At 39.8% G+C, this 66025-nt stretch overlaps 2 protein-coding genes across 2 annotated transcripts; both read right to left on the bottom strand.

Moving 5' to 3' along the window:
- Positions 1–18328: 18328 nt before the first annotated feature.
- Positions 18329–25582, bottom strand: PDCL2 (phosducin like 2; the record flags this gene model as incomplete). Its single annotated transcript, XM_079534132.1, has 6 exons — positions 18329–18492; positions 18800–19008; positions 20603–20746; positions 21810–21900; positions 23057–23177; positions 25382–25582. 6 exons carry the CDS (start codon positions 25580–25582, stop codon positions 18329–18331), a joined length of 930 nt encoding a protein of 309 aa, XP_079390258.1.
- Positions 25583–27657: 2075 nt separating this feature from the next.
- NMU (neuromedin U) lies at positions 27658–40639 on the bottom strand (the record flags this gene model as incomplete). Its single annotated transcript, XM_079534131.1, has 9 exons — positions 27658–27693; positions 28181–28234; positions 31866–31940; positions 33512–33562; positions 33669–33698; positions 34614–34673; positions 34768–34815; positions 38409–38467; positions 40507–40639. The coding sequence occupies 9 exons, from the start codon at positions 40637–40639 to the stop codon at positions 27658–27660; spliced, it is 546 nt and encodes a 181-aa protein (XP_079390257.1).
- Between the last annotated feature and the right edge of the window lie 25386 nt (positions 40640–66025).

The following is a 66025-nucleotide window of genomic DNA, read 5'->3' as shown; positions in this document are numbered from 1 at the left end:
ACACTGGTATCAAGGAATAGGATACCAACAGTTATCAGCATTCATAAGAAACACTGGAACTAATATAAATCAGATGTTGAGGCCACATGCTAAAAGGCTAATGAATACAGCCATACTTTACTTAAGCATACATGGAGGCTTGAAACAGTTTAGTTATGCCTAATGCATGAACTAATTTACTAACAGAGTGAGAATGAAATACAGAAGAGAGTAATATTCCAAAGACAAGGTTACTTAAAATAATGAAGGCTCATTATAACTTGCTGGCTTACAATTTTAAAGTTCTTACTCTCAACATTTGTCTTCATTTTAAAGGCTTGTTCTTGCCTCAATAAGGCCTCCTCAATAAGGCTGCTAGATGAAGCACCAGAGTACTAAATTTTGATTCTGACTTAATTCTTGGGTTTTTTTGCTAGCTGAAGTCTCTGAAACATGTATATAAAGATTTTTTAGAAAGGGTTATACAATTTGAACAGAGAGATGCTTTATGCCTGGGAGAACAAAATATGACATCTAACATTTTCATGCTAGTTATAATACGCAATAATGTTGTGGATATAACCAATTTAAATTACTCTGCAAATAACTTGGTTTGAAAAAAAAAAAAAAAAAAAAACAACAAAAACCCACACCACATTTAATACAAAAAAAAAAAACCCACCCCAAAAATAACAACCTGAAGTTTTCCAAAATGGTGTTGATATCTGTGGTGCTACAACTTTAGATTTGTTTAATGAGCACATTAAAGAACTGATGCTCTCAATGGCAATCTGGTAATTCTGGGGAAAAAAAATGAATCAAGAGCTGAAACGTGGAAAAATCTGATAAACAGAAAATATAACTGAGTTTATTCCTAATCACTGGCTTAGGCAGGCAGGATATCACCCTAGCAGCAAGTGTTCACAAGTTCCTGGAACTCAGGAGAATTAAAGCCATACAGGCACAGATGGGGAGAACTCTCACAACTGTTAGTTCAAGATGAAGTGATTTAACACTGGCAACCAAATATTACTTAAATTTTCAAAGCATTAACAACTGCCATCTTTAACCTCAAACTGAGGAATACAGGAAAAAAAAAAAAAATCAATACTGATTCTTGATATCAATGCATAAAAAAACCCAACAAACTGCAAACATTTGTGAAGACCACCTCTTTTTTTTTTTTTCCCCCCCCCTCGCTCAGACTCAATGGCTGCAACAGAATTCTGGGCTTCTGTGCCTTTTTGTTTTATTTTTAAATCAACACTGATTAAAAATTCAAGGAAAAATCTGGAGTAGGAAGTACACAAATTTCAGTATTGCATACAAAATTATAAAAAAAATCATGACTCCTATTTTTCACAATTTAAGAACATAAATAAGGAAGGAAAACAGATTAAAGAACAATCAATTACCAAAGACAGCTGTGATATAGGTCATTTGATTTACTGTCATTGGCAAGTTTTTTTTCCCTATTTCCTTGACAGTTTGTATAAAAAGAAGCTGCTGCAAAGAAAACCTCAGCTTCCCAATATTAATCAAAGCTAACAATTTTGTCCATGTCACCACGAGCAAGTAAAATGGAGCAGTAGAGAAGGATCAGTAGACAAAAGCAGCGCGTGGAGACACTGCTCAAGCAGGTTGATTTTGGGTTAGATTTCATTTAGCCTCCAGAAGCAAACATTACCATTACACAGGCCACTCAAAGTTTTCCAAGAATTTAATAACTGATTCAGGCCTGTATGTTCCCAGCAGAGACAGAAGAGCACCTCACACCTGCAGCAGAACTTAAAAGTTGGTTTTCTCAGAAGGGAATGTAATTCAATCACAGTGAACCAGTAGGTACTAAGAGGAATTAGTTGAGAGATCTGTCCAAAACCATATTAATGACACAAATTAAAATGGTAATACATATACTTCAATTGTATTCTTCCTTTCCAAAAAACAGGCATCATCTCACAAAACAGAACAGGCACTGATTCAACAAGAACTGAAGCTTTTGCTCTTAACTGCTCACCACGTTAAAAGCAAAACTAAACAGAAAACAGTATGTGCCAACCTACTGGCACGTATCTTTCAGATTTTGTGTCTCAGTAATTTATTTCCTCTTATTACCTGTGCTACTAAATGCAGCAAGTGAAAACTGAAGTTGTTGGCATCTATGAACTTTCAGATAAACCTTGCAGTATTTTTCTCACTTTGCAATTCACACGGCTGAAACTAAAACACGTCTGTAAGCACTACTACCAAAATTCAAACTAAACTTACTAAACAAACTAAACAAACTAAATTTAAAAGAGCTGAAGATGAACATGTGCTTGCTTCTGTCATTCAAACTCATCTCAACATCGAGCAGTAATGACTGTGGGAATTTAGAAAGAAAACGGATTAATGATATAGCAATATTTGTTTATGCCAATATTGAAATGCCTGACCTCAATCATCCCAGAGAGCAGCCACAGGAACACTGTGGCAGATATGCCAATGGAAACGAATCAAGAAACTTACATTATAAAAGAACTACATTACAAATATATTTGTACATGAGCAAAGGGAAAATCCAGGAATACACTGCATAACATTTACCTTTCTTTTTCTGAGCTATGTCATTTGCTTATCTAATAATTTAATCTTCCAGATTTTAAGTTAAATGCCAGATTGTATCTTAGCACTGTAAGTTATAAATAGGATTTGGCCTCACATGATTAACTCATCCTGTTCTTAGAATTATTAAAACATCCACAGAGACTCACCTAATTTCACCAACATTCAATATATATCATCCAAATAACTTTCCAGAGGTTTTTGCAAATGAAGGAATGGGCTTCACACTGCATTTGCTGAAATTGAGATGAAAAGAAAACAATGCTCAAACAATGCCTAAAAAAATTATCTTTTAAGGAAAAAAAACCTAAATACATACAAACCTTAAGTTGAAATTTTAAGAGCTGAGGTATTATGTGTATTTTAGAAGATTTATTCTGTGTGGGCCTGGGCTTCAAAGCAAAAAATAACAGAGTAATAAGGTAACAATCATTTTCATCAACTATAATAAAAATTCAGTTGAATGATTGTAAGCATCATTAAGCATCTGTGAAATATGAATGCCACATCCTAAATCTATAAAAATTGAAGCAGTAAGAAGTCATCCCATTTATTCCTATATGGAACACAAATTCCTTCTTCCTGTAACTCATCAACACCAGAAACTTTTGGTCTGGTTCAACACAAAGTCCAAAATCTTGAAAAAAAAATTCAGCACCAACCTGTAATAAGCAAAAGGTGGGAGGGGAAGCTTTAAGACAGTCCTCCATGCTACACGGGCTGTCTCCAGCAAAACAAAGTGGAACTACAGCCTCCTGCCTGTCTTGCCCATCTGCATTACTCTGTTTCACAATTGGAATAATTTGACAAAGAGCAGTGCTTTATCCTACATGGCTCCTCTCCCTCCTTACTGCCTGCCCAGGGCATAGCTTTGCTTTGGTCAGCAACTTCACCTCTTTATTTAATTTCAGTCAACTCCTCTGATCCAAAGATAAAACCTGGGATAAACTCCGAACTGGCTCAGAAGCAATCTCTTTCTCTTTAAATCTTTCAGGTACCAAGAAACCATTTGCAGATCATTACCTCTCTAGAACCTACTAAATACACTGAGATTTTTCTTCACTGTGATAGATAGAGCGGCCCCAAAAACTACGACAAAGAGAAGCTATCTGCCCTACAATGTTACATTTCCCATCTCCTATGGATGGGCTCCAAATGCACCACCATTCCTTCTTATGCTATGGAAGTAAGCAAGTAAGAACAAATCTAAATGATAGTGGTTTGATTTTTCTCCTGTGTAAAGGGGTTTTTCCACAAGTGGTGACACAGGCACATTTCCAGAAAAGCAGAGGCTGAACTGCATGCATTTACATATGCACACACGTCAAGGAGAATAACAACTTCCAAATCTCTGTTCTCTTCCTATTTCTACAAATCAGCATTAAAAATATTTTCATCTCTACTTAGCCATTTGCTTGTGTGGAAAACATTAAGACAACATTTATGAATATTCCGTTTTTTATTTTATAAAGTAAATATATAAAAATATATTTGTAACTAATATTTATAGAGTAAATACAAAATGTTCTGTTGCTTAAGGACAGTTTTGAACTGAAGATTTTCAGCACTTTAAAAAAAAAAAAAAAAGGCTATGAGAAAGTAACATTTTTATTTGTCCTTTTGTTTTTGTAAAAGCAAAGGAAAACAGCCCATGGAGAGAAAAATGGCAAATAAAGCTGAAGTGTGCCCTGGAAAACACAAATTCTTGATAATTTTCACAGTCTGAAAAGGTCATTTTGAAAAAAGCAACATCTATGATTTACACCATGAATAAGAAATCAGGATGCTCAAAAAATCTTCTGTTGTAACTTTATAACCTTGTACAGCACACATTATTGCAAACAGTCCATTTTGTTATGAAACTTTCTGTACACAAAAGCAGCAACAGATAATCATAATAAAGAAAATTTGAACCAAAAAAGCTCAATAATTATGGAAATATCCTACTGAAGGTGTGTTGCACAAGTAGAATGAACACAATATTGGGGGCGTGCTAAGGAAAAGCACTGAGAGCACAGAAGAAAGTCTCCTTACTCAGTGCTGGTACCTGACATTACAAAGGAGCAGAGCAGCTGAGGTCTGTTTACCTATCACAAACCAGCTAGAGTATGCTCACTTGCTCCATCTGGTTATAAATAAAAGGACCTACCTCATCTGATTTGGACAGATGAAACAGCTGCAGGCAAATCAATGAGCTGGTAGAAACAGTTTTTTCAGAAATCTATCATGCTGCCTATGTAGGATGGCACAAAGCAAGTAGCCCGATACTGCAACATAACTCTTCTAGCTTTCTCCTGAAATTCTACTTGTCTCCTAAGCACCTGAGTGCTTGCTCTAACATACACAGGTCTTATATCTTTCCATTTCTAAGATTAACACTGCAACTCAAATCACGAAAACAGTATTGCCCTCTCCTTCCATCTCATTCTCAGAGGCAAGCTGATCTTTGGTAAGGCTTGAACTGAAGCAACTTTTGGCCAAGTTTGAACAATAAAAAGAACTTCTGCTCATTAAATCCTGTTAAATTACAAAAAAAAAAAAAAAAAAGAGGTCTTCAAACAGAAAGCCTAAAGCATCATTAACTATAAGGACACCAACCATTTCCAATGCATGATAAAATATCAGGAATACAGAAAGGTTTTCTGTCAGTGAGACAAAACGACCTAGTTTGAGAAAGATTGGCACAAAGTCTGCTATATCTAAGTATATCCACATTGCTTGGAGGGCTTTTTTTTGTTTATTTTACTGACAGAGTCACCTTAAAAGTTTAACAGTAATATAAGCCGCTCACAAAAGGCTCCTCAAGCTATCTTCCCAGTCTCGTGTACTCCTCTTTGCGTGACCATGGATATACAATCAGTAAACAGACTGCATGACAAGACACGAATGAATCCTGCAAAGATGGAAATCTGCTCCTCCTGGCCCGTCTTCAGCTGGATAGCAGAGTATCAAATCAAAGCAGTGGGGAGATGCAACCGTTTCAGAAAGATGATGACAAGTGAACAGAGGGACTGCTAATTGGAACCTATTAAGATGCATTTGTTTGCTTTGTATGTAGTTGAACATTAATGGAGTATCATTACCACTTTAACAAGAGCATCTGTGAAAGAAGACCCCAACAAGCTGTGAGCACAGCAATACATACGCTCATTCGCTGCAACACATCCCTGGGAGAGACACTAATTCAGGCTCCTAAAACAGCAGGGCCACATTAGCATATGTCATTGCTAAGGACAGTGCTATCATGGGTTGCTTCTTTTCCTTCTGGTTTCTCAGGCACAACTGTTTTATTCTATGCTCCTGTCTACAGGATGGAAGCTTATTAAAAGCTTATTTGAAGTCTATTCCAGCACCCACACAACATTAATTTCAATCTCAAATTGAAGGGGAATGTCTACCTTGCCGAGGTTGAAAAAAGAGACACTTCTGTTTAAAGCAGTACTGTTTTAGCAGCAATAAAATCTACATACTTACTTAAATTACCTAGAAATCCATTATGCCTTGAAGAGTGGGTGGATAGCTTTAGTAGTCCAAGTATGATGTCATCTGAGCAAAAGTCTTTTTTGGCACAGTGTTCTGAAAAAACAAAACAAAACAAAAAAAAACAAACAACAGCTCTATGAAAATGAATCTAGTTGAAACAACTTGTGGATGAGCCCTTGATTGCTGCCCTATTTCCTCTGCTACTATTACGGTCACTTTAGTTCTAGCCCTGAAGTGTTCACAACTTCACACTCCAGCTCTTCACTCCACACAACTGGAACACACATGAGGATGGAGAACTTCAGATGTACATTCCTCCCTTTACTTAGCTCAGAAGTCTGAACTTCCTCCACTCCGAAATCCCAACCTGCAGCCTAACACAAAGGCCTAAGGGTAGCACCACAGTTACAGTTCTAACAGTGCCTACTAAATGTTACAATTGCTTTGCAGCAAGTTACGCCCTTCTTCCATAGCATCAGTAACACACCAGCCACATTTCTAGGAAAGAAGTACACGGATACAATCTTAACTTTGTATTATGGTTCAGACAGCAGGTGTTATCCACATCAGAACTCCTAAGGAACACAGCATATGACAGCACAAGAAAGAACAAAAGCCATCTTCCCCTCACTAAGGAGGAACATAAACTTCAGTGAGTTCTGCTGAGTAGAAACTAGCCATACCCCAAATATTTACGGAAGCAAACACTATTCCCTTCACAAAAACAACTCTGTTTCCTACAAGTATCTGTGCAGTACTCCTACAAATAGGGAAGAGTTTTGTATATATGGAACTGCTGACAATTCTGCATGGAAAACCACTGCTAGTTATCACTGCTGATACCTTGCAGTGAACACTTACATGAGGCAAACTATATCTGTTAAGGCATCCATACATCTACTTCCAACATACGCAAGGAAAACAAATTTCTTTTGACCTAAAAAAAGAACTTCAAAATCCCTATTCCTCCCCATCTTGTCCCCACATACATACAACACAGCTGGAAGATGTCACAATAGAGACAAAGAATGCCAGGGACTGAACAAGGCTATTTCAAAAATATATTTCATTAGAAAAGTCTAATGTGAGAAGAAGAAAGGCAGATTATCATCCATTTATCTACTTTTCAGGAGAACAATCTAATATTAGAAATCAATCTACTGAATCAAATCCCAGTATAACATATAGACAAGAAAGGACCAACTATGTTTTTTTTTATAGGGCTGGAAAAGTGTCTAGGTGACATTTTAAAAACATTCCATACAAATGTATGAGATTACTTCGCATTCCTGTATCAGCAAAGCAAACAAGATTCAAACAACTCAATGTAAACCAACCACACATTTAACTTTACATTTAAAGGTAGTACCAGTTTAACTAAGATCATCTAAAAAAGTAATTTCAGATAATGTAGCAAAAGCCATTTCGGATCCTTTTTGACTTATATTAAGCAGCAGTGCCCGAATCACCTCTGATGCCAGCTGCTTCTACAACCCCACCTCAGTGGTGCTGAAACTCATGCAGAAGTCCACCAGCTCACACAAATCCTGCATGGAATGGGAGACAGCGTCAGGAGAACACACATGCCTGAGTTTTCAGGCCCACTGCTGTTGTTCCACCACTCCCTTTAAAAGCAACTGAAATCGACAGCTAAATGTCAGGGTGGGGCAGGGGGTAAGGGAAAGTCTTAGCACTAGGATGTGTGTCCCAGCTTTCCTGCCAAACCGATCAAACCAGCACATTCCCCAACCCTTTTCCTGTCTCCTTCCTTTTTTTTTCTTTTCATAAAAGCCATAATTTAGAAGTTTCTTCTATGTTTTTCCTGTCTCCGTTTCCTACCACATCCCCATTCCTCTTCATCTTGATTCTGCCTACTCTTCTGATGTTACATTTTCCAAATCCCGCTCAGTAACATATTTTCCCTCTGTTCCTTCAGATCTTTATACTATTTGGATTTGCTTTATGCTGTCTTCTGCCTCTATATTCTCACCCTTTTCTGTGCTGGTACCTTAAGCTGTTCTTAGAAATTACAACTTGTTTAAGTTGCGTGCTATGACTTCCAGCCATTTGAATCCTTGTCCCCTTTTCTGAAACCATTCTCCTCATTTTCTTTATCACTGACATTTAGATCACAAGCTCTTCAAGGCTGGAACTGTGTCTTTATCTGAGAAACAGCATGCAAACCTTTAGCGCAGCACAAAATGTTTAACGCTGCTAGGCTGGCAAAAAAAATATACAATCTGGAAAAAAAAACTTCAAAACAACAAAAATATTTTCACCTGAAAATCTGCATTTGCTACAGCTAGATAAGGAAACGTATTTTAAGCAAGGTTACTGAGATGATAACAAGCTACCATTGAAAGCAGCACACAAGTTCCACACTCTACTTTCATCCTCAGCCACACACTCGCTAACAGCAGCTTGATTACATATAATGAATGTTGCTGCTGCTGCGAATGGCAAGAAAAGCTTTATTAAATCATATTACCTCATTAAAATTGACAGTGAGGAAAGTGTGTGAATAGGGGGAAAACATGCATTCCTACTCTGACAGCTCTTGGAAGCCCTGATTCATGCTGCTACTTGCTTTTCTACGCACAGAGAAAAAGCTGGTTTCCTTCAGAATACTTGTTACTATGAAAACTACTTTAAAACAAGCACAAGTCAAAGCCACATAACTATTTTACATCTATTACGCTACTTTGTAACTGACATATTGTAATAATTGAAGTTTCTGCATCTTACAAGATTTATAAACACTACATCTGTCACAGAGGCTTGAAAAGAGTATCTGGCATTTCTGAGCAGAAAATTGTCCAGGAATTAAAAGTAAGCAAACTAATTCTGATCAGAACAGTAATTCCTCAGTTAATGATCAAAATACTCATTAACAGACAGTAAAGCACAGTTCCCATAGTTTTACCTTCCATCAGCACTCTCCTGCCCTGCAGTAACAAGCCAGCCTACACCCAATGACCTCCTGCACATGCTAAAAAGCAAATCAGCGCCAAACTTGCAGCGTGGTCTCTCTCTCAAGAAAGGGCACTGACAGGTTTCTCTCCACCCAGTTTGTTTCTCTTCCCCAAAACTGTAGGAATGCGACAGTCTGAGATCTCTGTCCTTCCTGCAATCATGGTTGCAACTGGTCTGTGACTTCAAAAGCTATTGGCAGATATCTAAGGAAAGAACAGGATAAACAGCATCAATCACTTTCCGTAGGAAACTGGGCTTAAAAGAAAAACAAAAAGCCACCTCCCTTGTTGCTTGTTTCCTGAGCCAAGCAGATTTTGGTGAAATGTTTCCTGATTTCTCACATCTTCAGATCTACGTTTCAAATATAAAAAACACCCCTCGTGGACTAGGGGCTGGAAAAGTCCCTCCACACACCACCATTTTTCCCCCTAACACAGCCTGCAGCTTTTGGATGATCAAGGAAAACCAAGCCAGCTGAAGCCTCTGGTATTTCTCTGACAAATTCCATTGGAAGAACTCCCCATCTCCCACCTGCTCACATCAGCATGAGCTTACCCTCTCAGAATTCACAACCACCTTGCTGCGAGCAGCCACCAAGCTGCTGGAACATTATTCTTCCAGGACAGCTTTGTCAAAGTGCACGTGAGTAACATCCACTACTCAAAAGACCAATACCAGTCTCTAACACTGCATTAAACATGCAGTGAAACAGCCACTAGAATCGTCAAACACTCTTTAATGCCAGCAACTAATATTTACTACACCAATAAAAGCTTTTATCATCCTGGATGGACTTCACAAAGTGTAAAAATGGTAACTTATGTTTTATTTACCGCAGCAGCAGCATCGGAATTCTTAGAATTGGAAACATGAAGTTAGCTATATTAATGCAATTTATTTTAAAGTGTTTTTTCTTCCTTATTATGCATCTTACTATCTCATACTCAAAATATTCTCCAAACTAATCATTTAATATGTAAAATTGCATGCTTCTTCTCAGATTTTTGTTAATGCATATTAAGAAATGCACACATTATCATTCCTCTTTCTTCCAAGGGCCACTTGTTACAAGGCTTTTCCTAATATGTTCATAAATACTCTTTCTGATGGTACTCACAAGGCAGTGCTGGAACTTTAGGAATAACTGTCAAGTCAGCAGTTAATGGGATGCTTATGGGATCAGCGACCTGAGATATTTCTCACATACTTAGAGAGCTGCATGTTAAAAACTTTTAGATTTTATCTACAATGTTAGCATTACATTGTAAACAATACTGTACCCCACCATTCATAGAATCATAGAATCACAAGGTTGGAAAAGAACCTATAAGACCATCTAGTCCAACTGTCTCCTCATTACCATTGCTTCCACCAGCACTAAACCATATCATGCAGCACATCATCCAGACACCTCTTGAACACTGCCAGTGTTAAGCATTAAGCATCTCAAAGTTAGATGCTGTGCTGGATGATAAGCCCACTCTCAGGCATTCTTCTTCTAGGTGTCCAATAGCTCCACAACTACCACAAGATGTTAGTAATTCAGTTCTAACATCCAATCTGAATGCTCCCCCTGGCACAACTTAAAGCTGTTACCTCTCATCCTGTCACTGTTACCTGACAGAAGAGGCTACAACCTCCTTTCAAGTAGTTGTAGAAAAAATAAGTACCAAAGCCAAGGAAAGCTGCATTGCTCAGCAATACTTCCAAAAAAGTTAGAAGATACACAGACATTAAAAGTAACTAGTAAATACAAAACTAAGCCTTCAACATCACCTGTTTCTGAAGGACTGGAACACTGGTAAGGTTAGTGTTCGCAATCCTGATGTATATAGCTAAGCTTTTCCCATCAAGACACACCAGAGAGAGAGAAAATAAGCGTTCTCATTTTTGTCCAGCAGCACAGTTACAACACAGTAAGCCAGAACAGAGAAATCACAGCTACTCTCCAGAGGGGTCCAGACCACAGCCTCTCTGCAGGTTCCATGCTCTGCTGGAAGCTGGATCAACTCCTGACCTCTCTTTCCAGCATCAGACCTCAGAGCGAGTAAGAAAAACTGAGAAGTAAAAGGCTTGCAGGGCAGCATGCAGACTCTCTGGGTCCCAACATGACAGAGAAGAGTTCTGGCTTCCATTCCCTAACGACATTTAAAGTTTTATACGGAAGAAAAAACTGAAGAGCTCTTGGAAGAGGCCAGAATACAATTGCCTATCTCCTTCATCTCCAGCTCCAAGAAAACAAGCACTGTAGTGTTTTTCTTTTGCCCAGTTTAATCACCTTCTAAGCAGTGAAAAGTGGATTTTTTGTGCTTGGGTTTTTCGTTGTTGCTGGGAGCATCTGAGTTTTGGGTTTTTTTTGGAGACATAAAAAAAAAAAAAAAAAAACAAAAAAAAAAAAACCAAACAACCGCTCTACCTTGTCCCTCCTTTGTGCTTCTGAACCAAAGGGAGAGTCACCAGGTTGGCCCGAGTCCAATCCCATAGGTGTGACTCAGGTGCGGTTTGAACATGCCTTCGGACAAGTGAATGCCTAATTTACAGATTGCCTAATTTATGAATACTAAACAGGCAGAGGTGCCAAGATGCTCCGTTTTGACAAGAGCATGGAGGATCTGAGTGAGAACAAAGCTTCAAGGTGCCTGGAGAACTTTTACAGAGACCTGTAAAAACACAGCCAACATATGGCTAAAAGTTTCACGCTGGACTAGATATTCAGAACCCATCTAAATCACAGTTTTCACTCCTCTCTATTCCTTTTGGGTCTGGCCAGATACCAAAATAACATGCATCAAAACCTCCTCAGAAGCACCTGCAAATATCTTTTTACATCTACAGTACCTCACAGTGTTTACATTCCAGTATTTATTTTTAAATTCACTTAAGACGGATCTTTCTCCAAGAACCATTTCATTCTGCTTTAACATAAGGATATAACTCCAACACCATTTGTCCTGTGGTAGCAGGCTGTCACAACGAGTCAAATGGTTTTAGCTCTAGAACTGAAGCTTTCTCACTCACTTAGAGATTATTAAACACTACTACAAGGACAAAGCATTTGTCACCACTCTTAAGCTTCACTTGGATACATCTTTATTGGGAAGATGGGGAATGCCCACAGTATCTCCTAAGCTTCATAAGATTCTGCTGAAATAGCTGTTCTGAATCTTACACAGCGTATCTACTTCTAATGGATCTATATTGAATAAAATATTAATATTACTACAGCTGATTTTATGATAGAGTCAGCATTGTTCCTCAGAACATCACTGCAGAGCAAGAAAACTAATTCAGTGATTTTAACGACAAAATGTAACAGCTGGAAAGAGTCCAAAGTAGGCAAACAGTAAGGCGACAAAAGACTCCATGAAAGAACTCGTTCTACTGAGTATTAAATACTTGGGAACTGAAAAGCGCAGAAACTTTAAATATACGATTACATATTCTGAAAGCAGCTATATTTAAGAATTTATATTACACATTAACACTACGGTAAGAGAACATTAAGGCCATAAAATTAAACACTCAGGCATGAGGTATGCCAAAATTAAAGTGGCCTTTGCATTACAAAGGCATTTTGTGGCAGCTGGAGGGGCTGAGAATTCAATCCTTCAGGGCAGCAGGCAGCTGCATTAACCATGAGTGTTCTTCCTCTCTTCCTTGTGCTTCAATCTTTAACTCCTGCAACAAACGAACTGGGGAACACCTAACGGTTTCAAACTACCACTGAAGCCCATTATCTGAACTAATAAAGCACCCAGCTGTAATTTTGAGCTGCTTTCCCCAGGTGAACCACACAGAAGGGAATGAGAGATCCTGATGGGAATGGCTGTGTTCCCCTGTGCCAGCATTACACAGAGGCACTGGAATCTTTCACTTCAGGCTCTGCCACATGACCAAAGATGCACTTCTTACACCTCCTTCTATTCTAAAGTACTACTGAATTCAGAATAACAATGCTGCTAGCAATTTCTCAGCATAACAGAAAATAGGAGGCAGCCAAATATTTGTACCTGTATTCATCAACTGCTAAGTGAGGCTGAAGCTCTGTGCAGCTCTGGACACAGTGCCCCCTCTGTGAAGGAAGGGCGCAGAGCGAAAAAGGGGCTGTTTCCATACGATGAAATTACCCACTGATTTAGATTCGCAACTATTTTCAACACAAGTCTATTGCGTGTAGTAAAAATCAAGAACCCTACCCCAATACAACCACTTTGTATAAAGAACCCAGAGGGTGATATTTCTATTGCTAATTTATTAATATTCCAACCAGAGTCTGACTAGGGCCAAAAAGCAGCAATAGCACAAAGCTTCTGAAAGCAGCGATTTCCTCAACCAGGCCAGTCTCTGAAGATTTATGACTTCAGTGAAATTCTATGCTAACAAGATAATTAACCAACACTACAAATTAAAGTAATTACCGCTCCATTTTTATATTGTTGAGCATAAAAAACAGTAAAATTAGTTACAGGAGGGACTTGAGCTCTTTCAAGCATTTAAAAAAAAATACTCATTGCTTTACTCATATCCTTTATTTTACCTACGTAAGTTAAACTCTTTGAGGTAAGAACATGATGCAGAAGAATTAAAAAACAAGGCATGCCTGAATAACATCTTAAAGTATCAAGCATCAAACCTGAGAGGCTTTCAGGTTTGTTTTTTGACCATGTGGACTGTTTCTTAAAGAAATAACTCTTCACAAAACTCTCACCCCTTCACAGCACTAGCACTTGCATTCAACCAGAAACCCCAACCCAAACATTCAGTATTTTATCTATCTGAAAGCAACGTCTTTAGCGCTTTCAACAAAGGACCCCGAATGGATACATACATAAAAATCAGTAGCAAGACTGGCAAAGCACACAGTCTGTCGAGTAGAATTTCCCTACTAAAACAATCAAATGCTGCCCAATTTCAAACCTGCAGATATCCATAGATAAAACCAGTTTTACTCCTGTGTGATATGATGGAAGTGCGACCCAGCTGCTCAAACAGCCCTGCCAAGACTGCCCCAGTCATGGTGTACTTCTCAAGCACTTTTCTCACTAGCGCATTTGCCCTAACAATCCTCTTGCCTTCTGACACACCTGTCACCCAGAGCAATGAGCGAGGTTAAATATAACCAACCACATCAGAAAAAAAAAAAAAAAAATAATAGTGGTTAATTTTAACCGGGATCGCTCCCAGCCTTCTGCGGGATGCAGCTCCATGCAGTGTGGTGCTGGTGGGGCTGAAGGCAGTGGGACAGGAGGACCAGCAGTTCCAGTCTGCAGTGCTGCTTGTCAAATCGTGCCATGAGAGCACACCTGCTGTCAGCATTTAGCAGATCGTACAGGTCACTAGGGTTCTTCCCACCTCTGTGCATCCCAACACAACTGCACCTCGCTTTCCTTCTGCCTCTCAGCAGGTCAACGTCCAGCGCCTACAGGAAAGCCCAGCCCTTACGAAGATGTCAGTGTAAATACCCCCGGGAAGTTTACAAGCCCTGCTCCTCACGCAAATACATTCCGAGTTTATGTCCCGGGCCCAAGGTACAAGCCATTTGAAACCGAAACCAACCGGAACCCCACGGCCGCCTTAAGCGGACACGCGTGGAAAGCAGGGCGGCCCGGCCCGGCGCCGGGTTGCGCACCTACCCGCGGCGCTCTCACTGCGCCCGGAGCCAGGGCAGCGCGGAACGGCACTCAGCCTCAGCGCGCGCGGTAGCACTCGGGAGCGGACTTGCGGCCATCGCCACCGAGTTTATAACGGGGAACGTCCGAAAGCACCGAAGGCTCGACAGCCGCTTTCCCGCGAAGAACGCGGCCGCCCCACCTGCCGCGGGGTCGCCGCCCGCCGCCCCGCAGCGCCCCGGGCCCGGACGAGGCCTGCAACAGCCCGCCGCGCTGCCGGGAGCGGCCGGGCCGGGCGGCGGGCCAGGCGGGCAGCGCTCCAAACGTGCCCGGGAGTTGTGACAGGAGCAAAGTGGGTCACCGGGCCTAGCGGGTGCCCCGCGAGCGCCCCCCGGCCCTGCCGCCGCCCGCGCCCCGCTCAAGGGCGGCCGCCGCCCTCCCCGCGCCCCGCCGCCGCCCCGGCGTCGGGGGACCCGGCGGCGCCGTCAAACTTCGGCGGCCGCCCCGCGCAGTCCCCCGGCTCGCCCCCTCCTCGGGATCCGAGCACGTCGGAGCCGCCCGCATCGCGTGGCGCCTCGCTTCGCACCCCGTTCCCGGCGCGGCTGCCGCCGCCCGCCCGCCCGACCTCTCCCGACGAGCGCCGCTCTCCGCGCGCAGCCCCGCGCCCGCCGCCGGCACGCAGTCTTCCCCGGCGGCAGCAGCGCCGGCAGCCGGGCCCGCCGATCCCCGCCACCGCGCCTGCGCCGCCGAGCCCACCGCCGGCAGCCGCGGCGCCTCGCGCCACCGCGCGTGCGTCACAGCGCACTGCAAGCCGCGGCACGGCGGCCCTTCGCTCCGGAGCGCCACGTCTGCGCGTGCGCGGAGAGGCGGCGGGCGAACGGGCGAACGCCCGAGCTGGCGGGTCGCCCTTCCGCGCGTGCGCAAGATCGAGGAGCCGGGTGCGGTGTGGGGGAGCCGCGCAGGCGCGCTGGCTGCCGCGCCTTCATGACCTGGATTCACCTCGCCTCGCCTCACCCCGCTTCGCCCGAGGAGGAAATGGCGGCGGGCGCTGTCTCAGCGGGGAGCGGGGATCCCGGCCCCGCAGCGCCACCTCTGCGGCTCGGAGCGCCAGGCCGGCCGCAGCCCGTGGCGCGGGTGATGGAGCTGGGGCGCGGCGTCCTGCCTGCGGAAAGGGCGCGCTGAGGACTGCTGCCGCGCGTCGGGGGAATGCCGCGCCGTCCCGCTCCGCGGTTTCTGCCGTCGGTGTGGGTAAGCGGGCGGAGCTCACGGGTCGGCCTTCAGCGTCTCCACGTTCGCGGTTAGCGCCGGTTTGCGAGGCAGTCTCAGCTGTCAGACGTCGGAAGCGGCCCTGGCAGCATTGGAAATCCCGACGCCTATAGAAATCCTCCGTGTTGTGCGTTCAGAAAATGTTATATCGGCACAGGAACGTGCGGCTGCGATTGGAGGCAGCAAGACTGTCTGATAATAAAAGTCAGCTTTTTTGTGTGTGCCTGTGTGTGCTTTTTAAAGCTTATGTGAACCGCAGGATGCAATCGTGTGGTGGACTTTGCAGAACGTGCTGTGGAATACTGTTCTACTAATAGCCACAAACGCGGCCACCGTTAATCAGGTGCCTGCAGTGAGGGAAGGGAATTGATTTGGCTCCCAAATCTCAGAGGTATTCATTTCTGGATTACTTTTCAGGTAAATTCATTTCCCTGTTTGAGCTGCCTTGTGACTGTACACAGGCAGCGTGGGGACAGGAAGCCTTTTAGAGGTAACACTGCCAAAAAGCTATCCATGAGCTTGTTGGGTTTTTCTGTTTGTGAAATTGTAAACAGCATGAGTAATAACACTTGGAATATTTACAGATTCAAAATACTCCATTTCTAGCTTTTGTTTGTAGAAAATCGATATGAATAAAGTGATCATATTGTTACTTAGGTAAAGGGTAATGCTTCTGTGAGGAAATGCAGTAAAGGCAATAGGACACAGCAGGAATGGAAACTCCAGGAGAAGACACAGAACCATTTTCAACAAAAAGGTGTTATTGCCAGAACTAGGACACGGCCAAGAAACCCACAGACTAAAGTTAGCATCTAGCTCCACGTATGGAATTTGACACAAGTAGTGCCAGTAGTAATCCTTCAAGAAAACATGCTAGAGATACGTGCAGTATCTCTTCCCTCAAAATATGCCTTGCAGAGAGCAACATTAGCCTGCTGCAGTATCAAATCTCCCTTTGAAGCTTGCATGTCTTATGGTTGCAGATTTGCCAGGCCATGTAGATCACACACCGCTGCACTTTCTGCCTGTCATAGCCTAACTGAGGCAATGTTTTTTAATGTGTTACCTTAGAAAACATTTTAAGGACTTCGGAAGGAACAGACAGCAGTTCTGTGAGGTTATTTCCACCTAGAAATACTGTGTTCCTAATCCTTGTTGTCAATGTGAGTTTGCTGCAATGATTCAGTTAGGGGCAGCAGAGTGTAGATATCAGACGATGAGGGTGGGTACTGTGTTTGTGCCCCTCTAACACTGCAACCCCTTAATGCGTAATGGAGGCTAGCTGTGAGGAAGAAGTGGTGGCAGCACCCTTTTCTTGGCAGTCACCTAAGGTGAACACCAGCGTTGCCTAGGGAATCATATCAGACATCGCTGATGACCTGTTTGCATTTAAAAACTAGAAAGGAACTAACATAAATGGCAGAGAAGCTATTAACTCTAAAATGCATCTATCCATTCTATTTGAATCTGCAAACTATAACTTTCCAATAGTGATACCTGACAGCACATACCTACTTATATCTACTTTATTCCTCCTGGCTAAAAAGAAAACACTGATGTTTATTTTCTTGTTTTTCTGAGGTACCTTCATGCCAAGTGTTAAGTGAACCATTTGTTCTGTTTCTGCATACTGATGCAATAAACCATGTCAAATCTGTATAATCTTTAGCACACAGGGTTTGTTTTTGTTTTTTAATTGAGTAGTTGGAAAAATTAACTACAAAATCCAATTTGGTTCACTGCTTGCAATAAATAAAAATGCCAAACCAGGAGTGTGGTCACTTTATTCACTGACATGGTTTTGTTTTGCTTATATACACATGGAACATAAACTATTTTGTGAAGTATGTCCTTATTTTTACTGGGAAGGAACAACTGATCCAACTATGTGCATTAGAAGAGTGCAAAGAGAATCCCTGCCGCTAGAGAAAATTCTTGCATACCTGTCAACCAAGCAAAAGTATCAGTCATTACATTCAGGGCTAAATCCTGTTTTTATATCATTGTACGCATCGTTTTCTTCAGATCAGCTTTTCAATGGGGGGGAACTAAGAAAGTATTTAGAGCAGAATCCCACTGCAGTCATTTCACTGTGAATTAAAGGAGTCAAGCACGCACCTCTTGATAGAGAAAGAGAGGAATAAGTATGGATTGCATCCTAATTGCTAACAGCCTCCTTCCTCTTCCATTTGAGCAATTTGTTTGAAGAGAAGAATGCAGGCTCTCAGTGTCCACAGGAGCAATCTCCGGGCAGGACTTTAATTTACTACGTTAGTTCAAAACAAAATCAAATCAAATACAAAAAACAAGTGAAACAAACGCCCTTTTTATTGTTTCAGACTTTCAAAAGCAATAGAAAGCTACATTTGTGCTAGTTTGAATCTGAACAGGTTACCCACATGGAAAACTCATCCTCAAGTAATTTGTGGTTTCAGTACATCACTGCTTTTTGTATTGATGTTTTCATGAACAGAAATGTTTTGCATTGATAATGTCATCATATTTATAATGTCCTTTTTGGGGTTTTCTTCCAAGTCACTTTCAATTGCTCCAACTTCTGCTAGCTTCCATTCAAGCTCTGTAACAACAAATGACAATTTATGCTGTTGATTGCAGTACATTTTCACTTAAGGGCTTTTATAAACCAAGCTCTATCTCAGCAGCAAGAAAAAGCTGTTAAATGTTAACTGTGTTAGTGTAAAACATCTATGCTTGCCAAAAATTCTTAGCACTGCAGGATTACATAAATTATTCTTTACTTTTTGTCGACTTTCCTACAAAAATATTTTTATTTTTTTCTTTTAAGCAGCAATCTTTAGATCTAACGATTACAAACAACATAATTCTTCTCCAGTAAGTGAATTATTCAGAAGTATTTCTCTTACCTTCCACTTTAAGATACATCCCGCCACATTCAGCTACCCCGATGAACCTGGCTTTTATTTCCCCAGTTTTGTATACAAGTATTGTGGGTAAGCACCTGTCATGGTAACTGTGGATGCAGCTGTTCACAGAGGCTTTGACAAACTTGGCTTCCGAAAACTTTCTGGCCAACTGGCTGAGATGTTCATTGACTAGTAGGCACATTGGGATGCTAGGAAAAGAGGGCATGATCATATCTGCAGTATAAATGATGTATAAATAATTAACCCTACTATAATTAGACCTTTGACGAATAAAAGTGCACTTTGGCTTACTCTGTTTCTTCTTCATGTTGTAGTTAGGTTTGCACCACAGATTTTTAGCTGCTTCTAAGGTCACTTTGATTTGCCCAAATAAAGACCTTCAATGCATGTAATAGGCACAGTTCCCAGAACATGTCAGTAAAGCTACCAGGTGCTTCAAGCAAGCACTGTACCTCAATTTTGTTACATGCAAAGATTTGAAAGCCTATCTTGTCCATTTATTGCAGGTTTAGATGAAATTTTAAGTCTATGATACGTGTTTCACTTGAATTGGCATTCAATTTAACATTTAACTCTTTTAGTGAAAGCTAAACGACAGGGAAATCCTTGTATAGCCATATGACCACCACGGGATTGCTCATTACTTTCACAGTATTTGCTGTGCAATCGCCACGTAAGCCTCCATGACGAGAACAAAAAAGCGCGGTGGTTTTGTTTCCCTCCTGCCCGGTTACCGCTTACATGTCGGGAACTTGGCTGAAAGGGATCGAAGCGCCAGCGGGTACAGCTTACGGGCGCCCCCTGGTGGCCAAAAGCACGTGCGGTTACAGTCAGGGGATGGGATCTGTTTATTCGCTACGCCTCAGACATCTCATATTCAGTCCTAAGGAACTGAACATGTTTCTCACAGTCTCGTCTGTATAACGAACAAGTAAAGAAGTGATTCTCCAGTAAACAAAAACAACGAAGAGGAAGAAAAGATGCTTTTTTTTTTTTTAATTCTTCAGGTTTGTAAATTTAATTTACTGCAATTTGAACAATTTCATTTGATTTGTTGCCCTATTTGTTGCTCCTGGAAATAATGCTCAATTCTTGGCAACTGAAAGGAATCAAATAAACTTCCTCCCAACGTACTTAAAAAGAAGGAAAAGAGAAAGCTGAAAGCTGGTCTGAATCTAAACAAATGTTGAACATTCCATTCTTATTCACAGTGCTTCTGCAAAACACCTGATGGAGTTGTTAACACATGGTGAGCTAATCTTGGCAGCCCTTTGAAATTTCTGCTTCATTCTGTCACAACTTCTGCTACTATTACTGAACATATTGGGCAACTGCTGAACTAAGAAATTCCCTCAGCATTCCTGGATTTTCAGAATTGAGACTTTCCAGTGCTGCTGTATTTGATTTGCTATAGGAGAAACAGAAAAGTCCTGTGAGAGGCCTCCTGCTGAGCAGTGGGGCTTCAAAGAAAGTTCTCTTAGAACAGAAAGTAAAGAACACTTTCAGTGAAATCTGGAAATCTCTGAGACTTAGTACCTGTTGATATGCATATACAGCAAAAGGAATCTTTCACACAAATGATCAAAGTAAACTAATCTTAAAAGTGAATTAAAAAAAAAAAAATCAAGGAGGCCCCATGCTCAATGGAATCACTTCCACTGCCTCCAACCAACTGCTATTTTGATAGTCTGCTGTGTTTCATTTTTCTTGGTATTCCTGTGTAACCCCCAGCTGAATTCCCTGTTTTGATGTACTCAGTACCTTAAACTAGAAAGTAATTACCTTGGCCGATAAAGATGAATTATGACCCAAACATCCTCAGGAGCATTTGTAACTTCCTTAACATACTGCTCTCCACTGATTTCTCTCAGCTCCCCATACTTTTGCCTCCTCTGAAGACATTTCCATTCTTGCAAGCGCTGCTGCCTAATTAGAAAGCAGTAAGGAAAATAAGTATATTTGAAACATTTAAAATGCATTTTTAATAATATCTAGTACATTCTGCTCAATTCCTTTTAAAAACCCATTTTGAGCAATACTCTGGCTCAAGGTCTTCTAGTATCATTTCAGAGCTAGAAAGGTTTCTAGGCTAATCTTATTGAATAAAGTTAATGAATAAAGTTAATGAATATGAACATAAAACTAAGGAAGTTTTTATATCAGCATCAACTTTGGGAAACTTAAAGAAACACACTGCAAAGCACCTTAATCATCTGAGAAAAAGCACAAAAACTGTACAGGTACAAATCATTTCCATCATTCTGAACATCAGTAATTTGAGCATGAACTACCAGTACGTAACGTGTGAACGCGATACCACACTTGTACAATATTTCATGAAAATTGGAATGCAAAACCAGTAGATGGCAGCTTTCATCTATAAAAATAATTGCTGAGTAGAAAATGAAAATGCCTCCCTGAGATGCGTTGAACTACAAGAAGCTATTAATTTTACTGACTGAAAGCCACCACTGGATGGCAAGACTAAATGTATGCACAACATTATTATACTTTGGCAACAAACACAACGTAATTTACATTCATAACTTTCCCTAAATTATGTGAATGATAAGCTTTCTATGTGAATCTACTACCAAATGCATAGATTTTAGTTATTTTAACAGCACAAAAGCAATAAGCATAGGTAGAATCTTAGACGAAATGTTTTGATCACATTCCCACTTTTATTCTGTCTGAACTGTTTATGCCTGATTTTTCTTAGTTACAGTGTTAAGCTCTGCAGAATATCACAGAGTACCCTGTAAAATACACAGGTGAATGTCCAAGACAACTGAAATAATTATTAAGTCTCTAAACAAGCCACCCAAGTTTTCTGAACTCAAAGCCAGAAAACACTAACTCCTCATGGTATGATGAACAGATTGGTATACTATTCAATAGCTGCGTGAGAACTTGGTTTGTATTACAGTTATGCCTAGGAACAGTATATGTATGTCATGAAAGGACGTCTTAGTATATCTTACTACACCTGTACATCTCAATAGCCTTCCTATCAGCCTCATCAAAGTCATCTTCAGCCTCTTTTAATTCTTCAAGACTCATTCTTTCATATGGTTTCACTAGAAACAAACAAATAAACAAACAAAAACACCAACAACCCACTAGTTTTGTTCTCTAAAGTGCTTGCACATCTTAAATGCATGAAAGTTAGTAAACAGACATGGAATTGACAAAAGTAAGAGATATGCTGATTTCAGAAGCTGTTCAATGCCAGGCTAGGCGGGGTTTGGATTAACCTGATCTAGTCCATGCCCGTGGCAGGCAGGGTGGAATTAGATAATCCTTATGGTCCCTGCCAACCCAAATCATTCAATAACAATAACTAAAATGATGCAGTACGCAGTGGTATGTCACGCTAACATATTTTTTATTATTTTAGTGTATTTAACTGTACTTTTATACAAACAATACCCTGATAAATGCTGCCTGTGAGAATTTGGCAGAAGTTGCGTACTGAAGACACAACTTTCTCTGCTCTGAAATAGTGAGCAGAACTCAATAGAATCTGAAAACTGAATGAGCTGTAACTTGCCTTTCAGCTCAAGGGTAAAACTTGTCAGAAAGTGAGAATTACTACAGCACATTTAAGCAAGAGCCTTTGTTGCTCTATGCAAAAATCTTTGCCTGCAGGAAAGTAGTGGAAACCAGTCCACTAGTCTGTAGTGCCACTTCCTACACCTTAATGCTTTCTATCCTTCAAATGGAATTATAGAAAGTCAAGGCTGGAAAAAAATTGGCTGGGTTGGATGAGATCCTGGGCAACCTGATCTAATGGGCTGCAACCCTGCTCACAGCAGGGGATTTTGAACTGGATGGTCTTGGATTGGTCCAACCCAAACCATTCCATGATTCTATGGAAGCTGCAGTAATAATTCTGTAGTACTTTCAGGTATCTGTGAAGAAAGCAAAGACATTTTTTTCATGGCCTCTGTGAAAAATCAGTTTTTAGAATTCTGATTAAATGAACATTTGCTCAGAATTGGATATTTCTAACTGATTCTGCTTTGAGGGAAAACAAGCTGGATTATATTCTTTCCATTCTTGTTTCCTTTTGATCTGTGGTCTATGAAGGTCTCTTAATTTTGATTGGAAGAGATAGCAGAGGATGGCCCTTGCAGCAGCAATGATTCCCACCATGGAGATGAACCTCACACTACACAGATCTGCGTTCCAAATGTTGTTATTCTAATAGCATGTATTTTTAATTCGACTCACCTTCTGCTTCTTTTTGCAAGCATAAAACCATTTCTTCAGTTTCATCTTTTGGCTCTTCTTTTGGAGGAAGAATTCCAAACTTTCTTAATACATCATTCCATTCAGTATCTTCATTTGGGTCCTGTTTTGGTATTATGGAAAAAAAACTAAATTGAAAAATCAGTCTTTTGATAGATTTTGACCAAGCACAGCCGTTTTTCACTTTGGCACATATTAAGGATGTAACAACTGGAAGTCATTACTTAGAGTAACTGCAATACTTTCACGGACCATTCTCTACTATGCTTTTCCATTTGTCATTTTTCAGTTCTAAGCAAAAGTCAGGAAGAAAATGGGAAAGAAAAATCCCTCAAAATGTAGGCATAGACAAAGAAATCAGTATCCAAAACATCTGCTGAAGTTTTCTAGGAGACACGTGGAAACCTGCTTCAGAAACCCAGAACCACCAATGGCTTACTTAAATAAACAAATACTGCTAGATTTTTGTATTGGTATTTTTATGTTACTAGTGAGAATAAACTACAGACATTTTGTATAAACATACAAAAACATGACTAGAATGCTAGAATGAAGGAGGAAAAAAGGACTTTTAAATTTTAGATGAATGATTATTGTTAATATGTCAACATAACCTTATTTATAGTGTATGACTGTTGTAGGTATTAAGCCTACATTTATAGTAATTTAATTAAGCCATTAAGATAAAGGAACCACATCTGTTTATAAGGCTGTATTTATTCTCAAATTATCACATTAAAAGAATCTTTATTTTAACTGGGTTGCAACACATAAGGACATCTTTCACAAGGACTAGAAATGCTAGGCAGATTTTAAAACAGGTTGTTAATTTCTGTGGTATTTTTTGCCTTGAAATACAGTCTGAAAACCTCCATGAAGAGATGCCTGACTGGATTTTTATGTAACAGAAATATTTAATGGCATTAATAATAATAATGCAGCATCAAATGAACAAACATTACATTACAAAAAGGTCACCTGAGGAAACATCCAAGATTTGCATTATATCATTACTATGCCTGCAAGTGATATATTTGCCTTTCCAGCCAGCAGCTGCCTTGTTTTTATTCAACAAATCACAGAGCTTAGCATGAACACAATTCTAATGGTATCTTCTAATGGTACTGCACAGCAAATGCTAAGATATACATGCTCCCAGGAATTTTGTAATGATAAAACAAGTTCTTCTGCATCTCAGATGTAAAGAAATAGGAAAGCCACTAAGACAGTGTATAATCAATGGATATTAAGATGTTATAATCACAAAAAGAACAAAAGAGTTAGGCAAAGTAGACTAAGATAATAAGAGAGAATAAATAGAAAGCTTACCCATATGCTAGGCTCACCTAGAAAAAAAACACCAGAAGAGGGAATCTCCAGACAAGACCCTTCTCAACTGATAGCCAGCTCTTAAATAGGTCTAGGAGAGGTGGAGCCAGGCTCCACTCCTTCCGGCAGCACAGGTGAATTGCCTTCACCTGTGCTCCTCTGGCTGACTCATGGCTCGCCTCAGGTGATCAATCAGAGGTTCAGGCTGTGACTCAGCAGTTCCCATAGACAGTACAGAGCATCATGCTATATCTCCCTGGGAAGCACAGTGGGTCTGCAAGAAAGCCTTTACCTCCCCCAGTTTCTTCTGGCAGGGGTGAGGAACTGATGCTCTGCAGGGCTGGAGTGGGAAGGAGATGTCAGCAGCTCATGGTAGCTCCTGCATCAATCCTGCATGGGCTCAGCAGGGCCATTGCTCATTACTGCTGCAGCACTCTGGCCTCGCAAACATCTAGTGCTTATTGCTGAGAGAAAGGGATTTTGTACTGGAACATTTTAACTGATTCCTTCTGCAACGCTCAGACGTCCATGCTCTGAACTAGGAATGCCAACTCCATTAAATAATAAGCAGTCATGTTATTTGGAGAAGTATTTTCTGCAGCGTTCTACTGCTGAGAAGCTGATTTTATTGCTAAGTCTTAGAAGTACACTAGCAAACTTAATTCTTTGCTTACGTTTTCATACGTGAATAAAGTTAAAACAAGCAATGTTTGCTCATTCTTTGAGCAAAGTAAGCTGAAAAGTAGTGGATGTAACCCATTAAGAAAAAAAAAAAAAAAAAAAAAAAAAAGGAAAAAGAAAAGAGAAGCTCTGTGTACAAAGTAATGAATCAGATGATCATGGGTCTAGAAAAACCCAAAGGAAGGTTTTGCTACAGTGTAATTCCCCAACGCTATAAAATATCCTTACAGTCAGTCTCATTGCAAGCTTTCAATCCTTCATCAAATACGAATTTTGACTGCTGCACAGTGAGGGTACAAAAGATCCCACGTTGGGCAATGAGAGCCCCCCCTCCATGGGAACACAGTGCTCCGCCCGCCCCCGCTCTGTTCCGCCCTGCCTGCAAGGCGGCTCTCCGTCTCCCCCGGCTCGCCTCAGGCCCCCGCTCTCACTCTCACCTGCATGGCTCCTCACGGCGGCGGCTGGGGCAGGACCCGGTTCTAACGGCCCCGCCTCCATGTATCTCTATGGGAGGCAGCTGGTGCAGAGCGAGATTCGCGGTGCACCGGTAACGGCGCGGGGTTAGGCGGGGGTAGGCGAAGCGCGTGTGGAAAGGCAGAGCTCTGCCCTTCGGCTGCTCACCCAAGCGGGCGAGCCGGAGGGGTGCTGAGGTCTGCTCACTCTGTGTGTGACCAGCCAGTGTCAACAGCAGCCCTCGTCTGCACTGTTGCTATTTTATACAATCGTTTGAATCGGAAGGGACCCAGAAAGGCCATTTAGCCCCTTCTGTAACGAACAGGGACACCTACAGCTCGGTCAGGCTGCTCAAAGCCCCATCCGGCCTGACTTTGGATGTCTCCAAGGACAGAGCATCCACAGCATCTCTGGGCAACCTGTTCCAGTGCCTCACCACCCTGATTGTAAAAAAACTGCTTCCTTATCTCCAATCTACATCTCCCCTCTTTTAGTTTGAAACCTTTTCCCTTTGCCCTGTCACAACAGCTGCTAATAAGAAGTCTGTCCCCTTCTTTCTTACAGCTCCCCATTAGTTACTTTAAATATCCTCAAATATTTCTGCCAATCCCTGGTGAGAAAAGCTTGGAAGACAGAGAGGCTAACTTACTCTTTTGTATAAATTTCTTTAAAACTACACCAAAACCAGCTATGTTCTCAATAGACCTTAATTCTAGAAGAATGTAAGTAATGAAGTCTTCTGAATCAGAGCCGTACTGTATCACTGCTCTTAAAAGGTAAAAAAAATAATAACACCACAAAAGCTTTCATAATGCTTTAGCTGAGTTAAAATCAAGAATTTTCTCCAAAACACACAATTCGTTGCTAATGGAGCTTCTTTTTTTTTCTTTCTTTCTTTTTTTCTGACAGTGAAACACTATTGAGACACCCTGAATGAAGTAAAGTATGACAAGAACTGGACTTAGTGCCAAAAAGGCATTTGAAAGCTTAGCTTCAGTGTATGTCTTTTCTGTAGGATTGAGCTTCCTCATACCAAGGTAATGAAAGAATGTGCATTTTCAGTAAATATGAGAGCAAAATAATAATTTGCAAATGTAACACTACATAAATTTGCATCGTTATAAAAAAAATGCCGTCTCAAATACAAAATAAAGTAAGCAGCCATTATAAAGACTACATGAGAAATTTGAAGAATATTCAGAAGAAAAAAAATGATACTCTACGTTGCAAACATTCACATTAAAACAACTCTCTCAGTGCCTTTATTTGTACAGGCAAATAAATGGACATTGCAGTGTTGTTGGGGACAATATCTCTTGCATGCATACACTGAGGCTTTTTTGTGGTTCCATTAGACACAGTTATAAACATCATAACAGTAGGAAACAAATAATTTTAATATGCTTTTAATATAATCAAGGAAGTAAAGAAACATTTGAATTCTTCAGTGAATCTTATGTAAGAGCATTTACATTCTAGTGATTTTTAATTGTACATTAATAAGGAATTATCTCTGTGAGGAGAACCCTATGTCCATACGCAGCATTCCTGCAGTGTAAGTTCTACTTCAGGAATCTAAAATCCTGAAAAATAAGAAAAAGTTTTAGTTACAGGTATGGTATAGAGCAAAATACTTAAAATACATCAGAAGTGTAAGATACATTAGAAAACAGAGCATCATAACATTAGCATGGGATTATTTTTTTTTTTTCTGTCCAAAGAATTGAATGATTTTAAAGTAAAATGTGAAGTCTACACTTAATTTCAATGTAAAGGTAGATCTTAGTTCAGAATAAGAGCAGCAGGATTATGCCCACGCTGTGGCAGGTTGTTGAGTTGGTACTTCTTGACACATACACTTTTTATTTGTCATTGATAACTTTTTAAACTGCCTACAGATCTGGGATCTTTTCCATTTCTTGCTTCCAGAAACACTTTGCTCTCTCTTCTGGGAACTGAGTATCCATAGCTTCTACTCACTTTAAACAAAGATACGTGGATTTAGCATATCTCAAAGAAGACTGTCTGCAGAACTCTAATCGTAAATACTGTGGCATATTTGTATAAAAATAAAGTAATTTCAATACAGGTGATGATGAAATCGTTAAATAAATACCTCCTTAGTGAAAATCCACTGATCTCTTCCCATTACGTGGCTGAAAGACAAACATCCAATAAACACTGTAGAAAACTGATTGGTTTCAGTAACAAAGTCCCACACATCCTGATACCACTAACCTTGTTTCAAGCCCTATGTAGCCAGAGACATCTGTAAGTCTCCATCACAGTGGTTATATACTCCTAAAAAAAATAATCTAAAGACTTGAGAAATTCTTATTTTGACATAAGATATCTTAACTTACTAGAAGTATCGCCAAGAAGTTTCAATCTGGTTCTGTTATCCTGATCACTTTACAAGCATATAGTCTGTGCTATACGTAACTGAACTCACTGGAAGTTGCATTTCTCATCTACTGCAAAGATGAACACTTCTAATGGAATCGCTTATGGCAGAAGACTCTTAACAGACAAGTTTTCTCTGACACAGTAGTTTTCATTTTATTCCACTAATTTCTCTACCTTTTGTTTGGTAAACAGCCTAGAGAGTAAAAATAAAGGAAAAAATAGTAGAACAAACCATACCCTGAAGAAAAAGTATCCTCTGCTTTGAATCCCTCCAGCTCCTTGAAGATCCTCCTTGAAAAAAAAAATAGTATTTTAGATGATACCAACTCTTGTGAATGAATCCCCTCAAAGATATTGTTTATGTACTTATAATAGACATTTCTTCAGTACTACTATACAGTCTTGCCCCTTAAAACATACTGTGTACATATGTCTGTATGCAGCTCATGCTCTCACGTAGAAATTGTAGAAAACACATGAATGAAGGCCAAAATCCACTCTGAGTTTTGACTCATTTTAGATTGTTTTAGAATTAGTCTTTGTTATTGACAGGTTTCATCACAAAAACACAACTGGTCCCATAGTCTTGGAGTCTCTATGCATGAAATAGTTTGTACCTCATAGAAGGACAACAATGGGGAAAAAAACACAGAATTGCTGAGGTTGGAAAAGACCTTCAAGATCATCAAGTCCTCAAAGCTTAAAAAAAGGTATTTGGGCCCAGCCAGGGACTGAGGTCCCAGACTGATCCCAGAGGTACATCCTGACAACCCCTCTCAGAATTATTCCCAAAGAAAAGACCAATACTTATCATACTCTATCCTATTCATGTTGTACACATTGAGAAACAGCTGCTACTAATCTGTACAGCAAGGAGCAAAGAAAAGATCAGTAAAGAAAATAGTGAGAACAGAATTAAGTATCCATCTGCTTTAATGAGACATTCATTAGAAAACATACTAAGCTTAATCACAGTATTTTCATTGTCTGTCTGTCTTGCAGAGGGAGGGAAAGACCAACTCAGAAATGAAATATTTCAGATCTTGAGCTTAGCAGCACATAGGATTTAGATGGAATGTATTTACTGTATGCTCTCTTAGTGATGATAGTTTTTCTCAATTAAAAACTGAGCTTGTGTAATATCCTAGGCTATGATCATAACCAGAGTAATCATAGACAGAAATTGCTGCTTGCTCTATCCTAACACTGTAAGAATTGTGTGAAGCAGCATGGCTCCCATCACTTACAAACATGGGAATGGCTTCAAGGAAACTTTCAAAGGAAGTAGGTTTAAACTATACATCATTTTTGAGTCTCACTTTTAATTTTGACATCAGTTCATCAGATATGTCATTATGCTCAGTTTCTTAGCTGTACATTTAACACCTGTGATTTTTATTTATATTGTCAACTTCCTTCTCTCATTACGTAGTTTTGAGAGACCTATCTCAGACCTATAAACCCTTAAATATTATCAGCTTTATTTTTTTTAATAAAAATGCATCTGTAATGGAGTTCTGCAAGTTTTTTTTGTTTGTTTGTTTGCTTTAATCTTTTCAGATACTTGGAGTGCCTTACATTTAACATATTTGTTTTTCTACCTGTGTTATTTTTTCTTAGAAAATAATTGCTTTCTCTTTGTCCCCATGTTAGATTATGGAAAACGAAAAAATATATTGATGATTAATGAAGCTTCTGTGACAACCAGATCAGCAGTCTCCACAAGTCACAAACTAGGAAATGGAAAGACCCAGAAGATCTGAGCAATATTAGACAGGACTATTTCTCCCTTTACGGGTCAGGGTGGATCAGAAACATTTAATAAAAGAATTTCCAAAACAACTCACTGTCTCTTAATGAAAGAAGGCTCTGTAAGCATAGATATCTGTTCCTCTTCTTACACAATGGTGTACACACTGTACACAGTGGTGTGGTACTATGTCTGTGCAAAGCTTTCCTCGCTGTAAAAACTAAGGAGTTTGCTGAATCCAGCTGGCATAGTTCCTTAATTATCTCACTAATTTGTTATGTGCAATTCCAAAAGATGATACTCTAAGTGATTCAATATACAACAATGAATAGTTGGAAGAGGTATGCTCTTAAGCTTCTGTCTTAACATATCATCCAAGCAATTGCTTAGAAAAAAACAAAAACAAAAACAAAACACTGCCACAGGCTACGTGATTTTCTGAATGGTTCTTCAAAAAAAGAAAACCTCCTATACCTACAATTATATATTATATATTATATATAATATACCTCCTAAACCTACAATTTCGTTGTAGCTCATCAACACCTCCTCACTGTTGAACTTTTCAAGCTTTATCAAGTATCAAGATGAGAGACAGCATTTTACTAAGCAAAAATAATTGTCCAATACATTTTAATCACAAAGATGTTGGGTTTTTTTTTCCTGTGTACTGCACATGTATCTGAAAGACATAAAATCTCTACACAGGGACATAACCTCCACAATGCACCATACAGACTCCACTATGGACTATCAAATCTTGATAGGTCCACCTCTGTATTCCACTTTTGTATTATGTCAGGAGAAGAAAATAAGCATGAACAGTGGTCAAAATAACCAATAGTCTGCAGTGAATCTAAGGGAAAAGCAACCTGAAATTGATGTAAAACAGAAAGTATATGGATCTTAGGTTTTGCTATACTTTATGTGAACTTTTGGAATTCTTATAAAGATTCTTATTCTGCACTTTTCTATTCTTTTCATAGCTGTATGATAGAGATGAGCATTAATACAGCATTAATTTTCATTTTTGAAATTTGAAAGTGCATTTGCAGCAAAAACACTGAAATTTGATGATATTTTGGAAACGACTAAATTATTATTTCACTGTATGTGAAAATTTTGCTCCCAAATAAGCTGTTTTTCTATGGAAAATTAGTTTTACAGTGCCTCCAGATTTCAATAATGTGTAAGCATGGAAGGGTTAAACTTTATTGAACTGCTTAGCTGACTTCATGGGAGCGTGAAGTTATTTTGCACCTTTTAAAATAGGAACCTGATTTTGTACTCGCTGGTAATAGAAAAATACCTTAAATTCAAAGCAAACTTTTGCTTTTCCATCTGCAAAACAGCCAGTGACTGCTCACTCTTTATTTTCAAACTGCAAACTCCAAAATAAGAAATGTTCCAAATTTTGTGTCCCTCTGATTACCACCTATTTTATCAAAAGCTTATTTCAGTATATGCTACTTGAAGGCAGAAGATGTATTCCTTTTCTTAAATTTTGCTTCTGCTGATGCTAGATCAGACCATAAAGTAATTCAATAGCACTTCAACATCCACTAAAGGATATGGGAATGAAAGAAAAATAAAAGCACCATAGAAAAAGAAGTCATTTTCTTCTCAAAAGACCCATTTCTATAGCTTATTGTTCAGGAAACTAAGACGCTGGGCAGAAACTGTAACAAAGAAAGGACTTTCTTATCTGCACCTTAACTTGAACAGTAATATTGCTTGTACTTTTTTAGAAATCTTTAGCTCTGTATGTCATAAATAACATATGTTTAAGGAGTGAATATGGTTTGAATTCCAAATGGGGAGGGAAAAAGAAGAGCCCTTTCTACAAAGTACAATTCAACTGCAATATAATGTATGGATAATCTGAAAGTATTTTTCTTTTTATAAAGCAACTACTCAGCCCAGTTTGAATGTAGGCTCAGTGTTGAACCAATATTCTATGCTAAGCATTTATTACTTTATGTTTCACCAGGATCATTTTTCACTAATTAAAAAACAGAAAAAAATGCACATTTCTAACGAAAACACATCAGCGTGACACTAAACACTGAAAATAAAAATGCTTTGAATAGGAGGGTCTACAAGGACATTTTAGGTGTGCTAATGATTTGCCTAATATGAGAATGCAAGCATGCACAGTTTAAGATTACATACGTCCACTTTGTATCTCTTCAGTCTTCTCTCATTAAGCTGGGGAACGAGTTGCAGCAAAGGATGCAGGACAGACGACTGAGAGGACATGAACACAGACACATGAGCAACAATGAAATCCTGATTTTATGATGCAAAAGTAATATCTCTTCCTGCAGTTGTGGCTTACGGACCAGTGGGTACCAAGGACTGAAGATGTTATTTGAGAAACGTGATTTTGAACACTCTGAGTTGACAACAAACAGGAACATACATGTGTATTTGCATGGAATGTGGTTTGCAAGGAGATGGAGGGACAAGCTATACATCCTCACTTTTATTCCCTGGAGATCAGAACTGTTTACAGACCTCCCCAAGTAACTGCAGTTATTCAGGCCTTGATCAGCCTCTTTATGTGGTACAGAGAACATTCACATACACTATCCTTAATTTCTTACGGTTAGCTGCTGCAGAGGTTAACATCTTCAATCTCTGTTGTACTGAAAATTCATTTTACTTTAACTTATTTCATAGAAAGAAAAATGATTTTTAACTAGAAAACAGTTTGCAGGAGGGATCCATTCTGAAGTAAAATTTGTGACTGTGGCCCTGGTCATTCTCCATAATAGACAAGCTCCGATCCTGGAATCCCCTGTCCTTGATGAGATGCTGTATGCTCACAAAGAGCCTGGGAAGCACAGTGGCAACGTGTGCAGCCCTAAGTCCCGTAAGGCAGTAACTGGTAGCACAGAATCATCCGGGCATGTGGAGAGAGATTCAGGATGGAGAGGAAGGGGAATACAGTAACCTTTTAAGCAAGAGTAGGAATAGAAATAGCTAATTTCCCAGTGCCCTGATTACCATTAAAAGCTCCAGAGAAGCTCTGCTGTGAAAATATTGACCGCAACATCAGCAGTACTCTCAGGAGTCTTAGAAAATTTTCACTTTCCAAGGAATATATAGCCTATTTCTGAAGGAATGTAATGAACAAGGCAACGATGGACATCAACATGTAAAAATGATCGTTAAGAAATGAGCAAACACATGTATGTTTAACTTTCTCAAAATCCTACAGCATACATACAAAAATAAACAAATGTGCTGAAACAACAGATGATGACTGAAATTTAAAAGCAAGAGTGGATCACATGATTTATTTGCTGGCTGCTGAGAATATTTTTATAGCAGAAATACTAGACTATTTTTAAATCATGATGCTTCTCATAGTGTACTCCAAAATGTGAATGAGACTTGCATACTCTTTCGCCTGATAGATATTTGTGATATGCACTAATAGATACATACCACTTAATTAATAATTAATAAACCATTTAATTAATAAAAATGCTTCTTAAAATTGATGGTCATGTTCTCAACTTCTATGAATCAGGATTGTTTCATTGGCTATTATGTTCCATTACCAGAAGCAAGTGTTTTATCTTATTCTTAAATGTTGTTTCTACAAGACTAAGATATGTGTTGTTTTCCGTTTGCACACCTGCATATCATCAGTGATTGTCTCCCATGTTATTAAAATACAGCCTGTATATAAAATTTGAAACCCTCCTGTCTGAGCCATCACAGCTGCAGAAACTACTGAGGAAAGGAACATCGCCTTGATGCTACTTAAAGGCACACGTGTACTCACATGGAGGTGCTAGGCCACTTACCCTGACATCTGAGTTTCCTGAGTCATGAGTCTTAGAATAATGAAATAAGAACTGTTCAAAAAAATTAAAAGTGAGGTTTTACTACAAAATAGGACAAAAGAGTTAGGATTTTCTTATTAATTTTAGAGTGATCATAAGGCATACATAGAAATCTTACCCTTTTCATGTTGTCTTTTTCATCTAAATCCTGTGGGAATAATAATCAGTAGAGAGATTTTTATTTGTTAAAAAAGAAGTTGCTGATGATTTTATTTCATAGAATCACAGGATACTGCAAGTTGGAAGGAACCTGCAAGCATCACCGAGTCCAAACCATGGCTCCATACAGAACCACACAAAATTCAAACTCTGTGTCTGAGAACACTGTCCAAATGTACCCAGAACTCCAGCAGCTCAGGACTGTTATCACTGCCCTGAAGAGCCTGTGCCATGCCCACCATCCTCTGGTGGAGAACCTTTTCCTAACATCCAGCTTGACCATACCCTGACTCAGCTCATTCCCATTCCCAACCTGTTCCTTTGGGTCCTATTATTGTCACAGAGATCAGTGTTGCCCCTCCGCTCCCCCTGTGAGGAGCTGTGGGCTGCCATGAGCCCACCCCTCAGTCTACTCTAAGCTGAAATGATGTTTCAAACTTTTCAGTACTGGATTGAAATATCATCATTATTCCTCGACAGATTTACTGTACGACTTTGCTTATCAATGCAATTACTCTTCTGAAAACCTGTAGAAAGCACTGATAACTCTCAATTAGAAGAATTGATGGGTTTTGTGGGTGCTCCTTGTTGTCTTCCTGGCAGTGACAGCAGCAGACTCTCATCAGTAAATTTCTTACCCCATTCAGAGCTCATAAATTTTCTAATCTAGAGCAATAAAACCAGCTGAAACCTTGTATCCAAGCTGGAGATCATTTTACAAATGGTGGAGTCTCCCAGTTGTCCTTAATAGGCACTATATTAGGACATTTCAGAGTAAGAACTGGCATGCTACTTTCAGCACTGACTGGCACGTGATTTACTGGATCCTCAAAATCCACTGTAGGCGCTGGCGCACTGAGAGATCTTGCTTCAGAACTGCCAAGTAGTCTTTTGTGTGTGTTACCTGTGGCTTCTGGAGAAATCCCATGATCAAAAAACAAAGTTCTTCCAGTGTACTGGACACCTAATGAAAGGAAAACATGAACTCAGGTATCACACTTTCATTCTTATTGTAAAATAAATACCATAATTAGTAAAGCAACCCTTCTTTGTCTCACCTGAGGCTGAGATTCTGTGGACATGTAGGTAGAACAGGCATCGTCTATCTGTAAAAGTTCACAGTCCTTTTTCATTAAGTCAAATTAATGTAAACAAGTTAAATAACTGTATTCTTAAAAGTATTTTGTTCAGCCAAAGGTATGGCAAGGTTGTCCTGCATCAAATTCCAGAAGTAATACTTATATATATGTTCACGAAATATTTTGAATTCAAGGGGAAAAAAAAGCAAGCCACCAAATTAACACATATATATGTGCTTGATCTCAGCTATCACGTCTTGTATTCTCTTATACCACTTGTGTCCCTACTAAATCTAACTGTCTCCAGCTAAGACATGTTGTGAGTATCTGGGGCATGGACTATAAACTTCAATACCTTCTGTGATATCTTTGGATTATACAAAATGGCAAAGAAAATGACAAGGCTACTGCAAGTGATTCAATGCTCAGTCCTCAAACACTCCTCTGCAAATTGCATTCCGACATCCCTTCAGGTGTATGACCCACACATCTCTTGAGTGATGATGATATGTGCCAGCACCTCTTACGCATGCTACTCAATTTGTGTGAGTCACCAAGCAGTTTATGTCTGAGGTTCGCAACGATTTCTTTGGCACATGGGGAGCCTTACAAGATTTTGTTTAAAACCATATCAAAACCCCCCTGGCTGTTTAGCTCTTTGTCTTATTCCCCCAAAAGGCCAAACCTCAGCACCTGAGGAAGAGCCTAAGAAGAGACCTGTGGTTTAGTGGAAGCCATACTCCCCATCCAACAGCAAAATGTATTGCAAGTACATAGAGTTGGATGTAGGCGATTTGTAATGAAGCTCAGAGGATTTCTGTTCTGTGAATTTGACCAATCTCTCTCTGAACCACTGTAAACTTTTAGCGTCTACAACACCTTATGGTAAGGCTCTTCTAAACACTCCACAAAATACCATTTCCGTTTGTCTTGGTCAGTCCTTCCAAAGCTCACTTCATTTAGCACTATCATGATCTTTTCTTGGAAGAAGTAACAAAGAAGTGATTCCCACTCATCCTCTACCTGCTTTTCTTTCTATATTCTTTCTATATTCTTTTTTCCAAATGAAAGCATCCCACTGTACTAAATTATTTTCAGTGGAGCTTTTAATCAGGGAAAGAGAAGAAGTGGAATAAAGAACACTTGAAATCATGAAAGAAATTTTACCCCAGCTGAGAGCTAAATGTATTCTGTAAGGAAGAGAAAATGTCTCCAGAGCTCAAACTGAATCAGCACAGCTTAAAAATAATGGGGGGGGGGGGGGGGGGGAGGAAAGCTTAACTTTTCATTATGTAAGTTTTAAATTGTATCTTTTGTGACCCATCTGATATGCACCAGTTTTTTTCCTTTGAACGTTCATTATTGTTAGAAGAGGTGCCATCATTGTCTTGTTCACAGACTGCATCAAAATGTTTTGTTATTTAATAAAGCGGGCAATGCAATGGGTCTTGTGATTTTATTGTATGTAAAAGCCCTAAAGAGCACTCTTTAGTGAAGAAAACACTCAATGAAAAAAGCAATAAACAAATAATGCTTATCAGTACTTCAAGACAAGAGATGATGCATTTCTCTAGAGACAGGCTATGAAAAAGCATTTCAGATAGAGTGGAAAGCTAATAGCTCACAGGATTCCCCCCTCATGTAGTTTTTGTTTGTAACACAACCTCCCTTGTCTCTTTTTCCTTCATCTTGCATTTGTTTGTCTCTAGTATATTAGTTCAGAGAAAAAAAAAATGTAAAGGGAGAAATCTGCGGTGAAGGACATAAACCAAACTGAATTCATTTCAGAAGCCTAAGATAAAAAGCTGCTTTTTCTTCTCAGTGAGGGATTCTTTGTTGTTATTTATTTGTTGGTTTATTTACTTGATTTTTAGTTGTAGAACTATTAGCTCCCACTATTATTGGGAACTATTAGCGATCACCATAATTCAACAGCAGGATAATCCAGAGATTTCTTTGTATTCAATAAATACAAGGCAGTATATCTCTCAGCTAAAACCTGCATGGGAAAAACAAGAGCTAGAGAAAAGCCACAGTTCGTGCTGATTTATTTTTAAAAATGCATATATGAATTTAATAGTTCCTATTGCCTTTGATGCATCTTCTCAGTAATTTTCTCTCTTTCCTCAGAAATGTGGCCTGAGGTTGGAAGCGTGTGTGTTATTTCGTGCTGGTTAAATAACAAAGAAATTGAAGGATGTTAGAAAGTTCCACTATTTATGCACTCAGAATCATTCCTGGAAAATAGGAGTTTAATTTTGAGGCAGAGCTTCTGCTGAATGATCAACTACTCAAATAACAAGCAGGGAAGAAAACTCCAAGGAACTCCAGTACGGATTTGTCGCCAGGCTGAGCAGAAGTATGTACCTATGCATCTAACTCTCTTTACTTAGACCTTAAGGCTCTCCTAGTCCTGTATTATTCTTGTTAAGCAGTGTTTTACACCACTCATGTTACATAATTTTACACAGAATTTAGTGTCCATACGCGTATATTTTGTTAACTGAAATCAACAGTAACCTTGCCTTTCCCTTCAGTAATCACTGACCTTAATCCAATGCTATAAATAACAAATCCCAACAATAAATGCAGAAACACATAAAACAGCAGGTTTTCAGTCTGGAATTTAAATAACTCATTTTCACAAACTCCTTGTAGCCGTTAGGATTCCCAAGAGATCACTTTTCTCCCAGGAGCAAAATACCACCAGGGCTTGTTCAAGTGCTGTGCTAGGAACATGACAGTGGTTGAGTCAATGCTTCCAAAATGCGCTGACAGTAAGGAAGAAATTTACACTGTGCAGCTGTACCCAGGGTGAGTCACTTGCTTTCTAATGTTATCAGAAGCTACAAAATTAAATATCAACAGAATACTTGAAAAATTACAGCAATGGCAGGGAACACAACTTGCAAGCTGAACCCTCTCTCCGTGTTATGCTCTGCTTCTCCATCTGCTCCAAAAGGGCACAAAAGAGTTCATGCCAACAAGTAACATCCTGGACTAAATTTCAGAGATGAGAATTAAAGTTATAGCTGCAATTGGTAAAAAATGTTAGAAAGGCAAACTGCAATGGGATGTCACCCTCTACCTAGTGAATTAAAATGCTAAAATGTGATTGAATACTGTGTTCCAGCCCTGTCTGCAGAATGGAAGAAGCCAGAGACTGATTGAATGAGTTGAAACAGTTAGTGTCTACCATACACAAACTATAAAAGTATCAACTGGAACACTGTACAGCTTCCAGGAACAGCAACGTCCTGGTCAATGACAGCTAGAGGATAACTGTCACCAAACATAGCTCCCACTGAGCCAAAGCAGTCTGTTCCCCGAATGAAATCTCAACATCCAGTCTCTGGATAATGTTCAGAAATCCGGAAAATTACGTGTTTCACATCTTCACCAATATCAGAAGAGATATGTGGGAGAAGTAGGACTGGAAGAGGAAGCACCTGAATGCCATACAGGAGAAAGTGTGAAGAGGGAAAGCGTGACCACAGAAAAGCCTGGAATTAGAAATAGTGTTAAACTTGTATCCCTGTCCTACCAGGGCTAAGCTGGCAAGGACACTCTCAGCCCTCCCCCTAGAGCCATGGTAGAGCCAGCCTGCCCGCAGAGCTCACCTCCTTCCACAGCTGCAGTTCCTGCTCTGCCTCCAACACTTGGGATGGCATCGGAACACCTGGAAGCACAAACACTGCTTAGTGATGCTGCGCAGCAGGGGTCATTCTTGTGAGTATCCTATGGCAGTGATGGAAATAAAAACACTCTGAACATGCTGTGGCACCCACCTACTGCAAAGCCAAAAAGCAGTGTCCCAAGTCCCAAGGAAACTTGCTGCTCTGGGCATGGTGAGGTTTCCCAGGAGTCATCCAGTTTATCCCTGTGCCCAAGGTTGCTGCCTGTGACCATGCCCAGCAGTTCATGCTCTGTTTTTACTGATCTCTGGTGAGCAGAGATTTTACAGCCTCCCAGAAAGTCCATAGTTACCTGTGGTCAATTTTTTTTCCCCCCAAAGAATTGTACCACATTAAATAAATAAAAGGTGAAGGTAGTCTTCATGAGCATGGCCAGGTGAGCAGGATGTGAGCCCAGCATCTTCAAGTACCACAAATAGCAACAACAATAACTTCCAAGCATTAAAGTTGCAAAAGCTCTTTTTGGTATTGGCACAGGCTTGAGATGTGTAACCAGCATGGATAATGATAGAGGGGGGTTTTAACTTCATACTGTGTAGAAATTGCTTATTTCTGAAAACTCTGCCAGGTTTACATGGCAGCCTTTCAGTGAAAACCGTGCTTTTTTGATGTGTGCTTTAGTTCAAGGAACAACTCCAAATAAAGGTGCTACCTTTAATTTACCTTGTTGTTGTTTTCTGTTCTTAATTCAGAGTGTTCAGGTTGGAGTGTCGCCTGGGACTGGTGCCTTGGTAGCCATGAGTGCACCATGACGACTCTCTGTGCTGTACCTTTGCCTGTCTGTCACTGCCCACAGCCTCTGGTTCCCCAGGATTTCCAGGGGGAATCCAACAGCCTGTGGAGCAGCAGGCAGAGAAGCCTGAATATTACACAGTAGGTTTTTTTGTGAAACAAAACTTTTGAACAGAGAATTATTTCACCACCTCATAGATTTCCTTAACCCTTCTCAGCTCACTCACAGAACTCTGAGGGCAGGTGCAGTCCCTCTTTGTGAGCTCCCAGCAGTGCTAGGCAGCATCTCTCCCTCACTCCATCCAGAATGCTGTTGAATCCACACGAGCTTCAGTAATTTGCACAATGGCGTGCACAGGTTTTCTGGTAAGATACGCAATGTAGCCATGGTGGGAGAAGAGTGCTCTTCGGGAAAGCAATCCTAACCAAAAAGAACATAGAGGAGGAACTCCTACAAGATTGATGCTGACCATTTGTTCAATTCTGCCAGCTGCTAAAAACCTCAACTTCTTGCAGGGCAGCAGGGTGCCAGGTTCGGTCATTTCTAGCAGAACAATGTGGCATGCTGCTGCCATTCCTCACCCTCCTCATTTCTCCCTCCTCCCTCTCCTATCTCCAGAATTCATTTCTAATACAGTATGCAGTGTGTTAAAAATACTCAGAACAAAAAAGTAACTGAAAGTGACTTGCTCATCCACAGTACACGCAAGCAGAACTGCTCAATGCACAGCAGCAGATGATGTAAAGTGCTTCACAAGGTGTAAGCATTCCGTGCACACAGAGTGGGACAGCAGCACAGGCAAAGCGATAGGCAAGGCAGGGTGTTCTGTTACATTGCCCATCAGCTGCTCTCGCTTCACAGAGTGCTCCCTTGTATAGAACTAGCAGCTTCCAGGTGTAACACAGCACTCCCAGTGAGATCAAAGATAACCGTGTTTAAGTAGCTGATCAGCTTCATCCTTCCCCACTAAACTCTACGATGACATCAGTTTGACCAATAGTCTTTTCCCCCCCTTTTACCGGAGCGCAGTTTGGCCGGGACGGAGTTATCCCCAGGGCAGGTGGAGGAGCCCCAATCCGCACCCCACCCCCTGTCCTGGGACCAGCCCCCTCCTGGCCCTGGCCTCGGCACCTCCGCATCCCCCGCGCGAATGCCACCCCGCTCAGCAGCCCGACGGAGCGCTGCGAGGCTTTGGGTTTCGCGGGACCTCTGTCCCCTCGCGGGGATGCCGGGGTCACCCCTCCGCCCCCCAAATTTGCAGGGATGGGGCTGCGGGGAGATGCTCCTCACCTTTGCAGACACGCACGGAGGAGGCGAAGAGGAAGAGAAGCAAGAGAAGCGGGGACCCCGGCAGCCCCCCACCGCTGCCCGGTCCGCGCGGGGAAATGGCCGCAGGGAGCTGCTGCTGGCAGAGCTGCGCCATGCCCGCGGTGCCCTGCTCTGCCTGCCCGCGGCTGTCCGTGCTCCCGCTCCCTGCCCAAACTTTTTAAATCGCTCTGACACGTGGACAAGCATCACCCTGACTCACGGAGCACACGTCAGCCGCCCCGCCCGCCCCGCCGGGCTCCCCCCGCCCGGGGCAGACCCCCTCTGCATCGCCGGTGACTCAGCCCCGCTCCCGGCCCTGCGTGGCCCTGCTCGGGCTCGGGACAGCGGCCGGACGGCCCTTACTTCTTCACCTCTTTCCTCGGGGAAAAAAAAACGTGTGTTGACATCCACAGCTATGGTAGCGGGCTCACGACGAGCACAAAGTGGCCGGCTGCCCCTTGCAGAGCATAGAGGGGGAAGGTGATGAGTTGGGGTGGTGGAGGTGAGTTTCGGGCACTGCCCGATGGTATGACTGGAACCCAACTGGCAGCTGGAGAGGTGCGGGCAGCTCTGATCCAGAGGAGGATGAAGCCAGGTGGTAAAGAAGCCACCAGATGTGCCTATGTCTGACTCTGCTTCCCCATCTACGTGTGTTCCAGGGCAGAATTGTGATTCTTTCTAATAGGGAAAGAGGATTTGCTGGAAAGAGCAGTGCAGTTGCATTTAATCCCAGGCATGATGGCAGGGGAGGCTCTGCACAGCCCAAACTTGGCAATTGTAATGGAAACCAGCTTCCTATCTTGACACTGGGTGAACCCTAGGACAGCAGAGAAGGCACACACACATGAAATGCCACACCAGGTAGCAAAACTCAGCAATACAGTGGTACAGCCCATCTGAGGATTCAAAACCCAAGGCAGTGCCACCAGCCCACAAGCAGTGCAGCAGGGTGTTGGGTTGGTGCCACCTGCCCTGTGTCTCTGTCATAGGAGGACCTTCTATATCACGTTCAATAGCAAAGCTTTCCTTGATATGAGTGGGGACAGAATTAATCCCCGTGTTGATGAGAAAACCATTTATTGGATCAGAAAAGAAACCAAAAAAGCCTGCATTTTGTATTTATTATTGTACTTACATCTATGCGGTCCAAAGAGTTGATTTAATCCAAAACAAGGAACTGCCTCTGGTTTAGGTTTCTGTTAATAAAAACAGAAGATATTTATTTAGAAGAAATCATCATAAACTGGAAGTCATTAGAGCTGAAATATATCTCCCTAATCTATCTCGATCCAAATACATAAAACAGCACCCTGAGCCTTGGCCTATGGAGGGATTTAATCTGTTGTGCATTTTGCTAATTAATACCTTCTAATTGAAATGTTCAAAAGATGCTGGATGGGGCTGTAAGCAACCTGGTCTAGAGGGAGGTGTCCCTGCCTATAGCAGGGATTGGAACTACATGATCTTAAAGGTCCCTTCAAACTCAAATCATTGTAAGATTACTCAGAAAAATAAATTCCATTATTTTATAAATTTGAAAGTTTAATACCAATCAACATTCTTATCCTGCCTACTGGTGCAAATAACATTTTATGTATAGCACAAAAATGATACCACTTGAATTAAACTTATTTTCAGATGAGTTCAGATTAGCGCAGAGGTTGCATTTATAGGGGTTGAATTTATGTGACATCTGTTTTAAGACTGCAGACTGAACTATTACGCTGAATCCATTTGCATAAAAACATTAAAACTGTCTTTTGTGATAGGACAAAGGGAAATGGCTTCAAATGAAAAAGGGGAGAGATTTAGATTGGATATAAGGAAAAAGCTTTTTTGATGAGGGTGGTGAGGCACTGTAACTCTGTCCAGAGAGGTGGTGGATGCTCTGTCCTTGGTGACATTCAAAGTCAGGCTGGATGGAGCTCTTAGCCCATGGTCTAGTTGTAGGTGTCCCTATTCATTGCAGAGGAGTGGGATTAAATGGCCTAAAGGGTCCCTTCCAATTCAAACAATTCTATGATTCTGTGAAGTACAAGTGAGCATTCTTGCAAACAGGAAAAAAAAAATATGCATCTTTGTGTATCATGTCTGCTTTTGTTTTGTTTAATTGCTTGATGAAATTAATGTTACACTATTGCAGGAACAAAGCACATCCTAAAAAATAGCCTAGAGGATGTTTTGGATGCTGTAATTAGCTGCTTTGAAATATTTATTTTCTTCCTAATGTTGCTTGAATAGATGTTAATTACAGCCAGTGCAGAGGAAGTCAAACAGCTGAGTATGTGGAACCATCGGCTCCTCTGTCTTCCTAGAAGCCAAGGTCAGGAGGCACAACACCGAATGCACTCCCTTGCTGTGCACATGCACACACTGCCCAAAGTGAAAGTGCGTGATGGTTTTTCTAAGACTTTAGATCTAATAAAAATTATGAGGAATCATTCCATCTACATATGAACCTGAGCACCAAGAGAGTCCAGAATGTGAAGTGGCTCAGTGTGTGTTAATGTGTACTGATGCCTCTCACAATTCAGATGGATCTGTTCATACCTTTCCTCTTCTGTGCAGTGAAAAAGTTGCAACCTGGATTCTTGTTTGTATTCTGGGGAATTAAACTTTGTGGAGGGAAGTCTCAATAATCAGTTAATGTCTACTTAGGCACTGCACATCTTCAGGGCACTCTCCATATCTTACTGACTCATAATGCGCAAGATAGTTGTACCGGAACAAGAATCCGTGAAGGGACTTAAGTTCAAGAATCAGCCTCTCTGAATAGACTTTCATCACAGCCTTAATTCATAAAGACTTCCACTTCGTAGAAGTCTTTAAAGTTATTTCCCTACAAATAAGAGACAAAACAACAAACAAGCCATGTAAGGCATAATTAATGCTGTATTTTCCCAGAATATTGTTTTCTTATTTTAGCCAAGATAATACCTCAGCTCTTTCCTCATGAATAAGTAAAAATTTAATGAAAATGGCTGATCTCCAAGATAGTTCCTCCATCACAGTTTTCTTAAATAAAACCTAAGACTCATCAATGCATGTGACTGCTTTAAAAACAGGATGATCAGATCTACTTGGAAGAAAAAAAAAAAAAAAAAGATTTTGAGCATGATGTCAGTTATTGGCACATAATTAATAAAATAGTGAAAACTCAGTATCACTTCCAGAATTAGCATGTTTCATAAATAAGATTACATTAAGCGTGAAAAAAAGCAGTAAAGGTGACACTGCCGACACTGAGAAAATGTCATCCTGCTTCAACACAGATATGAGATGAGTTGATCTTACACTGGGGCCTTTTCTCTTAAGGAAAGACAAACCAGTGCTGTAGCTTAGCAGTAATTTAGTTTATTTCACTGACAATAGAAATCCAGCTAGGAGGAAGGCACCTTGGAAATGTTCCAAAGAAGCTGCATGTATGTAAGTATTGGCTTGGTAGTCTGAAGGGAAAGATTATGAGGAAATAAGCTGTTACCATTAGGAAGTTCAAGCACTGGACCAGGCTGATGGGAGAAGTGACATCTCTGTCCTCAACATCCAACTGGACAAAGCCCCAAGCAAACTTAATTCAGTGTTGAGTGTCATCCTGCCTGAGTTTTTCCAAGGTTCTCAGTCTGAAGAGCTGGGCAGAGGAATCCCAACACTTTGCTGTCTTGGCTGTCAATTTCTTCACTCTCCTTGCAAGAACAGAACACTCAGTGGATGTCAATTTTACTTAGAAATCAAATTTGTTAGTCCGTCAGGCAAGAGATGAATAACAAATAGATTATGTTAAGTCAAAATAATGGTAAACAAAAATCAATTCTAGCAATCTTTTCATTCTTTTATTTCCCAGCTCTGGAAAGTTGCTCTTGCTATAAATTCATCTGTGATGCAGCTTACCTGACAGGATGTAACGGATGTGACACAGGATATTATTTTTAAATACAGCCAACCCTATAACATTTCTTTAATTAAACTGAACACAAAATGCAGAAGAATGCCAAAAACAATCCACAGAGTCTTTAGAACTGCTCTGCAAATATCAAAACTCAATAAATTCCCCTTTTCTTGGTTTGGGAGCCTGCAAGATTGCTCATTCTATCTCTGCAGTTTAAGAGGTAACATATTTCTCTGTGCAAAGTTGGACATTGGAAGCCAACTCTTCAATTATCATGAGATGAACAGCACTGCAGTCATTACCTTACATGGTGATGTCTTGAAAATTAACTATAATAAGAGTTTTGTAATGCATCTTACCTAGCTGATCACAGACAGTGTGATGTGCTACATGAACTTTTCACTGACTTTAGAATGAAAACCTGCAACTTAGAAAAAATAAAGCTTTTATATGCATCATATCTTTGATTATCTTAAAACTGAGTAGCATTCTCAGTAGAGATTGCTCACCTCATGCTGTCACTAACTTCAGATCAACTTCAATCCTGCAAAGTGTTCCACATTGATCATCATCCCAAGCTCCTTCGCACAACAAATCTGCAGTCATATTTCTGGTTCTATTCAATACTATTTGAAAACTGTAAATGTTGAAATAGTAAAGCTGCAGGATTAACTCCTTACGGAAGTTCTTACATCTTGGAAGGCAAAAGTGACATTTGCTTACCTAGCTACTTATGTAAGTATATACACTTACAGTACTTACAGTGTATGAGTAGTAAAAATGACACCCCAGAGAGCTCAAACCACCGCTAAGCCAAATGGAGACTCTGTGCAGCTTTTCTGCTATGAAAAAATGGGGGCAGAAAACAACCAACTTTCTGAATCAGGCCCAAAGCTACATCCTGTAGTACATTCATGCAGTTATCGGCACGGCAAAGTGCTTGCCTTGAGATGAAAGTCCTCAATTATATTTTTCTGAGCAACAACCATCCATGAAAAAAACAACAAAACTTTTGTCAGGAAAGATCAAGCTAACACACGTGGTCTGAATTCTACCACTTTGTGGTCAGGTGCTGGAATGGGCTGCCCACGAGGTGATGGAGTCACCGTCCTTGGAGGTATTCAAGAAATGTTTAGATGTTGTCCTAATGGACATGGTTCATTGGGGCAATATTGGTGATAGCTGAATGATCTCAGACGTCTTTTCCAACCTTGGCAAATCTACGATTCTATGATACACTCACAAAGGAACTGAAGATCTCTTCACAGCCATTTTTGATGCTACCTTGTTTAAGGTTAAAACAACACTAAGCATGTCTGAGTTTGAATCACTATGTAAATTAAGAAGCTGCATGAAAACAGAGGTTAAGATAACAGCACTCAGTGACATACAATCATGTTTATTTTATCATTTCTGGACAATCCTGTAATAACACCAAGAACATCAACACCATCAGAGAGACCACGAGTAGCTTCTGAGCTCTGCTTTTGCATTTGCTGTGGCAGATTTTTACTGTCATATCAGCTGAATCTCATTACTTTGAGGAGTCATGCTTCAGGAATTGAACTCCTTGAAATGTCATGACCTTTCCTTGACAAGAAAACATGTCACTAAGGAAAAGGGAATAGAAGTAAGAGACTGAGAATCACAATTAATGAAAATATATTTATTTCAATATAGATAGTAATGGACTTTATAATGAAAGTACAATTGTCACCCCCAATAGTTAAATTACTAAAATAGATAGAAAACATATGCAGCAGTTTCAGTTGGTCAGTCCCTGGTAAAAAAAAAAGCAAAAGGAGTTTCTCTCTGATAATACTCTGGTTTGACACAGGTGAAGCAATTAAATTGATTTAGCATTACACTGATTTAATAGTTGATAAAGCCCAATCAGTTGTCAATATATTTAGTGTCTGGTTTGGAAATTTTTATTTTAAAGCTACCACTTCAGTATATTTTGGGCTTGGAGAGTTAACACTTCATTAGCTACCCATGACCTGACAGATCCTGGCATTGATTTCTTGCAATGAAAGCACTGAATTTAGTGACAGCTTCTGACTTTTACAAATGTTTAAAGGAGAAAAACTGTTCAGATGCCGTGTTGGTCAGCAGTTACGCTGAAGAAAAATATCTGTGGAATTACCTGAATGTTCACCAGCAGAAGTTTTGCTTTGGACAATCTCACTACCTAGTTGTTCAGGGCTGAAAATTTGTGCATAGAATATTGTATGTGCAATATAAATTGCATATATATATATATATGCATACATCTATATAGCATGTCGTGCATATGCACTGCATATTGTATATGTAATATTCTATGCAACAGGAATTGGGATCAAACTACAAAGATCAGCCAAGCATGAGAAACAGGCTTCGGGCAATGATGATAATGATGTGTACTTGAGGGAAGACTAGGAGCAGCCCTTTATAGACACAACAGTTACACATTTGCCAGTTTTACAGACTTTATTAACAACTTATTAACTAAACATAAGCTTGGTTTCAATCCAGATACACTCAGAGAAAGAATAAGAACACACTGCCTTGCCTCGCTTCTTTTTCTAGACTGTATTCTTCTGACATTGTATGCATGTTTTCCAGTCCCGTGGACAAACATATTTGCTAAAGGATAGTGCTCTTACAGAAACAGGTATTTTAAAAGGTTCATTATTCCTAACATCTCCCAAGAAGGTGAGCAGGGTATGTATTACCTATTTTTCACAAATATTGAGACCGCATAGAATATTACATGTGTAGAAAATATTTATTAGATGTCTGAAAGGATAGATGTCCTTGTTTGAATTCCCTCATTCTTATTTCAGTACATGGAGGCTCCTTCTCTTTCTCTGGTCACTGCAAAAAGAAGACACGCATGCATTCACTGGCCACTGCTGAACCCTCTGTACCTACCACGGGACAGAAAGGCAGTAAATACATGCTGCTGGAGCACAGCTAGAGCTGACAGACAGGGAGAAATGAGACAAGAAATGCACAACTTCTTCCCTTCATCATTACCAGGCTCTATGCACATCCATGGGGCTTCTGACTTCCAACCTGATTTGAAGGGGAGGCACTTTTGGTAATATCAAGTGATGATTGAGCTCCAGCTGCTTGTGCAGAATGACTGATTACAGTTATTTGCAATTTTCCCCTTTCAGATAGCATTATTTCACGACTGTCAGTCTTAATTTTCTGGTCTGTTTAGGGACTGAAGTGTTGCTTTTTATATATATTTTTGAAGCTTGACTCACAAGAGGCAGTTGGGATATTATCTTCCATGAAAATTGACGCACTCCAGTCATTTTGAACTGATTTATACCACACTGTACATTTCCAGATTAGAGTTCTAAAAAATTGTAAGTGCTTCTGTACCTTATGCAGACTTAAAACATTCCCCAGCTGAAGAACACTTGCAAATTATTAATGCTCAACTGGGCTTAATTCCATACACTGTGGATGACTCAAACTCGTATTATTCTTTTCCTTCTCCTTTTTCTTTTTTTAAATCTATGTATTGATGATTGTCATAAAGCAACTGCAATGCTTGTGCTATACCTGTGCAAAGAGTTGAGTACCTATGGCAAGCTTTCTCCCTGTCTTGGCAGCATCCATTTTTGTGATACCAACTCTTCTCTTTGAGATTCCTTATGGAACGCCCACAGCTATGTAAAACGAATTGTGTCTGTTTGCTGATTTTTCTATTGACATTAATGCAACCTGGATTGCAGCACAAGGGCCTTTTTTTTTTTTTTGCAAACTCACATCACAGCTACACAAATTGCTGTGCCATATGTGGAACAGTTTTAGGTTGCTAAGGAAAAGACCTGTCTGTTTTAATGGCAAATCCAAGTTCAGTCTTCTTAGAATTCATTATTGTGTTCATTTTATTAAAATGTTCACGTTGAGAATATAGAAAGTCACCTTTCTCTGTAAGCAGATCTATTTGTATTGTCCTGGTGCCTTGAAAAATGATCCTGACATGCAGCTAATTCACTAGCATGAAGTCAGTCTTCTGTAGTAGCAAATTTTTTCCCACATACTGTAGGTAATAGCTGTGAGAGATTCATGCAACCTCTATATGTGTTTTGGTTTATTGGTCCTTATTCATTCCTAATCATAATACATGTCTTTTTTTTTTTCTTTTTTTTTTTTTTCTTCCTAAAGAACAGTCTTAGAAATAAGCAACTGAAACAAAATGTTGTGTTTACACCATGGGACCATGGGCCTGTGAGTGCAGGAGGGCCCTGAGTTGATGTTTTCAACTCCAGTTATATTATCAGATAGGTAAGTAGAATCATAGAATCCTAAGAGCTGGAAGGGAGCTTTAAAGGCCATCTAGTCCAACTCCCCTGCAATGAACAGGAAATCCACAGCTAGATCAGGTTGCCCAGAGCCTGGTCAAGCCTTGAAAGTCTCCAGTGATGGCGCTTCCACCATATCTCTAGGCAAGTAATACTTGTGGGGAGAAAAAGCTGGAACTCAGTGTTATGATGGCATGCATTTATACATTGTCAGAGAAGTGTGATCTCCTTATTTCAGTCTAAAGAATTGCCCTTTCCCCCCTCACTCCTATTAAAAAGAAGAATCTGTTTTCTTTCATATTCTCAGTATGGTCCTAAGTAAATTGTTCAGTGACCTTTTAAAAATAATGTACCTGATGATATTTTTATTGCAAAATAAAATGGTTGTTTGCACTAAAAAAAAAGGAATTTTAAGAAATATGATTTGTGGAAGAAGAAAAGAAGGAAAAACATGGTTTTTTTTTTTTTTTTTTTTTTTTGCAAAAGTTTGTGAACTTAAAATAATTCTACAAACTTCTCTGGAACTGCCTCCTAAATCAGGATGCTGTTAAAAACCTCAGCCCTTTGTCTATCTTTACTGACTTCCATATACTGAAGTAACTGATCTAACTTTAAGACGTTAAGAAAACTGTGGCTTTGAGTCAAACTGTTTTTTGGGTAACAATAATTTCAGCAGCAGAGTATGAAAGTCTCCATCTTCAAAGAGGATTCATTGTTATTGGTAAGAAGAATCCTGAACTGATAGTCTAAATTAATGAATGATATTTATGGATACCACAGTATTTGCTCTGACATCTTTAACCAGATCCAGATGCAGAGCAGAGTCAGTGCAAAACCTGCTTAATTCATAGCATCCTGCAATCTTTCACTTTCAACCCAGATCATTTCCAAAGGCACCAGCTGCTCTGGACTGCAGAAGATCAAACAAAACAAACTAGAACTGAATAATATAGGTGTACGTGATCTTGATTTTATGCTGGCAGCAGGAATTAGGCATAGGAAGAAATGCAGCATCTCTGCAACTAGATGAGTAAATTTGTTATTAAAAAGAAAACAATGAAGGCAGAAGAAGCTGCAAGGTGAAGTACTCTCTCTCTGCTTAGAAACAAAATGTTTGTGCTGGTCACCAGTAGATGAGCAACACGGGTCAGCTCTGGTGATGCAGCAGAGAGGAGGCTGCCACACTTTTTCCGACATCTCACTCAGTGCTGCAGTGGTTGCTTCATGTTAACCACCATGGAAATGGTGGATGCTGAAGAGCATCAGCACACAACAGTATGTTGTGCTGACAAATAGTACTTCAAGAGGTGAATAACTCCATCTTGCTGAAAGAGCCATCCTTGTTCCCTAGCAAAGATTGTTTTACATCTCTTCTCTAACAGAATGCCACAAAATTATATGCTGCAAACCACAACTCCAATACAAGACTTCATGCTGGTTTCTGGTTGACTTCCAAGTTCCAACTTCCATTTGTTTTACCTTACTTAGCTAGGAGATCAAATTAGGTACAGTAACACAGACTTCAAAGTGCCTGTCAATATGGCTGATTTGTAGTTTTAATTAGTACTACTAGATCTAAATAGAAGTAATAATCACTTTTAGCCTGCTTTTAATTCCTTTCCTTCCTAATATCAACAACACAATCACATTTTAACAATAAACCATTTACATTTTGAACCAGATAAGTTGTTAGGAGATGGAACTGTAGGATACTTAAGAATATCTCAGGACTACCATTGTGGGTCTACAGACAAATATTGTCCCCTTTTATCACACTGAACCAACCTGCTACATATTTAATGTTATCATAGGTAGGAGTATAGAATGGGGCAATTTAGTTTCTCTCCATTTGGCAAAGATGGTATTTTTTTTGTTACAAAGTTGGTGGTAGCAGTTGTGTATCATTAACAAGGACAGCAGCTAAAAATTACATCTGCATATTAATTCCAGTAGCATATTTCCATATGTCTCTAAAGGCCAAGTTTCCTTCAGACTGTTTTCCCACATCAGTGACAATTGACATCAGGCAGACTTCAGTATTATTTTTTTCTAATATTTCTCTGTTGTTGTTGTTGTTGTTGTTGTTTTTGTTTTTTTCCCCAGCTACTTAAGGACTATTTGGCTTCAAAGATAACCAGATGATTACAAACCATTTTCCTGCTATTCATCCCACAAGCACCATAGGCCCAGGCTTTCAGTGTTCCCCTCCTAAATTGGCTGTCTCTGCAACATGCCAGGTTCCACTTTGCTTTAAGATGCATGCCTGCTCAATGTCTGGCCCTGAATAAAACTCCCTTTGTCAAACAGAACTAGCTTCTCACAGTGAGTGCACAGCCATGGAGCTGATAAATTTACTTCGATGGGTTTTTTAATACTTGTTTTATTTAAAACAAACTTCTACCTAGTAACTTCTCTAAGGTCTAATCCTACAGCTTCTACCTAGGACTGTTCAAGTAAAAATGTACAGTTAGTGGATGGGAGGCTTTTCAGAGCTAGACCTTGGCACCTGGACATCTTCTATAAGGCTGACTTTATCTTGCTGCACACCATAGCCCTGGTCCTGGCTGTGGGACTGGAGCTCATTCTGTCCTCCCAGGCTACAGCCATGGCTCTTGAGGAACAGAAAGAAAAGGGGTAGGGCGAGCAGGGTTTCCCTCCAGCATTTGGTGTGTGAACAGCCTTGTTTTTCTCAACGATTCTGCTTCACAGGAGCACTGGGAGTCACAATAGACCACTTTCATCTTTGCATAAAATGTGCAACGACTTCTTCCTTGGATTTCACATATATTGTTTTGGAAGTTGCTCACTATGGCCTAAAAAGCAATGGAAATTTGCCAAACTAGGGAAAAACAGCTAGAGGTCAGCCAAAAGTGTCTGTGATGAAGCTGATGATGGAAAAATAGGGAGAAAGTAAGTTGTTGTATGATCACCCTACATGCTACTGTGCATATCCAGAGGAATATTAGCATATATTAATGAGTTCTTGGAAAAGAACGAAGCAATATATTGACTATGTATGTCTTAAATGTTTAAATGCAGAACTTGAACTCTAAGAGAGTGTGCTTGATTTGTCAGATCACCTGGTACGTATCGTGAGGAATAAAGGAATGCTGGTTGGTGATAAGAGAGTTTTCTTCACAAATTTCAGATGACATTTTCTGAGCAAAATCCTCATATTCTCCAGCATTTACACGGATATCTGAGATGTTCATATTCACCCAAATTCCAAATGTTATAGGAATAGAGAAAAATTGTCTTCCCCATATGCACATTGCAATTTTGGAGAGGAAACCACAGAGCTGAAAACCTGTTACTGGTTTAAGTTTACCCTAGACCCCCTCTCCTGAGGCACCCAAGCTCACAAGGACAAGTAATTTGTACCTTAACTTCTTGGATCTTTGGTACTGTGTCCTAAAAGATATTAAAAAATATTTTGCAGCAAATTAAATAGGTTTTCCAAGACTCCTTTAGAAGACAAACATTACTGTGAGAGCTGTGCTTGCTATAACAAATCATGTCCTGGGCATGTTTGGGCTGTGGCAGTGAAGGATTCAGCCCTGCTCAGTATCTGGTATAAGGCATGAGCTCACACCCACCGTGATGGAGTAGAAACTTCTCCCATTCCAAGCTGGAAGAAGCATTGTCCCAGACACAACCTTAACCTTCAGACTGCAGTAAAACTACAAGCATATGCAATAAAAGAAGCCCCCAGATGATGAAATGACACACATGCACCCTGACACAGGAGCAATCCATTGAGCTTTGTTCACACAACACCCAGCAACACCACACTGCATTCTGTATCCAAGGAGGAGCTCTAGGCTCTGCTGTTTGCCTGGGCAGCAAGCCAGAGGTGCAGTGCCATCAGAAGCCCATTATTCGGTGTCTTATTCTGTCATTCCTCAGGCCAATTATACCACCCAGCTCTAGGATACATGATGCTTACATGACATGTGGGAACTTTTGGTGCCATGTCTTGTCTCAGCTCACCTCTAACCTCACTCAGAGCTGCGTGTCAGCTTTCTGACAGTACTAAGTCCTGTGCCGGAGCCCAGGAAAAACAGCCTGCAAGAGCCTAGACCAATCTCACAGCTGTGCTTTCCTCGGTTCTTTCTGACACAGGAGACAAGACAATAATCCCTACAATTACAGGATTGCTACAGCTTTGAGGAATGATTCCTATCCTTGTCCCAAAGATTTTGAAAATATTTTTGAATTTGTGAAATAATTTTTCCTCATCTCTGATCCTCACTACTAATACAGACCTGAGCAGGAGTGAGTTGGCTGTAGGCTCAGTACATGAAAGGAAAAGGCAGAAGAGCCACATCCCTGTAGAGATCTCAAGCATCCCTACAGTAGCCTCTCCAGCTGAATGAGGTCCATGGACAAGTGGATGTCTGTCACTGCCTAGAGATGAGCAGTCTTGTGAGTTGATCTGGCAGCTCATCCAGCTCACGCTGCACCCAAAAGGAGTTGGCCAGTTCCTGCACCAAGCATTGGAAGAGGTTGAGTGGTTTGGACACTCAGAAATCCTGGTGCAAGATGATCTCTGCAGGTACTGCCTCACTTCCTATGAGGAATTGCTCCAGGCGTTTCTCCTCCAGGCAGCAGTGCAGGTATCGTAAGACGTCATCCATCCTCTCAGAAAGTCTCTTACACGCCACCGTTCCAAAGGGACAACCATCAGAAGGCGCATGACAGCCATCATCGCTTCATAGGCAGAGAAGCCCACCGGGAGACACACCGATACATCTGAAGTGGATCTTGTCCTCCAAGGCATGACCAATTTCACCAGTGGTGGTTGGATACCTTCCTGTCTTGCTCTTTTTTAGCAGATGTCTGAGTTGCTCAAATTCCCCTGCTGGATGAGTGCTTGTGATTGTAACTCCTCCTGGAGGTGGAAGTAGAAGGCCTCATCAGCCAGCTCTACTTGAACGGGTGATCTGTAGCAGGAGCCTATTGGAAGGCTCCCATTGCTGCCTCTGACTGCCACCCATAGGCATTCCGCTTGCTCATGAGCAGTTTTTAGAGACAGCTCTTCACATTCTATTCATTTCCTGATGTAGATAGATAGCAATTCTCCCTCCTTCCTTGCTTGTCTCTTCTGTACATCTTGTAGCTGTTGATAGCCACACTCCAGTCATAGCAATTATCCCATCAGGTTTTTGGTGATGGCAACTCTGTAGTGGTTTTCCAACAGCACAGTAGCTCCCAGCTCCTCCTGTTTGTTTCCCAAGCTGCGTGCATTGGTACATTACTTTCAATCTTCCAGTAATTTTTGTTGATGAGGGATCCTTGGTACCAAGACACAGCACAAACATCAAACAGACAATGTCCATACTTGAAATGTTTACTATCAGAAAGGACAGCACTTTTTTGGTGTCTGGAATATTTACTTTTTTGGAAAGTGCTGGTTTGTCAAAAGCAAAAGGCTTCCACTTGGAAAGTGATTGTTTGCAGAAACCAGTCCTAAAGGAACTTAATGAGAACAAGGGAGTTACAAAATAATTCTGTGACATAGTAATCACATAATATTAGCTCTACATCAGCTTGCTTTCTACACATATATACATATAATGTTAATGACTTAATGAGTATCATTTTATTTACAATTTTAGTCTCTTGTTGAAGTGATTGTTCTCTGCTATTTTATACCTAAAATCTCAGTCTCTTTTTTTTCACCTTCATACAGAATTATCCATCTCTGAAGAAGGATTAAACAGCCATTCTCAGTTATATCAAGCAGCCAGAGCTCCATTTAACATCACTAGGCACTGCACATAGGCAACATCTCTAAAAATCTGCCCATTAGATTTGTTTTATTGAAAGCAGTCATGATGATACAGAAACAAAACAGTACAATCCACAGGTTAATGAAAAGCTGGGCACTTAAAAACATTTTTTTCTGTTCCATTAATGAGCAAAGAATTTTCCAAACTAATCTGCCTAAATATATGTTGACAAGCTTCACGGGGCAAAACATTTCATTATTTTACTTCTCCACAAAGCAGAGATGCTTTGAGCCTAGAAATCCTACAAATGCTGGCTTACAGCCCTGCAGCAATCTTGGTAGCACTCTAGAGGTTTGTAAAAATGCTGCACAGTGGAATATAGAAAGTCTGTTGGATAAAAACCATTGCTTTCAGAAACCTATGATTACTGTGATAATGTTAATAACCTCTGATCCACTTTGTAATTCAAACCTTGAATGTTCCTACAGTTCTAGCCTGGTACTACAGCATTGCTCATTAGCTGTCTCTGTCCTCACATTCAAGCACAGCTCTGTGGGATTCTATGGAGAGAGCACAGTACGATTGCCATCAGAATAAAGTCTGATTGGGTGCTAGTCTGGTCCCTAAAGCCGTTCTCCTGATCTCTTCATTCTGAGAGCAGCTACTTCTTTGCACATAATTTCTAGGTTTATCTGGTAAGGCATATCAAATAGAGTCAAGTCATTTTAATTTGACAGAAATTCCCACGCCCCAGGTGTACGGCATGGACAATGTGGGTTCTTCAGATCCCACTCACTATTACCTTGTATGTATCTTAGGAGGATATCCTCCCTGTTTTACTAAAACAACGACAAAAGTTTTGTTTTTTCAATTTATAATTCTTGTACCGATTTGTTGTTTTTATCTTGAGAATGAACAACATACACTATTCTTGTTCCTTGTTACACTGTTCTTTTCAAACTCAATATAATCACAAAGACATGCAAAATTTCTGGTTAGATCTCAACCAGATAAAAAGCATCAGAAGCAGTTTTAATGAGGACATTTGCACTAAAGACTAAAGGTATCCACAAGATGAAAGGCACATGTGCAGAAATTGTCTTTCAGGTATTCTAGGTACATCAAGTATTGTGAAGAACACCTACAGCTTGATCATCAAAATACTATCCAATCCTTTAAATAATGATTCAAGAAGAAATGAGTAATACCTGTAAGACCGAGGAGGGAAAGGCTGCAATACTTTTTAAAAAATTTGAGGTGAGAAGGGTAAGCAAAGAAGAAGAGAGTAGAAGATGATTTTAAATGACAGTACAGATGAAGCAAGGGGGAAGTCAGTTTGCTCTAAGAGTTGCATTATAAATGCATGGCTTTGCTGCAGAACTGCATGCAGGAGATCTTTCACAAATTTTTGTGTGTATAAACTTCAAATCCTTGTAAAAATAATCCCACGTAGACAAGTGATCAGAGTAGAATCTCTACTAAACTACCAATAAAACAGCCTACAAGAGACTGTACAGTTTGACTGGTTAAAGGCAAAATTTTTAATGCAATCAGAGAGCTTACAGATGGGCACAGGAAAGGAACCTCGTTATAGCAAAAAAGAAGTGACTGTTGGCTGCTCTGCATGGGAGAGTGACACGATGCTGCCATTGTTTGTTAAATCAATTGAGGAAGATGTTCAAAAAATAAAGTGCTTAAAATATTCATTAGTTTTAGAAGGACATACATCTTCTTCATTAGCTCTGCCATTGGATTGAGTAAACAAGATTTTAATGGCGGTTAACAAGTGATGCATTAATTAATTTAGGAAATGATTCATGCTCTCTGACTTTTTAAATTTGCTTCTAATATGATAAATTCTGGCATGAGCTTTCCAATTATGCATAATGTCCTTGTATCACTCTGTGCAATACTGCATCTTGAACATCAGGATAGGATGAGTACATTCAAGCAAAAAATTAGGGCAAGTAATTCCAAATGATTGTGTGATTCTTGAAGTCAAGGTTTTCTTTTCCAAAAATTTGCATTTGTTCAGTTTTGGCTAACAATATATCATGTTCTTCCACAGCAACCTAATATGCAGGTACCAGCTGATTAATGTTGTTCCTTAGACATCTGGTCATATGCACAACATCAGCTATTAAATGGATAAATAAACAAGCAAATAAAAATCAATCACCATAATAAAGAGCAATTTTTTCAGCAGTACCAGACTAGATCATCTTCCTGACCAAATCAATCAAATTGCTCACATTAGCACCAGGTTAGAGCTGAATAAAACATGTTTGTTATAATTAGGTGCTTTATCAGCACTTACGCAGCAATATGCAAGAAGGTCATGCTAACTCTCTTTGAGTAATTTTTAAAATACAAAACTGTATGATTTATGGTTGAGATCCCAGTCTTTTGTGCATTCATGTTCCACACATCTTCAAAGGTGACCACCATAGGCTCAGAAGCATCTCCGTCTACCCTGAGACAAGATAGATGAGGAGAAATACAACAAATTGAAATTATGTGCCTCACAACGGCTTTAAATCAACACCTTCTAAGAACTTCTAAGACAAAGTCAACCCTAAATTAAGAACTGGGCACCCTTGAGTAGTCCCTTAAGAAGTGTCATTCTGTGAGCAGATGAATAAAAAGCCTTTAGAAGTTTAGCAGGCCAGAAAGCATGATTGTAAGGCAGAAGTCATGACTGTAATACTGAAGCTGATATGATCCATTCTCTTAAATGGACCTCAGAATGAGATTAAAAGAACACCATAATGAAATTTGGGAGGTTAGTTTTCTTTCATTTCATTAAGCTAAATCCCAAACTAGACAAGGAATCGCTCTGCAGGATGAACTGTGGGAATTATCCTAATACCTGCAGGTATCCACACAGTTCTGATTTAAGGAATACAGATATATATAGATATATATTTTTTTTTTCAATGAATTAACTTGAGAAGAAAATAAACATAACAAGAGCTACAGCATTAGCACACAAACACAAGAAATATATTGTGAGGTTGCTCTGATTACTCTGAATTTTCGATTTGTAGATAACAGTCTTTCCCATCCTCTGGGCTCTTTAATCAGCCTTTAATCAAAATGTAAAATCTCAGCCATAAGTCTTGGCTCCAGAAATATGCAGTGCTTCTCAGATGGCTCTTGAGGCACTGTCAGTCATCTTTCCAGCCTTGAAAATCTTCTTAGTTAACAAACCTCCAATGACTGATTATTGAGATGTCAAGGCTACTTTCAATTTTCAGTGAGTGGTTCAAGCCTAAGTGGCGAGGTGCAGCCATGTGCTGACACTTCTCCTGTGCACTTGTGGCTTTGTGTGTGGACAGCTGAGCAAAAACCTGCATCCTGACTGCACAGAACTACACAGAAAATGTTGAATTGCATGTTACATGTTGAATGCAAGCACGAATATGCAAAAAGAGGGAGATCTTTTCAGCATAGCAAACATTTAACCTGTATCTCCTGCTGTCGTAGAGAGCATCCAAATCCCAGTTTGTGGAGTAGTCTATACTACATGGCTGGTGGCTCACCTGGATTTCAAGCAACAATTAGTTGTGCAGTTGAGGAGGGAGAGACAAAGGGGAAAGGCATTCCACTCACCCTGCATACACTCACTTGGACAGCTGAGAGTTCAAGTTCACACCTGGGGGTGTTCAAGGAAAGACTGGATGTTGCGTTGAGGGACATGGTTTAGTAGGAGCTATTGGGAATAGGTGAACGGTTGGACTGGGTGATCTTCTAGGTCTTTTCCAACCTTAGTGATTCTATGATTCTATGATTCTAAGTAGCTGTAGGATTTTAGACCTACTGTAAAACAAAGCCACAGCTTTAGAACTCAGCATAGAGCACAGTCCATGTATGCTTGGAAACAGAACAGAGATGCCAGCTCTAGTTCATCACAAGAAGTCGATCTGATGCCTGAAATGAGTAGCAAATTCACCACAGTTCTCAGCATTCCCTGTTCTCAGTCCGGAGCTTTGTGGTCATTTTTAAGTACCTAATTTGCAGAATGGCTTGTGGGGAGATTTAGGACCATATCCTGGGGCTGAAGGCACCAAAAATGAAGTAAATTTGTAATTTGGCACCAAGGCAATAGGCTCCTTTGAAATTTCCCCCTTGTGCATACTCAGAACATAAGTTTTTACGTAAAGAGAGCTAACTCACAGCTGAGACAGTCTGCAACACATTTCCCATTTCCTGAATAAAATCCTTCCTGCGCTATTAGTACTGGCTACATTTGCATGTAGTTATTAGCAAATTCTCTCTAGTTTTTCTGAATAAAAAGTATTCTTTTTTAATATTTAGTTATGTTGCATTTTACTAGCAACAGTCTGTGATATGTCAGTACGGAGCAGTGAGTGGGGGACCTTCTTTTGTTCAGATGACTCTGAAAAGGACACAGTGAATCTCTTATTGAAAACCAAAAAGTGGCATTATGCCTGTTAATAAACCTCCTAGCCTGATCTGAAGCATTTAGGTGAAATTACATTTCTACTGAAATAGAAATGAATTAAAAACATTTGATTGAGGCCTTTAGGTCTTTCAGCAACACATAAAGCAGCTAACAAGGAAGGTGGCCTTGGGAGGACGAGAGCAAGGTATGTAGTGTGCTAACAAATACACAGAAATGAAGCCAAGCAGTTCCTGAAGTAGAAAAGAAGAAACCACCATTACTCTGCTCCTCTCCACGCAGCACTCAGAATGCTGATGGCTCCATGCAGCCACTCTTGTCATTGAAACACGTAAGGACAAATGGTAGGAAGTTGAGGAGAGCGTCAGAGAAAGGGGAGACAGACAAAAGTTTGTGTGCATAATATGCTGCATTCCACTGGTGTGCATTTGATAAAACTATCTATTTTACTATAATTAAATCCCATAATTGCGTCACAGTAACATTCTGTATCTTAATAATTATATCAGTTTCCATGTGACCTACCCTTTTCCAAGCAAGCAGCAGTAACTGGAAATTACAGTATAATCTGACAAATTTAAGGAGATCTGCAGAGGAAGGACCAATGTGCTCATGAGGTGCCTGATTCAATTTTTTTTAATGTCCAGAAGCCCTAAAAAATTAAATTTTTTTAGGGTTTCTGTCCTGCAAAATCCAGACTATTTTTGTTTTAAATTGGATTGGACCAGGGAGAGGAAGAAAATCTCCCTGTAAAGATTAGACAGATATGGAATAACATTAGGAATGACCAGATAAATGCTTTATGAATCCTATTTTATGATACATCTGTCGCTTAATGAAACAAAATTGAATTGCTTTGCAAAAAAGATGACAACTCAATCTGTTAATTTTCCTGGTGTCATTCCTCCCAAACAACTTTTTCTTGATACAGGCCTGTGGAACAGAAAAGAATCATCAAAACCTGAAGGCACAGCAATCTCCCTGCCATAAAAAGGATAGAAAGGGAGCCTCCAAGGAAAGGAATGAGCATGTTTGGCTTTTCTTTAAGATTTTTTTAAGAAATGTCAGGTGAGAGAACTTTTCCTCCCTTCCAGTCAACTATTTTTCTCCCAATAACAAGTTAAAATTGAGGGAGTGGGAAAGCACAAGTTGGCAGCTTTTTGCTTTGGAATGAAAAACAGCAAATGATTTTCAAATCATGCAGAGAGAGGTTGATTCTAGGCACCTTGCATGTGGTGGGGTACAGAGCCAGCCCTGGGGGAGACCACTGTGTCTGCGAGACTTCCAAAATGGAATAATTTTATGTTTGACTTTCATGGCCACTTCAGTAGTAAGGGGAACAGGGGATATAAAGTTCCTGATGTGAAAGAGTAGCTCAAGGCATACACTTATACCAAACTTCGATTTTTTTATGCTACACACATATGCACAGATGCATTTACCCTCATTTTTTTCTGTAACACAGAAATGAAATTGCATCCCATCTTATTCAGTTAGGCAAGTAACTGCATCTGTATGGAGGTCTGCACATAACTGATAAGCTCGTGTGAGCTTACCCTGAAAGACCTTCCCAACTTCCAGCAAGGCAGCAGAATGCACACTTGTGCTTGATCACAGCAGGAAGCCTATAACACATCAGTGCCATCACAAACACTAAGGCTTTCTTCTCGTTGTATTTGAGCTCATTGACTTCAGCTAAGCCATAGCAAATTCTGTTGGGCAAAAGATGGGGAAATCTTCCATTATTCAGATCAGTCTCCTGTATCAGGAAGCAACATATGTAATTTCAGTCATCAGCTTAACAAGTTCCATATGAATCAGAGCAAACTCAGAAGGTTAGGGGAGGTTGGCTGGTATCTTAAGGCTGTTCCCGTACCTTCCCTTTCAGTACCTCAGGGCAACTCTATCCAGATGGGTGCAATGGTGCTTGCTTTGCCTGTGCTTCAAGCCAGTCATGTGCAGACACCAGTCCAGAAACTGCATAACCGTGTTAGCACTGACTGTGCCTGCAAGGGATACGTGCCCTCAAGCCCAGGGCTGTGCTGACACAGGCTGATACTGTCCTACAGAGTCAGAGCAATGTGGAAGCTGTGTTGGGTTGGAAAAGCAAGTTCATATGTTGATTTCTGCAAACAAGCTCATTATTTTCTAATGCTAGATGTTCTACAGTTCATAACATTTTCATAAATATGAGTTCAAAGTGATTTACAGAGCAATCAAGCATTGAGCTTCTTTCTAAATGATAGAAGAATAGGCTGTATATTTATCAGGGAGTGATGCTTGTCCTTGGTCAGCTTTTAGGTGTAAGTAAAGTTCTACCTACGCATATAGTTGACTTTACATCATCTTGTACAAATAACTAAAAATGAAAAATGCACCGACGTGACAGAATATAACAATCATATGAGAGATTGGTTTATTTAGTTTTGACACTGTTAAATAAGCTACTTTGTGAAATTTTATTCTGTAATATACATTAAATAACAGTGGGATGGGTACAAATATATTACTGTAAATATATTCCTCAAAAAGTAGCAATAAAGAAAGGAACAGCAGAATAAATGTAATGATAAATAGTTATCATGCTTGAGAATATAGCCGTGTACTTTTTGTACCTATTAGTTATACCTAGTAAAAGAATAATTGTACTCATTTTTAAAATCAAAGCCTTTTTCATTTAGAAATTAATTCCTGCTCAAATATTTAAAATGTTCAGATAATCATCTAAGTCTATTTTGTTTTTCAAAATGAACATAAACCTCAATATGAAAACATACGCCCAGAGAAACTGTGGTGAAAGACAGATAATCTGCAAAGTTGGGAAAGGACATTTGAATCAGCACAGGGCACTCATTCCCCTGAATTAACTCCTTGTATAGGCCTTACATACATCAAGCAGACACCATGTACTAATTCACCTTGAATTTCCTTGAAAACTTTGGTCTCAGAGCATTCAAGATCATTTTTTAAAGAGAAGCATACTAAAGCCTTAAGACTCCACGAGTGAATCATTGCCTTGCTGAGGCTGAAGTACAACAGCTGAATTTGTTAGCTAGGAAATACTGCACAAATAGCAAGAGTAATGCTGACTCCCAGTGGCAGAGAATGATATAGTCACAGGGTGATTAAAGTCACGGATGCATTGCATAGAAGGAAAGTCAAGTGAGTGTGAGAGCACTGAAAGCAAGAAGATACTGCTGCGAGTGTGAATAAATATGTTTCTGTGGTGACTGGCTAAAAAGAACATCTGAGAGAAACAAACTCCAACTAAAATTAATCTTTGATTTCAACTTAGTAGATATGTATCAACAGATTTATTTTCAAACTGAATTCAATTTTGTGAGATTTCCTCCTTATTTATTTATTTCTTTATTTTAGAAATAAACAACCTTACAAAAAAAAAAAATCAGAGTTAGAGTGATATGTCTTAGGATATAAATGAAACTAATTCTTCATTTATTACAATCTTTTCTCACATTTATTATGAAGTGAAGATCAAGTTTTGGGCAAGCAATTATTAATCTTAGCAGGCAGCAACACTCAAATAGATATGCCAGATGAAGAATGAAAACCACAGCCTTTTTGTTTGGTAGGGTGTAAAGTTAATGACTGCCAAATTCATCTGGACAAAGGCTTGACAAAAAAGAAGCATATAATGTCATGCCAATAGCTCATATTTTATGGGATACAGCTAATTCTAATCAAATCCTTTCTCTTCTTGTGTTTGCTGAAAACCACTAGGAACTCAAAACTGCAGAAAAATGTTGGTGAAAGTAGACATGGACATAAAGAAAGTCAGAGCATGTACCAATGGTAGTCGAGAAAAGGTCAAAGAGTTTTTGAATGAAATGAAAATGTCTTTTCTCAGGAGAAAAAAAACAGCAGTAAGGAGACGTCTTGGAAAAGACATCCTCCACTTCTTTGAAACCATGACAGCAACAACAAAAAGACCCATGAGCCTAGTTTAGTTGCTGAAAGATCACAAAACTTCCAAAGTTCTTCTATTCCTCTATGGGGCCTTTACACACAAATAATTAAATCAAGCACAACTCAGTGACTTGGCTTTTAGTGAGATGAATAAGGCTATCCAAGCCTTTTCAAACTGAAGCTTTGTTAAAACATTAAATCAGGATGTGATTGAAACACAAGGACAGAAATGTGCAAGAGTGAACATTTGAAAGGGACAAATGAACAGACGGTCACTTCAGCTGACTTTCTTGGCACCTTCTTCAGGAAAAATGCTCATCAGAGACTGTCCAAAGTTCATCGTAAAACAGGAAAGGTGGTACACCAGAGATGGAGTCCCCCAGATGGAACTTTCTTACCCTTCAGCATCACAGTGGGTGAAGCCTGAATGGCAACCACAATCTGATGGGTGCTCTTAGGCAGGTAGCACAACACTAAAGGAATCAGAAGAGGTCTCATAGGTTAGTAAGAGTGCTTCAACATAAGAACTTTCAAAAATCAGAACAAACACTGTCCAAAATAAGGAATTTTGTTGAGCTAGAAAGCACAAATATATCAGAACAGATGTGTGACCTAATGTGCATTTAGGCTTACTTCTACTTAAAGCTTAGGAGACAGGTTGTAATTGCAGCTGTTGATTTATCACTAAATAGTTCCTGTCAGTAATTAGAACACCATTCTCTCATTTTCAACCAGCTAAGGAGCCACAGGCTTTTCTTCTTTGATTCATGTTCTTGTAAGATTGTCATAACGTATGTCATATTAGTCAGCAACCTCATGCCAACATCATATATTACATCAGACTTCCTTCAGCAACAAAAGTGGTTTCTGCTACTAATATCTGTATTTAAATATATACTCATTAGGATTTAACAAGTTATCATACTGAAATGGATAAGTGATAAACACGTGATAAATTTTTATCACATGTGAGCCACATATTTTTTTGGAAAGAAACAGCCTCCTAATAAAATATCAGTATGTTACTGCAGTTGTTGGATGTGCGATATAATACAGAGTATACATTTTTGTGTGCTAATATAATGTTTAAATATCTTTAAAATGCATTATTGGACATAGTTGCCATTTTCACTTACATTTTCAGCAGATTTATGACTATAGGTAAAAAAAAAAAAAGAGAAAACTGACAAAAGCTTTATGTTCATGAAGTGTCATATTTATTCTAAAAAAAATAGTTCACTTTAGCTATTACTTCAGGTACAGCTCCAATTTCTTGATATTTTTTTTAAATGTCAGTCCCTTTGGAAAGACCTCACCAAGTCAAACCAGACAGTTTTGCCCTGTCGTTCTGGGGCATGGGTTCATTGGTATCACAGAGCACCATCTGATGGCTGCTCTCCTACAGATTATTACATTACTATGCTGTTCATTGGGATTATCCATTATGTTGATTCCCCTCATTTTGTTGTAGTGTTTCTCTTTTGTATCTTAAATATCAACAGACATAGAGCTCATGAACGTTCCAGTCACACGCTGGGCCCCTAACAGAGCCAAAAACTCCTAAATGTGTATAAATGCTTGCAAGTTTGATAGGAGATGTATTTCTGAGGGACTCTGTGCCGGACGTTACCCAGACATTCTACTATCATGTTTCAGTGGCATGACCAAGCTCAGCCAAACAGCGCCCACCTCAGCACCTCTGAACAACAGCTGCTGGGTAGCTGCCCCCAGGGGATGAAATGCCTCATCCAAGCATTGCTAATCCTAGTTTCTAGTTCCTAGAGAAACTCAATCATCACCAAATACTAAATGACTGCTCACTAAGTTCTTGCCAAGTTCATAGTTCTACATCTTGGGAGAAAGCAAAATGCTGTATTTCTCAGTCTCTTCACCCTTATGTTTGAGAAAAACTCTTTCTAATCTTTCTTGTTGCTTAGGAAATCTCACTAACTGGCTCTCCAAAGAGCTAGGTTAAAGTTATATGCCAAAAGAGCCAAAATTATAGATGATGTCAGTTTTCACAGTTTTTGCACTAATATGACCATAAATCAAGCTTTGGAAGAGTGGAAAAGCTTTTGTTGCCACCTCATCTGAGGCAGTATCATGCCAGTAAGGTGAAAACAGCAAACTTCTTAAAATAGTGGTAACACTGGAAAAAAAGGGAATGAAGAAAAAACATTCTCTCTCTCATTCCTTGCACTGTGGAGACGGGAAAACTAATTCACTACACATGGATAATAACACTGGTAACACACCTGTAAACAGAAGGAATTTGGACAGGATTACATGGATCAATAACAGTAGCATTTCCATGTGGCATCTCTCTCCAAGTGTCCTTCAACACTTATGCCCAGAATGGTTTATCCCAAGAATGAACTTATAAAGGTTCTTCAAAAAATCTTGCATCTAATACAGAATGTGCATTTTTATGACATTATGTGCATGAAACAGAAGTATTATTATTTGACCTAGTCTTTTGTCTTTAAAAAGTAACATTAAATAAACAAGTTCAGTCATAACCTGCTATGAAAAGTACCTGACTCATGTCAGTCTTATTAAAGAAAAAGGTAAACTTTTGAGAAAAATAATAGAATACAAAAAAATCTAAAAATAGGTTTCATCACCTCACATTTACAAAAGCAGTGCCCAGAACATATCCTTTTCTCTCAGCCAGGGCTGACAGAGTTGACTTAAAAAGTAAGTCCACATTACACTAGGGTTCCAACTACACATATACATTAATAATGTGCGTAAACCTAACACTACAAATAGACAGCAAATGTGGTAATGGTACATTAAGCATTATGGATGCACATGATTTACCCTCCTCACCTGCCACATTTCCCTCTGAGGTTGCCAAAATCCCCAACACATATTTTGAACTTTAACAAGGCTGAAAGAAAATCAGTAAAATCAAATCAAAAAAGAGAAGGCAGAATCAGGAAAAAGAAAATTATCAAGAAACAGTTACTGACTCACAGAATCCATCCACAACCTTTATAATTTCTTCAGAAAAAATAATACTTCTAGGAATTTTTTCCATATCATACATATCTACGCATTTCTGTAATGTCTTATTTTACTATACAAGATGATTTAGACATCAGATCAGTATTTGTCTCTTATGCAACAGTCAGTGCTCAAATAGTAGTAAATACTTAGTACAGGTAGTAAGCCATATAGCATGAGAAATCTCTGCATATCTCCTTTAAGCTAATTTTCTATC

This window comes from Tetrao urogallus, assembly GCF_951394365.1.
Source record: "Tetrao urogallus genome assembly, chromosome: 4".
Classification (NCBI taxonomy): Eukaryota; Metazoa; Chordata; class Aves; order Galliformes; family Phasianidae; genus Tetrao; species Tetrao urogallus.
Note: the sequence above shows the minus strand (reverse complement) of the source record. Positions and strands in the feature narration are given on the sequence as shown.